Below are 72,089 nucleotides of genomic sequence, written 5' to 3' on the forward strand. Positions count from 1 at the left end.
GGATCCACTGAGCTATCCCCTCATAGATCCACAGCTACTTGGACAATGTTATGATGAAATTCATGATCAATAACAGGACAGATGCATGAAAAACTGGACATGTAGTAAAATACAGCTGACATGTCTGTTCTATCATTGTATCTGTCAGTGACTACACCTACTGCCATTGGTCAATATAGCAGGTGTATTCTACTGTATGGCCCGCTAACATTTAAAGCCCCTTGTTGCCAAAACATCATGCAATAATATTTATTACCTTTCTTAACATTCATACATGTAGCATGTGTGTAAAACTACAAGTTAACTTTAAAAGATTTTGACAAAAGGGTATTTAAACCCTGGGATTTAAATGTGCTAATGGCTTAGTAGTAACTTCGAATTGAATCATTTTGATTTTGATATTCAGTGGTTTGAAGCCACTCTCCATGACTCAAACTGTTTGACCCACAGTAGAGATATTAATCATAAATATCTTACAAACCTCGTCTTTTCAGTCCTACTGTAAGTTCCAGATCCTTGTTTTTATTTCCTTTGATTCATGGCCCACACATTGTGCTTCGGTCATAAATCAAAGGGGAAAGAACTTGGTCTGTAACTTACAGTACAGACCTCAAACTCAGTCAGACAGAGGCATTTTGTTGTCTTTTTAAGCATGTTTAGTACATGACATACACACTACAGTAACTTCACTAAACTGATATTGAATGTCACCCTCAACAGTGATTGTAAACTCCCTTGTTGAGGAGCTGAATCAATGATTTATTATAATTTGTAATTCATTTCCTACGAAGTCTGTAAGATAAAGTAATTGCTTACTTTTCAGTCCCTTTAACTGAAGAGTGATTCTGTACCTCAGCAAGTGAAGTATCTGGTTGTGATTTTACTTTTTCCATCAAACCCTGAACACAAAAAAATCATGTATTAGAAAGAGTATAATTATTCAAATAAAGTTAGAAACAATACACATAAGTTCATGCAAGAAGGTATAATGTATAAGGACAGTGTATCAATCATGAATAGCACCAGACCAATATCTGCCATTAGACTTCTAAACTATGACGAACATTTTTTTTTTTCATGTCTGACGCCAGTAGTATTAAAACCAGCATTAAGGTGATAAAGAATTAGTACAGTTTAGGCTGCTGCAATTCACAAAGAGAATAGTATATTATCAAAGTACTCTAAACTCTATGCTTAGGGGAAAACTACATGTATGAACTATGAAAGGAATTACATGTATACATTGGCATGATACAGACTATCAATAATTTAGCCAAGCCTTATATTCTGGAGACCAAGATCTTCATATTAGTGTCTTAGCACAGTGGGGGGTGGGGGAGGTTTAGTATCACTTACCTTGTTTGGTCCAATACACGCAAATTTTCCATTGTCCAAGTTGACATCACTGATCGTGGTAACCGTGACAACATGCTCAGGATGATCATATGTTGCATCAACTGATGATGGTACTTCTTGCTCACCTTTTTCGTCATCAGATTCAAGAGCCTCTAAAATTTGAAACAAACACTAAATTGGTTCTTAGCCCAGTGAAATGCATGCATGTAAATGGACAGTTAAGATTATTAACCAGATGTGTGACGATGAGTTTTGCCCCCAAAAAACTAATACTGAAAAATGTGAATTCAAATAAAAACATGAAAAACCTCTACTATAATTCCTAATCTAACATTCTTACCTAATTCTTTCCTGTGTTTCTCCATTTGTTCCACCATACTTCTCTTTTTCTATCAGGACGAAAATAAAACATTCAAAATGTGCCTGCCTCACAAAGAAAAACACTACTCTCACCTTCTCACAACACCTTGCATTGAGGAGTGTTACAGAACTTGAAGAGTTCAAGACCATGCAGGCATTCACACAGACAACCAGGCAGGTACAATCTCGGTCAGATCAACGCGGATCACAAAAAAATAGAGATAGAGGAAATTGAAACTTTTATCCATATGAAGGTTAAAATTCCTCTAAAATATTTGACCAAATCAAGAAAAACATTTCTGTGTTGCCATGCTGCTATTTTGTATTTTTAGAGCCTTTTATGATTTGAGTTGATCCAAGTCGATTCAAGTTTATACGAGTTGATCCCACCCGGACTGGTAGTCCAAGTTGATCTAGTGTGACTTGTACCTGCCTCAGACAATCAACCTGCTGGCTGACCCTAGAGAAGCTACACATGTACCTCATGGTGGTACAGTAAAATACTGTTTCCTTGAGATCCTTGCATGCATGCAAAAAGTTTTCAAACAAAACCTAATGCACGTACCTAACATGCTTTACAGACTGGCTTGGAGGTTTCTTATATTAAGTGACACTGCATGTACCATGTGTAACCAAAGCCAGTACTGAGACAAACCTCTTGTTTGAGTTCCTTTCTCCTTTCCTTTTCCTTCTTTGTTAAATCTTCTTTTGCCTTTTTTCTCCGTTCATTTCTTCTCTTTCGAAAGCCAAGAAGATACTCCCTTAAAAATAAGCACACAATTGTCAATGTATGAGTCTTGAAATATAAGCTTAAGCAAAGTTAAAGCTCTCTACGTGTTTGACCTATATATAGTTTGGCCCTGCGGCTATATACAGAAGTAAAATCAATAAGGTTATGCTATAATATATAATAAGGTTATGATATAATTCATACAATTAAGGATTGCTATCGTTATAAGTTTATAAAGCACAATCTTATGATGTATCTGCCGCAAATAAGGAGACTATTCCAATGAAACAGTACATGAAATGTGCGCTCAAGTGCACATTTTAAAAAGTCCTTTGTTGCTTGAATGTTTGCCAAAGCACAAGGGTTTTCTTGAAAACCTACGTGGAGAAAGGAGGAAAAGTTGATCTTCGAGAAGCAATAAAAGGGAAACTAAATACCTGCGTGAATTTTCATCAAACACAAGGACCCTCTTTTCTTTCTTTAGCTTCTTCTTGGCCGCCATCTTGAAAAACACCCACTGAAAAGTTTATTTGAGTATCGCAGGCGCATATACATGAAGTGAGTTGTTCCCAAATCTTTCAGTGGACTTTTCAGGGTTGTTCCCAGTCTCTCAAAACAAGAAGAGCGCGAAACCCAAATAAAAATGGCGGAAATTCCTGATAAAAACGTAAACATACTTTCCCGGTTCACAAAGCTTCCGGACAAAAACCAGGCAACTGTTTTGGTAAGTTTGGAAATCATTCTTTCTTAAGGTGTATCTTGTTTTTTTCCTTTCGTTTTTTTACTAAAGTAAATTTATCTTGTTCCCTTCTCCTTCGACACAGTTTGTTGGTGTGAAGGGAATTGGAAAGCACAGGATTGCAAGATCTATGCTTGGTATTCACACCGATTTCTCGCTACAAATGTAGGTCTCATATGTTAATCTTTTTTAAACTTGTTAAGGTGCGTGTTTTTGAATTTATTCACGTATGTATATTAACAGTTGCTTGTCAACAACTCAACTACAGCCGTGTTGCTACAAGTCTGCCATTACCAGAGGACACTGAAAACACAAGACCCAGAATCGATTTTATTGTCCTGTTTATCGACTTAACCAATAATTTGAGGTAATCCAACAAAATGAAATCTTTAATTACAGTTCTTGTATCAACTTTGACATTCAGTTTGCTTCTAAATTTCATTACTGTTTCTTCTAATTAAGGTCATTCCACTGAAATAGAACCTCCACTGAGATTTTTGTTAAACTTTGCCTATTGATTGTTTATATTATAGGAAATTAAATTCTGAAATAAAAATGAGGGGTCCCCATGTTCGTTTATGAGCAACAGCACCTTGTTTATACCCGTATAAATCCTTGTAATAGCACCATGATTGTAGTCACGATTGCTTGCTAAATTCACGTTTCTGACGATTGCTTTTTGTTCTACACTGAGAATTGGTCCATATTTATTCTACACAGAGAAATTTATTACTCAGTTCAAAACAACAGAAAAAAAATGATAGGTCACCATACTCGTTTGCAAGAAAATGATGGTTTACCTCTATGGCGAGGTCCAGCTGTAAGCAAAAAGCCACCATTTTTTAATGGGCGTGCGCTAATCACGCGTGAAATTATGCGCAGTAAGGATGCGCAATGCAATACTGGGGAAAGACCTTAAAGTAATGGTCCGCGTAAGAGTGATAGGGTTTCACAGCAACGCATGAGCAGTAGAGCTTAGAATTAATTGAATTATTTAACTATTTCTGAGCTTTCTCATTGGATGAAATCATATTTTTCCGATGTCCGAACGGAAAAAAGTTGTTTTCATTGTATTTTTTCCAAGTATGACATTATTTAAATGTACAGGTCAAGCTACTGTTCAACTGTAGCTATAGCAATATTTTCCAGAAATAGCAGAGCAACTTAAATCCTGCAGCCATGAAATCCTCTATGTTCTTTGTCTTTTTTTAATTTTGTATGTTGTGGACTACATTGCTAGGATCAGTTTCCTCTTTCAACCAAACACTTGACCAGGTATCACCAGTGGGTTAATCATTAACAGCAGATTAGCATGGTTTAGACATATGGTGTAAAAGTCTGCATTCAAGCTAAGTGGCCCATCGGGCTGGCACTTATCTCAGGTTTCAGTAACATGAAACGACTAGGAGTATTTCTGCTCTCCCTAGATGAGATGCTAGTCCACTGCACTGTTATATACGTATCTTTTTTCTTTGTTTTATGCTCATATTGTAATTTTATAATGTAAGTGCAAAATAAAGTGAAGTTGCAGGGTTACCCCCAGCATTAAATTTGCCGGTACCCATTTATGCACCTGGGTGGAAAGAGGCACCGTAAAAGTGTTTTTCGCAAGAACACAACATAATGTCCTCGGCCAGGACTGGAATCAGGACTGCTCAATCTGGAGACAAGGGCACTAACCATGAGGCCACCGTGCCTCTACTGGACATAATCATTGTGTTGTAGCCTGTAACCACAGACAGATTTTCAGCTCTTGTTTCATGCTAATGACATGAACCAAAAGCTGGAAATCCATCTGTATTCGCAGGCTAAGTGTGTACAATCTTACTGATAACTGATTTCTTTACACTCAAAAGCTTGGAAACAATCAGGTCTTCAGTAAAACATATTGACATTGACTACTTCCTGGGTCACTGCTGCTTTGTAGTTACACAAGGTATGTAATGTTTGTTTTACACAGAAATGATATATGATGTGATATCATTTTTATTTTCACTGGCAAGGAAGTTGGATGCAGCTCTACCCTAATAGCATTTAACACTTAATGACTGGTCCCAAGGGGAACACTGAATTTTGTTTCCGGAGAATCTCAATGTTTCCCGAGACGAAGCCAAGGGAAACAGTGAGATTCAAGAGGAAAAGATTCACTGTTCCCTGGGGGACCAGTCATTAAGTGATTTGCTATATAGCAAAAAAAAAAAAAAAAAAAAATACAGTAAATCCTCAAATTAGCACCCCCCCCCCCCTTGAATAAGTGCTTCCTTTGAATAAACGCCCCTTCTATTGGCCAAAAATTTAACATTAGGGCTGCCCCTTGAATAAGCACCCCCTCCCCCTCCCCTATTTTGTAGACGAGTAATGAGGCAGCAAGGGATGTATAGTTTTCGTTGTGTAGTATTAGATTTGTACATTGTTTCAGTTTGTGACCGCATGAAGTTCTGATGATGCTGCGATTTAAACTTTAGGATCAGCTTTTTATGTCGATAAACAGCTTATGTTGTTGTTTATGTCCACCTGATGTATTAAAAAAGTGATCATGTATTTTCAAGATTTGGGAAAAATTAAATAAGCGATCCCCTCAAATAAGCGCCCCCCGTCTTCTCCTAAATTTGAAATAAGCGCCCTGGGCGCTAATTCAAGGGTCTATGGTAATCACTTTATTGACAAATGACGTGCAACAGCGGTCGACATTTGGCGGGTAACAATGAACTGTTTCCTGTTTGACGTCATAGTTTTTGCAATGTTGCCCACTTATGGCATTTGGTGGGAAACAGTTTCATTGTTAGATGTCATGTGATCATGAACTAGCTGATGAATCAGCACGCTGTAGCAGGAAAAAGGCCAGTTATATAACAATATTAAAAAGTCAGCCAGTCTTGACATTTTGGTGATACAATAGAAATATTGGTTCACTCCCCCTTCCCTTAACTTATCAGGTGTCTTACACCACTTTCCAGAAGTAATACTTTGATGGATTGATATGCTACTATTTATCAAGTGATGTTAGAGTACTGATATCACAAAAATGCTCAGTCATTGGTGAACAAGTTGTGGTTATCTTCGTGGCATAATATAAGTTCTCCTTCCATGGAGGTTCAGAGCACAACCCCCTAAAATAGATATTTTTTAACTTTGCAAAAAGTTGTATCTTAAAATTTTTATCACAATTCAATTATAAGAAATGAAGGGCATTTGTGTAAATTATACCTATAATCTGACATCACTTGATAATGAGTGGTAATATCAACCCGTCAAAGTGTAATGGGTCATGTGCGATATATCAACATTGTAACAAGGTGCTGAGGCTTTCAGGAACAACTTCTATATTTGCTGTTGTTTTCTTTGTATCCAAGTCTCTTTGGGGAATTGAGAAACAAAAGAAACTTCACAAACTTGCAATTTTGTGCTGAAAACCTTAGAGCCATGTTGCTGGTAAGTGCTGGAAACTGTTGTCAGCCACCTCAATAGAAGGCTTCAATAACCCAGCATGATTTATATAATCGGTTTTCAGCTAAGAATGAAGCTATGCATGCTGTTAGCATCCAGGAGGTTACAAGTCTTGCAGACAGTTATGACTTGCCCCTAATTTGTGCAGACTTGCAGGTGAGCATTAAGCAGTGAAAGGGATATGTTGAAAATGTTGCAACTCTCTACAGCAGCCACCTTGGGGACAGAGGAAATTGGCCATTGTAGATAGGTGGCTGTTGTTGGGAGGTAAGGGGTGTAAATATATGACACCTATTCTTTTCAGGGTTGCAACATTTACATTTTTGAAAAATGCTTATTTTAGCCTGTTAGCAGTAACACAATCCAAACAGAACACAAACAGAGACAATAATGCATGGCACATATCAAGTTTGGTGACCTTTTCCAATGAACATGGGGTTTTGTATACACCGTTCATCAGTTGTTTTGGCAGCTGGGATGCATTTTAGTGGTGGTTACTGTTGTGGAGGCCAGGAGGGGTGGCCATTGTCGTCGGCAGCTGTTCGTCTCGGGAGACGATGTTGTAGCGCTATGTTGATGCGGAGCATCGTCTCGAGTGGCTATAGAGTCCCACTCTGGAGTGGCAGTCTCTGTTGCAAATAACGCAGACGAAGGAGTATGGTGCTGCAATTGAGGCTGCCCTGGTCCATTGTAGACAGGTTAAAACAAGAGTGAATGTATGGACTGTCCGCCAGGACCAAAAAGAACAATCAAGGCTGTGGTCTAAGAAAAATTAAGGAGTTCAAAGGATCCTGGTCACCCAGTACTTAAGCTTATATGGAAAGAGTAAGTTTTTTGAGCTGCAAGCCAAAAATTAGTCACCTGTGGCACCCCGGCATTTCTAGAGCACAGCCCTGACAATAGTTGATTATTTAAGTTGAGTATTTTTTACTGAAATAATATCAGTTACAATGTATCGCTTTTATATTGTTTCAAACTATAGAAAGAGGAAGACAGAAAATTTTTGTCAAGAAAACTTGTTCACCTTCTTCAAGTATCATGTGGATTCTGTGCAGACGTCACAACACTATTACTGGACACAACTAGAAAATCATTTGTGTTTGAGGATGAGCTCAATGGGACAATGGAGTAAGCTGAATGAGAATTTCTACAGTTGTGGAGAATCAAAACAAGACCATGAGATATCTATTGGCATTCCAGTGACCTGGGTATTATCAACTACTACTGAGTATTATCAACTACAATAGTCATTTTAAACTAAATGGCACTATGTGCCATGAGAACATTTAATGGACATCAAACCTGCAATGATTGATTATCAAACTTTCATAGTTTTATTTATTTATTGACAAAATTAAGGGAAGACAGGGCAGGAAAAAAGTTTGAAATCTACTTGCCCAGTTGGATTTTAGATTAATCCATGCTTCAACTTAATGGTTAACTAATCTTGCAGTCAGAAGTTTTGATATAGTTTCTGCATGGAAATTATCATTTATCAAGCAGAAAATTTCACTTAGACTCCCAAGACTTTAGGTACATTTACACGATATCCATTTTGGGTACGGCACTCCTAAAGTTTGGCAAGCAGGCCAATTATATAGGGCGTGGCCCGCTTGATTTTTGCAGTGTAAAAACAATTGTTTTGGCCCGCTTGCTGAAAAGTTAGGCGGGCCGAGACCACCTCAGAAAGTAGCCTAACTTTTTGGTGTAACAGCTTTCGCATTGGAGTGTCTTGTTGAGATATCTCATCACAGTCTCGTGGAGAATGTATATAAATGTTCCATGAGCTACTCTAAAGTTGGAATACCACAACTCAACAGGAAAAGATGCTTCGACCATGTCAAACCACACAAAAGAATGAGGATGCATCCATATCTCTCTTAAAGTGGTACTATGATCAAATTTTTACCCCTTGATTTTTTAGGTGTATCACATAGAATTCCATGAAAGAATGAAAATGCTGTTTCACCGTTTGCAAATATCTGAATTAGTTCTGGAGATATTTAAGTGAAAAATGCGTAAAATATGCGAATGAGATGACTGATGACGTCATACACTCAACCCAATATTATATCAAGTATATAAATAGAGCTATTTTGGCTAATTTGCAGCATAGACCATTGAAACTTAGCAGGCTAATAGTTCTACAGGAAACACACCTACAGCTATGAAAAATTATGTTCCCATGGCAACTCACTCTTTTCCAGTCCACACCCACTTGATTTCAATATGTTAGTAATCTAATACAAATTATCTGAGACATCTTTCTTCATATTTGATCAAAATTTGGATGAGTGTATGACGTCATCACTTAGCTAATTTGCATATTTTAAAAACTTGAATGTCGCTAGAACGACAAGAGATATTTGAAAGTAGTTAACAGCATTTTTCTTCTCTTACAGACTACTTCATTATGTTTTAAAATGGCTTAGATAGGAAAAATGCGATTTTCGTCATAGTACCACTTTAAGCGTGGAGGATTTAGACAGCTCATGATCAAAATAACTTGCAGCAGGCTGTATTGTCGCCGCTTTAATGCATGTAAGAGTGGTGTAAGGAACGACCTTGTTTCGTCCCTCATTTACGACAGGCGTTTTCGCTTTCTCAAAACAATAAGCCATACAATTGCTTTCTGTACTCGAGAATCTGCCATTTTTTTCGTTCGAACGGTCCGCGAAACCGCACCTGAAATCATATGTGAACCGTTGTCATGTAAGTGCAGGGACTCACGAATTTAAGAGTGCCGTTCTTGTTTCAGAGGTGCTGTTCAGAGATCAACATTGAAAAAACTTGAACATGTTTCGCCCTGTAAATTAAGCAGGCCGTGCCCAAAACTATCGATAACTATCGGCCCGCGTGTCTAAATTTTGGAGTGCCGTGCCCAAAATGAATGTCGTGTAAATGCGCCTTTTGTAGGCTAATTTCACTTGCCCACTGAGCCACCCAAATGCCTGTTTTCACTTACCCCCCGGAGAGGTAGTCCCTTATATGAGCTATAAAGGTATGTGCGGCCTTAAAGGGTATGGTTTTTACCAATTCAAAATGTCAGGCAATATCATTTCCATGATGTGGCAAAGTATGAAAAAATTTCATCGAAGGAAAGCATAAAAATTAAGGAGTTTAGGCCAAAATGAGGAATATATGTGCCTGTCATTAGATGAGATGTTGCCACGGTAACGGCCTTAATCCAAAAATTGACAACCAAAAAATGAGCCTTATTTTAATAGTGCCCATACTGGTAAATCTCTACAGGGAAAACTTAAAGAGAAATGAACTAAGTTTCCTCTTCTAACTCGCGCTCTATAGGGAGTGTGTTCGTAAATACTCCAGAGAGCCACCCACGGTCGAAAAATCGATTTTGCTCATACATTGTCAGTTTGAAGGCCTGGGTAAGTAACGGAAGGAAAACAAGTTACTTTTTTGAAATATCATATAACGGTAGAAATTTAAAAACTCAAATGTCGTTTAAACTCTCCAAGATGAGAAAAAATGACACCATTGAATGTTCAAGAGTCTTTATTCGGTAAGTTACCCATACATTGAATGAATTTAATGTCAACTCCTGATCTCCATACAAACTCTTATATTTTAGCCACAGTTCTCCATACAAACTCTTATATTACGCTTGTGTGACCTGTGGTCACAGTTGGAAAATTCTGCTTTCATTTTAGTCGTGTACTTAGTAACGTAGTTGATTACGTCAATGGCAGCCCAGCGCGCGCGTGGCGCTTAAACCATGCCTTGCGTGATGCGCAGAACGTGTGCGCACTAAAAGTACGCACCGTCCTTAAACGTTTGAAACGCTTTAAAAGCAGTATTTAACTTAATAGCCGACAAGAGTTAAAAAAAAAAGAGAAAAAGAAACACTAAACTAAATGAGTCAAATTTTAATAAGAAGATCTTGGTTGTTGATGCGCAAAACCTTGCATTAATAATAATAATAATAAACGTTTATTAATAAGAGAGGAACGAAATATAAATGGCCCCAATGGTATATACATATTGGAACGATGTTAGAGATTAGAAGCTTTATGCCATCGTCAGCCAATGGGAGGCTATCTCTTCCCACGAAAAGTTAATGTTGTATCGATAACCAATTCTATCACAATTGCTGCTAATCTCGCAATCTGATTGGCTAATTTGCCGTTGTCGATAAGAGTCCAGACCACGCTGCTCGCGTCAATGTGTGGACTCACTCCGTTGCGCCTCGCGAGTCCACAACAATTTGAGCACTGTGATGACGCATATCGTTGTTGATAAGAGTACAGACCACGCTAAACCACATTCGATTTGTTTTTTACCACTATATCAATGTCAAAGAAAATGTTTTTTTTTCAGAGCACGTACTGAAAAAGGCCTACCACTTCATATTCCCGATGCATTCTTTTATCTCTTTCCTTACATACAGTGAAAAACACACCGCTAAGTAAGGATTTTTATGCCTTCGAAAAGATAACGAATATGATAGAATAAAAGAATGGAAAAGAGGGTTTCTTGACGAAGTTCTGTTAGTGAAAACATTTTTCAAGTGTGACCCATTTTTCCAGGTTACACTTTCTTTTCCAAATGTAACCTTTTTGAGTTATTTTTTCGTAAAAAAAAATACCTCTTCGTCGGCGCGTCGGGTATGTTATGGACGGGTCAATGGATGAGTGAGTGAGAGATGTATGTATGTCACACCAATCAGATTGGATCTACTATAAACAGCCAATCAAATTTATTGTTGTAAAAGTAAATGGTGTGTGAGAAGATTTGATCCCGATACAGTTCAGAACGGCCATATTTATTCTTCTATGAAAGAGGAGGAAGTATTCATATATTGGGCTTACTCCGACATTTTCTGTGGGTTAGGCTGAGGATTTTGTGGGCGGGCCTGATAATCATTTGGAACTGGATAATCAGTCAAAGAAACACAGTGTTTGGCATATAACTACGACCATTTGATGAAGGGTGAGCTTTTCCCATTAGATAAGTTTCTGAATTGAGTCTTAGCCGCTCTACCACTAGGTTTAAGAGGTGAATGAAAAACAAGTTGATGTGGTTTCTATGATAGGATCAATTGTATTTTAGGGGGGCGGAATGCACTACTGGGAATGTGAAGAGGTTGTGACCAGGTTCAAATCGTTTGCGTGTTGTATTGAAACCTAAATATTGCTGCAGAGTTCGTAATGAGTGTTCCGGGCGTGTCGTTAATTTCAGCATCCGTTGATAAGTTTCAATGTGAAAAGCGAAGAGACTACGATTAATTTGGTCAACAGAACAAAAAGATATCCTGTGACGATTTTACAAGTATAATGGTTCTTGCTTACTCTGGAATGAGAAGATACGTTTTAATGAAACTAAATCTTTTCCCTTCAATGTTATCGGGGTTTCGCTTATTCACATTAATAACTAACACGAATAGTAGTTGAAGAAAAAGGAAATTATTTTTGTTCAAGATAACTTAAGTGAGGTATATGAAGTCTTGAGCGTTTTATTGTATCAAACATAAGGACTTTGGTAATTGAAAAATAAAGACTGACGTGTATGTTGCCAGTTTGTGATTTTTAGTCCGGGTTTGGAGTGGAGTGTGACAGTTACATACATCGGCCGGGGTTGTTTTAGAGTGCATGATGTTCAGTCTAATGGTGGCTAGTTACGAACGAGATGAGCCTTGAGTTTTGAAACAGTTCGTGAGTTAGTAGTATGCAAATGAAACGAGATATTTTTATTTTTAGCTACAAAGGTAACTTGATACTTTTGTTTTCACAAGGAGTAAATTCAATTAGAGGTCAAGAATCGTCGCTTCTAGTTCTTAGGACATGTTTTAGAGGAGATGAGACTATTTAGATTTGAAACAGTTCTAATGTTTACAATAGTAAGTGCAGGTAACGATTGTTTTGTTCTTGGTGCATGCAAAGATAACGAGATATTTTTATTTTTTACTAACAAAGGGTAATTTGACACTCTTGTTTTTCACAAGGGAGTAAATTCAATTAGAGCTGACGAATCGTCACCACTTGTTCCCACGAAGATGTTTGCTCTCTTTAGTTACAAATAATAACTTAATACTTTTGTTTTTTATATGGGAGTAAATTCAGTTAGAGCTGACAAGTTATCGGCTATTGTTCCCAGGATATTAAACGAAAAAGAAGCTTTCATTTTGGACGGTTTTTACGTTTCTGCAGTGGCAGTTTAATATTTTTATTTGATGGGCATTTTATGACATTCTTTTAACGGTAGAATTATGAAAACTGTTCAAATGTTCTTTGAAGACTGCGTGGCACCAAGTTAAAAGTGCAATTTAATTAAATCTGACTTTCAACGTGTCAGAGAGATTTTTTTCTCTCTAGATCTCTCTTACAATTTTCGGTGAAGTAGTGTTGTGTTGTGTAAAAAGGGTAAACTTACGACTTGTATAAAATGCGAAAAGTTCTCTTAACTTGAGTATTTTTGAGCAAAAATTACTCTTGGGGGTTGGAAGGGCTATGTGATCGGTGAGTGAGTTATGCATGTGCGCGTGTCACTCAAATCACAGTGTGGGTTGTATCAAAGAACGAATCAAATTGCCTGTTAGATCATAAGATGTTATCTATATTAATCTAAAGACTTGTCAGATTGCTGTAGTTTGTTCAATCAAACACTTTTTGGCTTACTATTTAGTTACCTTACCATTACCGATGTAACATCGTATGTACAGCATAAATTCCCAGTTTCTTTCTTGTTGTACATCCCAACCGAAAAAACTTGTCAAATGAACCAAATCATTACTGTAAACAGTTCCATGAATGCTCCTATCTCCGAGACTTTTAGTTCACACAAAAAAATAACTCTTGCACGCCTTGCGTGCCTATGTTAACCTGTGTCTTCTCTCTGATATATGCGCGCAACAATATTTACGGTGTCTACAATGTCCGATATCGCGCTCAGCAATTTCAACTTGTGTCTACTATCCAAAACATTTCGCTCAATAATTTCTAAAACTTTGCGCCAGACAATGTCAAAGTGCGTCCACTCTAAAATATGCGCGCAACAATTTTTATTTTTTCCATCATGTAAAACGTGCTCAACAATTTTTGCGTCTTCTGTCCAAAAAATTGCGCGCAAATATATCTCTGAAACATTGCGCCAAACAATGTCAAAGTGCGTCTACTCTTTGAAATATTGCGCGCAAAAATTTCAAGGCATGGTCAGTGACCGTAGCATCGTGGATATATAAAGCTTCCAAATTCTTCCAGTCATTTTGATTTCACAGTTAAACAGTCACAACGCAGTCAATAGGGCATTTCCGAATTACCTTTAGCCTCTTCCCCAAAGTGAGTCTTGGTGCCCATCCTTTCATATGAAAATGACTTCATTCTCGTGCAAGTCAAACTCATTTTCATTTGAATGGTTGAGCACCAGGCCTCGCTTTGATAGAAAGGACTAAGGCAACTCAGAAATGGGCTCAGTATTACTCTAATTTTTTTTTTTCGCTGTAGGAACTGGCTATACATGTATTTTCCTTACACCCTAAAAGAAACTGCAAGGACTTTAATTGACAACATGCTGGGCAAAGAACACCCTTAGTGCTGTCAACCGTTAGCTTTCAAATGTTAGCCCCGGAATTCAAGTAAGATAAGCATTTCTAGCAGTCTCGAGTTAGGCCCCGTCCACACTAGGCGAGAGGACTTTATTTCTACGGTTAGGCCTTCCGTCTACACTAATCCGTCACGAAAACGGAGCTTTTCGAAAACGCTTTTCAAACCGGAGGAATTTGAAAACGCCAGCTTTTCGTTTTCGTGTGAACGGAGAACATTTTGAAAACGAAGCGTTTCGAAAACGATGACATCGCGGTTATCATGTGATTTCTTTGACCGAGTTTTCCTCAAACACAAATCCAAAATGACCGGTGATTGTTGCGTTTAAAAATTTCTCCAGCGTAATGTGGACGGAAAACATTTGATGCGTTTTCAGAGTGAAACTTCGGATTTCAAATTCCTGATTAAGGCCTTAGGTGTCTTGACTTTATTTAATGAAATTGGAAAACCTTAATACCCGCCGTGGAAATGCAATGAAAACATTTGCGCCATCGAGAAAATTCTTAAATAGCCATTTAAGTTCTCACTATATTCAGTAAATGATTCTACTAAAAGCCAAAATGGTCAATTTTCTGGTTTCGAAAATCCATTTTCCTTTCCTAGCTCGAATGACGCTAGAAAGGACATTTTCGATATTTTAAATAACCCGCCCGTAATTACAATGAGAATTCTAGCCAATCAAATGGTGACAAAAATTATTCAGTGCTTGGTCGCAAACTCTTGGAAATCTAAATTGCAAATTATTCAAATTTGTCGATTTACATTCATCGTGTCGAACTTTAAGCGGCCATGTTTAAAATTTAAACCCATACAGCTTCAACTTTGGCTTCGTCTGTTACTGCGAAAAATGTATCACACTTCAGTTCGGGATTGTCTTTGAGTGTTCAGAGCTGTTGTGAGAGATAAATACCTGCAACAAGAACTGTACTTCAAGCAAACTTGGAAAGCTCGTGCTACAACCAAAATGGATGACAACTTTCTTCGCTAAGTCGTCCTCAAGGTATGAAGTGTCCACGAAAGTAATACTGTATTTTGTAGAGGTAACGTAGCTCACTTACTACGAAAACTTTGCACAAAATGCTTTAGAAAATAGTCAAGTGACAATTGTTTGCAGATAAATTTGTGGGTTACAATAATAACTTTAAGCGTTCCACTAGGCACTAGAGATGCTCCAAAGAATATATTATATGGGTCTAATTTTCTGCCACTTGGTATGAATTTAAAACTGTTTCAATCAATTGTAGAATTAAAATCACAAAATGGTATCAGGAGTTAACCATGAAAACTTTGAAACTTTAGTGCTTGATGAATCGGCAATCAAATTGTAAAGCGAACCAGCTTGTTGACAACTACAGAACTTGTTTACTAAATCGATTTCATTTTTTTTTTTTGTGCAGGATTTCTCAAGTGAATACACTTTGTGGAAGCAATGCATTGAAGAAAAGGGACGAATGCCCAGGCATTGGAGGCAAGATATGGGAGGAAGGAATAAAGAAGGCAAAACTTTGGATGCAATATATTAGAGCAAGGAATAATACACAAGGGAGCGAAGTAAGACAGACTATAAGATTAAATTCGAACGGCAGAATTATGGAATTCGAAAGACAAGATTCAAAAGACATGATTCAATTTATTAGGTGCTATCTACAAGGCCAAAGTTGCTCGCTTGTTTAAATGCAATACTGTTCTCTAATTCTAATTGTTTTGTTTACAAAATTATCAAGCCCTGATTTGACTTGGAAAAATCATTTTTGGAGCGATTCTTCGCGTTTATCTCTCGGTAAACAGAGTCTGTGAGCTCGCGTTTTCGAAAGCAATTTTTTTTTATTTTGCTAGTATAATTAATTAAGCGGATTGATTCTCTGTTTGCCAAAACGTCGCAACCAGAAACTATTTCTATAGGCCAATAACAAATGTACGTGTGTGTTTTGTACTGGGTTGTTCACTAATTCTAATTGTCTTGTTTACAAAATGAAAATTCACGTCCAAATTCGACGAGCCTCAGTGCTTATTCACCAAAAGCTGATTTTTCTCGACAAAGATAACTCGAGGACGTATATATTTTCCACGTTGTTCTCTTTATTCTGCCACATAATTTTACAGGAATGAATTGTATTTGTCAAAATATTGCAACCAAAAATGATTTTTAGAGAATTTTTTTAATAGAATGCGTACAATTTTCGAGCTCACAGAGTCATTTACGAGGGAGGTAAGCTTTACATTTTTCCAAAATGTTATTTTTTGAAGTCACAATTTATTCAAGTATTGCTTCAAAGTTTTTTGCAGTTAACATACACTCTCGTCTCGCGTTGTTTTCGAAAGTTTTGTTAAGAAGAGTAAACATTGTCTTGAAGCTCAAATTTACGTTCGTGATTGCTTTTCAAAGAAATAATTCCGGGAAACTTTTCTGTAGTATAGCATCAACGTTTTTCCGTAATCTCGTTCGTTTTTAATTCTTCATGTTTCTAGAACGTTTTTAAAACTAACATGATCAAAAATTGTCTTGAAATGCTCAAATTTGTGTGAGAAGCCCATGATTACTCTTCTAGAAAACATTTTTATTAAGCTGTATGCAAGATTAAAATTGTTTTTGCAAAATTGTGTTGAGATTTGCTTTCGTGGTAACCCTTGTCAAAATTTAATTTTCTCGCCAAAAAACTTAGAAAAAATACGGGCGCTTATAATACGCATGCGCCAATTTTTTTTTTTTAAAAAAATTTCTACTTGTTAACATCTGTATAAATTTTTTAAATTTTCCCGCCAAAAGACTTAGAAAAAATACGGCGCCTAAAATACGCATGCGCCAATGTTTTTTTTGAAAAATGTAATTAAACTCTAAATTTAGACTTATTTGATAGTAAGTAAATGTAATCTTTTATTCCAATGTGTATTTCTTTTGTAATCTTTATTAAGTAAATAAAATATTTCAAACATTAAAGTACTCACAACAAGTGTTTCATTTCAATCGTTTTATTCATCTTTAATTTTCTACTTACAAAAACTAATTAGTTAAGTGAACTTCAATTAAATTAATTACAAAGGTGTCATCAAAAAATTTGCCCTATATATACTAAGACTTTTGGCGGGAAAATTGTAAAAAATTTCCACAGCGTTTCCCCTGACAACGTTTTTTTTCAAAAATTTTAAGGGGTACCCCCTTGAATTTTTCCCGCCAAAAAATTTAACATATACCATCTTGAATACAAACTAACGGAAAATTTTTGATTCTAATCATTCGAGTTTTTCCAAAAAAGAAGATTTTGAATCCAGTGAACATTTGTTTGAATTCAAGATGGTATATTCCATGATGACATCTTGTTAAATAGTCAGCCGTAAGACAACGAGCAGCTAGAAAACTTATTTACAGAAATGAGAAGAACAAGTTAAAATTTGTACGACAGCAAAGTTTTCACACAACATCGAGAGGGTAAAAACATTTCTAAATCGAAATAATTAAGAAAACTTATATAGCCAGGTAAATTGAGCCCCAACTATATAAACTTTCTAAACTATAGCGATTCCGAAATGTCGCCACCTTCTCAATGTTGTGTAGAAACGTTGCAGTTGTACAAATTTTAACTTGCTCTTCCCGTTTCTGTAAATAGATTTCCAGCTGCCCGTCATCCACAGCGTAACTATTTAACGTTATATCATCATGTAATATATTTCAAGAAGATAGCAAAGGCAAGCCATGTATCCGATTACTCCAACGAAATTACAAAAAAACACTTTAATCCGGTCCTAGTATTTGAAAATTTTTAGAACTTCCGTAACTTTTAGCCGAGATGAAAACCCAATACCCGACAAATTATAGGCCAATTTAAGATAAACTGTTCATGGCTTGCTTCGTTATCTTCTAGAAATTACTTCCAGCGAGGTGTTAAAGCTTAATGTCTGGTTATCAAGCTTTAAAATGTATCTCTACATATCCTATGGCTTCTGTTGTAAAACTTTGTCATTTGCGAACGAAAGCAATAACATTTTAGGTGAATCAGAAAATTAAACTACAGCTTTGAAAAGCAATAGAGCTAATAGCAAGTGTTTGGAAAACGTTTGTCCGTAGCAAACGATAGAAGTAAAATTTTAGAGGAATAAGACAATTGGAACCAAGTTTAGAAAATCAAAGATGAAATTGTGAATATTTTTAGTAACAATGTCAGTCAGTTGCGGACGAAAGCAATAACATTTTAGAACAATCAAACAATTAAAGCCAGTGTTGAGAATCAATTGAGCTAATAGCAAGTGTTTGGAAACATTTTGTCCGTAGCAAACGATAAAATTTTAGAAGCATCAGATAATTGGAGCCACGTTCGTGATAATTAATGTAATAGCGATAAATTTTTTAAAGAATCAAACAACTGGGACCAAGTTTAGAAAATTAAAGATGAAATAGCGAATACTTTTGGTAAAAATGTCTGCCAGTTGCGAACGAAAGCAATAATATTTTAGAACAATCAGACAATTGGAGCTGCAGTTTTGAAAAGTAGCAGATCAAATCGTGAAAATTTTCAGTAAAAATGTTTGGCAGTCCAAATGATAGCTTTAAAATATTCCAGCAATTAAAGCTACATTTCAAAAATGTAATAGATCTGATAGTAATAAAAGCAAAACATTTGGAAAATCAGACAATTAGACCTACATTTTTCGGAAAAGTGCTAATGGGAAGAGTTGCTCGATACCAGACATAATTCATTACAGCCTCGCTGGAAGTTAAACAAGAGGATATATTTGGTTTCTGTTTGATTTTTATACGTTTAGTTCCCTTCCGAAGGAATAATTTAAGCCGACCGTTTTTCGTACGGAAATGTATACAACAATATTTGCCGATAAATCACGTACTTTCTTGATACGAAGATCAATGCAGAAACCAAATATCCTCTACTAAAATTATTTATTCAAGGTGGCTCTGCATGTCAATACACAACAAACGTCAAAAGAGATGTTCACGCATTTTACTGCAAGTGCATAATAAACCGAAAAACTAACAAAAAAGTCGAGTGAAATAAGGAGAAAAGTCTTCAATAATTTGTGATCATGTCAACAAATTTTGCAAAAATTCAGAAAAATCAAATTTACTAACGAATAGTCAACTATTCCTTGATTAAGCTGGTGTTTCAAAATTACAAATGAAACAATAGAAATTGTTTGATATTTGTACTGAACACTTTTAATGAGCTACAAGTTGCAGTATTTTCAGAGGAATTGGTTGATTAATAAATTTTGAGCAAGGAAGCTGCTCTTTCAACATTTACAATTTACATCATAAATTAATAGTAGTGTGTTTGTTTCTTTTTTAGAAGCTCGTTGACCCTTTTGGGAGAAAAAGGAAAATCTAAATATTAAAAATTCGTCTGCAAAGAGAAGAATATTTAAACAGACTTGTTAATTTGGTGTGAAAATACCAAGATTTGAGAAGTAGAAATAATTCTTCGATTACTTAAAGCGTCTGATAGCTAAACAGAGTAAGATAAGCTTCCAAAATGAAACAACTCTTATTGAACAGTCACGTGATATTGTTTTTGAGCGAGGGCAGTGCCCTCCAACAGACAATTCGCATTCTAAATTGAAACTAGGCCTTCGTAAAACTTTAGTGCTTTATGCGATTTTGGAGAACAAGAAAATTTAAAATTCAACGTTGAATTGTTTGTCCAATTTATATCACAACAGAATTTGTTATGATTGACATGATCACGTAACTAATAGTTACAAAAAGTTCAATAGCTATCTCGGTTTGATTTTAACATGCAGTGCCACCTTAAAATATTTAACAAACGTTATCTCGAAGTAACGTGTTTTCAAACTTAGGAGAATTGAGTGATTGTAAAACAATTTGCAATATTTAAAGGAAAAAAAAAAGAAAAAATGCTCGAATCTCAGAAGATAAATAAAGTAAGCATGCAAATACCGACCGATAAAATTTACTTCAATCAAACTGATGATCGCTCGATCCAAGAAATAAAACTCCCCACAATTTGAAAACATGTACTAAATGATAACTCGAAAGCGGTTGAAACCTTTCCGGCAAAAATGGCAGAAGAAATTAACAATCACTACCAAACTGAAAGATTTTCCGCGCCCGAATGTCACTCGAATGAAAACATTTCAGCCGAGAAAAAAGAGAAACATTTAACAATGAAAACAATTTAGACTACGGAGTTTTGAACTCAAATATAACTTTTCTAGTTACAAGACTGCCATTTCTTATCGGAAAGATTTCAATTGAACCAAATTCTAAAGTGATATTCTCAACCTCGTCTTCATCCTCCCTGCTTAAATCCTTTTGATCTACTCCTGTCTTGCTGACAATCCCTGAAAATAGAAGAGATGAAAACTGGGTAAGGAACAAACGTGAAAGTAGAAACTGAAAAGAATAAACGAGGAATAAAAGAATTCACAGTAAATTGTTAAACACGAGTGCGCGTTGACAAGTACAAGGCAAAGTTTGACAAAGAAACGCCAATTTCGTGAAGAATGCCAAACTCTCGTAAAAATAACAGCTATAGACTTTAGCGTCTGGTATGGTTCCTGAACTAACTTCTAACGTACGTTTTACTCCGTTACTAAAGCCATGAGGTTGTTTTAACGTTCGACACGAAACGTAAACCGAGTCCGGCAAGCACACGTGATAGGACTTGGAGCCGGTATTTTTGGTTGAAATATTATTTCTTACGAAAGGTAGACTCGGAAAATTGATACTAACCATTGACAGAAATGGGTATCAATCGACTATCCTTCCCCAAATGTGGGCGCCATTTCTTCTTTAAAGAAAAATTTGCCTCTCGTGTAGAACGGAGCAGTTCACCTCTTACTCCGACGGCAAACATCTTAAAATGACAAACAAGCACCTCAGATCAGCGGTAGTCATCATGAATATGGAAAATAAAATTAGACCAATCAGCTAACAGAAACCTCACAAGTTTTAATGACAAACACCCTTTGCACGCTTTACTCTGAGAAAGTTTGGCATTTTCTTTGTTCACAGGGAGCTCACGTGAACCTGTATGAGCTAGCTAAACACAATACGTAATTTTTCAAAAATTATTCACATTTTTACAGTTCTTGATCAATGTTGAAGCCTTTCCTTTGTTTTAAAATGAATTCTGAAGCGTTCATTTAAACATTCAAACATACATTAACTTACGGTTACATTTTTTTATTACTCGATTCTCTCATCCTTGTACCACACTAAACGCTACGACGAAAAATTTTGGGCCAAATTAAATTTTTTTTACTAGTTTTGTATCTTAAATAAAGTTTTTTATTAACTCCATTGTTAACTCGATCTTCGCGAAGATTCGTGCTCAATTTTCTCCTGTGTGTAAAAAGTCATCTACGCTTGCTTAACATATTGGTTACTGGCTTAAATAAATTAAGGGGGCTTAAGAAGACAAAAGGGATGGCGTTTCTGCTTAACTGTCAGAGAAACTAACAAGCTAACACATCAGGGCACTTACCTGACGAATTATGAAATTTAGAATGCTGGAATGAACTTAGTTGGGAACCCACCAGGAGCTCGCTGGGAACGCAGGGTGGGGGAAGGACACGCCCGGAAGGAACTCGGGGTAAAAAGAAGGGAACGCGCAGCGAACGTAGAGTGTGGTAGAAGAGCTCAGGGATAGCAGAAACTACAGCGATTGTACGGAGGAGGAAGCAGTCAGCCCAGGAGGTACCCACGATGAAACACACGATGCGGACTTACGCGATTACGGCATACCCGCGGTAAAACGCACCGCAAACACAATAAAACGCACGGGTAAAACGATTGACGGCAAACGTATGGGAACTCACAACGGTTACAGGCGAAAGATATGAGAGAAATTACCTTACCCGTGCATTTGCTGTGGTCTTCCCGATGCCTGAAATCGAGGTTGCATTTCCTAGTGCGTTCCCCGCGTGTATCCCTCGCGCGTTCCTTGTTCCCGAAAATGAGAAATAAAACATTCATATTACAGCGATGTCACAAATGAAGGGATACCTGGTCACAATACTTCCTATGGTGAAAAATACCAAAAAACTTCATGATAAATCTAATACGGATTACGAACAAAAAACTAAAAAAGGACTCCACCCCCGTTATTTTTACGCCCTGGTTCAGCCTCTCGTAATCATGTTTTCAGGAGTCGCTCGACTCACTCAGCCTCGCTCCTGTCGCCCTGTTTTTGAGTTATTTTCTTGTAAAAAAAATACTCTTAGTCGGCGCGTCGGGGTATGTTAGGGACGGGTCAACGGATGAGTGAGTGAGTGAGTGAGTGAATGATTGAGTGAGTGAGTGAGTGAGCGATGTATGTATGCCACACCAATCAGATTGGATCTAGTTCTACTATAAACGGCCAATCAAATTTCTTGTTGTAAAGGTAAATGGTATGTGAGAAGATTTGATCCCAATACAGTTTAGAACGGCCATATTTATTCTTCTATAAAAGACGAGGAAGTATTCATATATTGGGCTTACTTCGACATATTCTGTGGGTTAGGCTGGGAGTTAAGTTATGAACGAGATCAGCCTTGAGTTTTGAAACAGTTCATGAGCTAGTAGTATGCAAATGAAACGAGATATTTTTATTTTTAGTTACCAAGGTAACTTGATACTTTTGTTTTTCACGAGGAGTAAATTCAATTGGAGATCACGAATCGTCGCTTCTAGTTCTTAGCACATGTTTTAGAGGAGACGAGACTATTTAGATTTGAAGCAGTTCTAACGTTTACAATAGTAAGTGCAGGTAACGATTGTTTTATTCTTGTTGCATGCAAATATAACGGGGTATTTTTATGTTTTAGTAACAATGGGTAATTTGACACTCTTGTTTTTCACAAAGGAGTAAATTCAATTAGAGCTGACGAATCGTCACCACTTGTTCCCACGAAGATGTTTGCTATCTTTAGTTACAAACGGTAACTTAACACTTTTGTTTTTTATATGGGAGTAAATTCAATTAGAGCTGACAAGTTATCGGCTTTTGTCCCCAGGAAATTAAACGAAAAAGAAGCTTTCATTTCTGGACGGTTTTTACGTCTCTGCAGTAGCAGTTTAATATTTTTATTTGATGGGCATTTTATGACATTCTTTTAAAGGTAGAATTACGAAAACTGTTCAAATGTTCTTTGAAGACTACGTGGCACCAAGTTAAAGTGCAATTTAATTAAATCAGACTTTCAACGTGATAGAGAGATTTTTTTTCTCTTTCTTTCAATTTTTGGTGGAGTAGTGTTGTTGTGTTGTGTTGTGTAAAAATGGTAAACTTACGACTTGTATAAAATGCGAAAAGTTCTCTTAACTTGAGTATTTTGAGCAAAAATTACTCTTGGGGGTTGGAAGGGCTACGTGATCGGTGACTGAGTTATGCATGTGCGCGTGTCACTCAAATCACAGTGTGGGTTGTATCAAAGAAAGAATCAAATTGCCTGTTAGAAAATAAGATGGTATCTATATTAATTTAAAGACTTGTTAGATTGCTGTAGTTTGTTCAGTCAAACATTTTATGGCTTACAATTTAGTTGTCTTACCATTACCGATGTAACTTCGTATGCACAGCATAAATTCCCAGTTTCTTTCTTGCTGTACATCGCAACCGAAAAAACTTGTCAAATTAACCTAATCATTACTGTAAACAGTTCCATGAATGCTCCTATCCCCGAGACTTCACAAAAAAAATAAATCTTGCACGCCTTGCGTGCCTATGGTTTACTGAGTGTGACCCATTTTAACGAACGTGACCCCTTTTTCCACGTTTGACCCATTTTTCCAAGTGTGGTCCGTGTTTACAATTATGACCCATTTTTTTCAAATGTGACCCTTTTTGCTAAGTGTGACCCATTTTTTGAAGTCTCTCAGTTTTTTCCAAGTGTGAAAAAAGTTGTTAGTGTGTCATTTTTTCCAAATGTGACCTTTTTTCTAAATGTGACCCATTTTTTCAAGTATGACCCCTTTTTCAAAGTGTGACCCATTTCTCCAAGTGTGACCCATTTTAACAAGTTTGACCCATTTTTCAAGGTGTGATCCATTTTTCCAAGTGTGACCCATTTTTCAAAGTGTGACACATTTTTCCAGGTGTGACTGTTTTCCAAGTGTGACCAGTTTTTCCAAGCATGACCCTCTTTTCTAAGTGTGACCCATTTTTTTAAGTGTGACCCTTTTTTCTAAGTGTGACCTATTTTTCCAAATATGATTCATTTTTCCAAGTTGACCCATTTTTTCTGTTTGGCAATTTTGCTTAAGCCTGTCTCACAAAAGTTGCGTATCACTTAGCCTGCGAACGCAGACGTATTTGCGGCTGTCGCCTATCTCCGCCGAGCTTTGATCGCTTGAAATTCTGTATTTCATCGGCACCCAGGATCTTTCTTTGTAACACTCTTCAAACTACTCCGAACAGAGTAACAACAATAACTGTCTTTTTCTCTCGAAGATTGGAACCATGATGATCACGATGGATCCACGAACCCGCCATTTGTACCAGACAGTTAAAAAATAGAAACTTCTGCGATGTCAGCTTTGAAAAACGGAAAGGAATCCCTTTTGATGGACTCTCGTGGTTTATGAAACCATTTGCACGACACGGCGAATCAAATTTGGCTGGGAATGAGCGATGGTCCGCGAATTTGATCGATAGAGGCGAACAGAACATGGATTTGCCGCCATGCTCTAGTTCGCGCCACCCATTCTTTAATCGAATTTCGTGCGATGCATATACAGCGAAGCCTCTGGTTGTAAGATTACCTATTTTAACTTTTTTAACTAGGCTATATATGGGGTTGTGATCTGGTTTACCGCATTAAATTATTCTGTCGTGCTAATCGGCTCATACACCACAAACACCCACAAACTGTGCAGTAATGACAGATTTATAATCTAATTAGCACAAGCACCATGACGTCACCGGAAATTAGAACCCATGTCCTACTGCGTATTTCAGAGTCTCATGAATCTCGTCATGTAAACCACATTGGAGGTTAAAGATATACCAACATGTCATTGGCTACAAAAAGAAATATCCATCATGCTTCAGTGATAAATAGCAATGAAAACCAATCGTTGCGTCACAAATTTGGTTTGCAAAAAGATAATTTATATCAGGAGTTTTCTCTTACCCCGCCCCAGCGTTATCAATGCAATTCAACTCTTTTCTATTCCTTTCTCTCCCTGTAAGTCGATCATGAAACTGATACTGACGTCTCTTTTAATTCCCACCCCGATCAATGATGCTGAATGCAAAGCTAGGTTTTTATGTACCGGAAGAAGCTTCAAAGGAAAGGAAATCGATAGCTGAATATCACATAATTTTAAAACCGACGGAAGATTGAGTTCTGGAGAAAGCTCCATCATCCTCTACTTATTTGACGCATCTGCCCAGTCCGTCACAAACTCACTGCTTACCAGCACCGTGGAATGCACCGTTAAGCCCTTGTAAGATTTGTTATTTGAGAAAAACGGAAGAGTGCGTTTTAGCCGTCCCGAACATCCTTGCTCTTCCCTGCCTCTTCCAGGTTATTGGTAGCGCAAGTGCAAGGCCTTTATTAAATCCATAATAAAATAAATTTTTATCGTTCCGATTTGTATGATTAATGCCGCCTTTTTAATTTACTTATTATTATTTTTTAGCGGGTTAACTAGTCAATCCTCTATAAGTAAAACAAAATCTCCTACATCATAAGAGATTTTTCTAGATAGGAATCAGTTGAGATTACTAGAGCCAACGGATTTACACGTGTTTGGTTTGTAGCATCGGCCAAGAATATCATGCGTGACACAAAGCAGGGAGAGTTAGGGTGTGATTAAGTTTGGTTCTACTTATGTCTTTTCGCTATTACAGGCAATTTCTAAGTTAAATACTATTTCTAAAGCGTTTCAAACGTTAAAGACATTAATATGCTTTGATTGTGTAGTCTTAAGCGAACCAAAGATATTTACCTATTTTGGCGTGTTGCGTTACATTGCAAATTTCAAAGGGGATGAATTGCAATTTTCTTGAATTTTGTTTAATCGGCGTTCATGCAAAATTGCTACTAGATTTCCAAACATGAAACTGTATACCTAAAATTCATTGACTGAGCTGTCTTTTGCTAAAATATCAGACGATTTGAAGCACTACCGGTCAGCTTTCTTCCTCACTGAATTTGCATAACTTTTGAGTTTTGTTTCAATTAGAAAAGTATATCTACTTAATTGGAGCTCGGTTCGCTCAGAAAACACAAGAAATGAAAATAATCACTCTATCTTGATTAAAGAAGAATCAATGTATACATTTAAAGTTGAGAACGTTTCACAGCGATGTAAACGTCTGTACAGCAAGAAGCTGAAAAGTGTAAAATTTCGGATTATCTCGAAGTGAAATCTGAGCTTTCGGTACGATGAGCGTTTTTCGTGAATTTCTGCCGTTATATTGGATATTTCAAAAAAAACTAAATTGATTTCCTCCAGTTACTTACCTAGGCCTTCAAACTGTCAAAGTATGAGCAAAATCGATTTTTCCACCGTGGCCACGATTTCTTTGACTTTTAGTGGCAATTACTCTTAAAGTGCCCCTATGATGAAATTCTCGATATCCATTTTTTTTTAACATTTTCGTACACAATAGGTCTTTCCTAGACATGTTGCCAAATTTCAATCTATTACGGACATTAGAACTCACGCTTTTTGGACCTTTATCTCCTTTATTTATTTGTTATACTGCACTAAAAACTAATAGGGTTAAACAACTGCCATTGCAATTCTTTAATTTCAGTCTGAAAGGTTGTTTGGTTCTTGTTGGGAAGGTGGCCTTGGTTAGCTGCACTGTAGGATCTTCTGAGGGAAATACAAGCCAGTACCTGTGCCAGGGCTGTCATTAAGTTTCGAGTCGCCTGTACGCCTCCACGCCCGTAGCAAACTTGTTTCTTTGGGGTGAATCCTTTCAACAGCAGGCAATTTCACCCGTAGCATCAAGGGCAAATCAAGCATACTCAGCCGTAACAGGTGTTACGGGTTATGGCCCTTAATGACAGCAATACCTGTATGACCCATTGCAGTTTGGTGGGCAGAAGTATTCAGTCAAACATTAAAACTTAATTATATTGAAAACATCATTGAAAGGTTTATTTTTTTTACATTTTGAACAATAGAGAAAGAATTAGCTAACAGGAATAAACAGCAGTACTGTAAAAAAATATTCCACTAAAACCGTCCAGGGAATAATTATTTATTTCTTACTAAAACCTTTTTGGGGAACTGGATTTAATTCAAATCATAAATAAGCAACACAAAGCAAAAAAACTAGATATTGTCTTGGCTTGCCACCTTGAAAAGGAAAGGCTTATTGCCTCCAGCAATAGGGATAACAATAAAAAAATATTGTTATGAAGAGTGAAAATTTGTGTCAATTTGTGATCTGAACATGGATTAGAGTATTTAAGGAAGTCCACATTCACTGCTTTTACCATTCTCTAATACTGTTGTCATTTCTTTTGAATTTCTAAAAGACCTATAGATGCACTTTCTATTTACATGTAATTATCATTGCTTTGCTAAACAGAAAATTAAATCTACTGGTTTTATGGAAAGTGGACAAAACATTAAAAAAAGAAGTTTTTCAGAATGGAGAATTCATGCCTAATTTGGTTCCAAACTTAAGCTTGGTTCTCCTTTGAAATCTGATTCTTTCCCTGCAAACATAAAACAAGCAAATTACAGAAAGGTACATTTTGACATATTTTCCTAGTTCAACACAAATAAGCAAACTGTCTGTTTGACTAACACATTCATAGTAGTACATGTAGTCTTCCTAGTAAACTATAGCTCCTAAGATATTTATAGTCATTGATCATTTTCTATGACTGGAATTACAAGTCCGTTATTTTGACAATGACGCGACTGCATCACACGATAAACATTTCTGTGGCATGAATTTGAAACTTGAATGCGCGATACAGATTGATGTATCTTGTAAACTCAAGAGTGATCTTAAGTTGTGCATAAGCTCCCATTTCCATTGTTTTCTTAAGCTACGTGATCAAAAGGGACATACATTGAAAACCCAGTTTCTCAAACCTCCCCCCCAAAAAATTAGTTTCAGAAACTGAGAATTTGAGATATTGATATTATAATGATACAAATTTACTGGTTTGAGTAATTGTGGGTGTAAGATATCAAGAGTTCACGAAATCAGAGTTGATAATATTAAATGCTGCCGAATTCATTTCACTCTTAGATGTTAACCTTTTATTTGCAATGTATCACCCAAAACACATAGCATTATGAGTTGGGGAAAATACGAAATAGAGTTAGAGAATTCAAAGCAAAACAGATCTTACTTGATGTATCGTCTTTTAAACAACTCACAAATTGCAAGAGCAACAATGGGCCATAGAACGAGAATGACTGCAGAAGGCACCGGTACATCACTGAGGTGGTACACTAGAGAGGCATGTTGACTCCACCCAACTTGAGACAGTGCAAAGTAGACTATCTGGAGTAATAAACTACAGGATCCAAAAATAAGTTAGAGTGATATAAGTAAAAGAAAGTCATACAGGTAATTTAGACGTCTCTAAAAATGTAAGAATTTTTCAAGTAGTAGAAGTTTAAAAACGAAATTTGAACTAGATCATTCACTGGGCACATACATAACAATTACTGAAATGATCCAGGACTTGTTCGCAAATGGTGATTTTCGCCACAACAAATGTAGACGATGCACATAACTTGAAGACATAAATACTGCAAGACAAACATAAAAGGCATCTCTTAGTGCAGTGATGGATAAAGTGCACATATACAAAAATAAAAGGTGGATTCTAAGGTGCTAAAAACAGAGGAAAGTTGTTGAACGGTTGACGTGAGGATTGCCTCTTTCTTACTCAAACATAGAGGAAATGGCATGGCTGTACACCTAGTCATATGTGCATGTAACAACGCTATTGAAGGCTTAATCATATAATTATGTATGCAAGCATGTAATATAATGTATGGATATAGCATAGAGTCAGCCAGAGTTTGTAACATTCTCGAAATGTTTTAACATTAAAAACGCTTGACAAAGAAATAGAGGAGCAGGGGGCAGAGTAAAGGTGTGTCTTTTCTTGAGTTGCTGCAATAAAGAGTCGACCCCAGAATCTCTCCCTAGATCTTGTCACTCAAAAAGTTGTACATTCACAAAAATTAAAAAAAAAAAAAAAAGAAAACACCAGTTACTGTATGGAGGGCAGTTTAACCCAGGCTGCTGTGATACCAGGGAGTCTAAACTTGTTGATACCTCTGCACTGTGCATCAATTTTCTAATCACTGGTATGATATATCAAAGAGATAAATAAAAGAGCTGGAACAGAAAGTGACCAGTGCGCTTATCTCACAAAGACAATCTTTGACATGCCCAAATTCAGAGAAATGTTAAAACCCAGGGAAATGACATATTCAAAGCAAGCAAATGATAGATAAAAAACGTTAAAACTATCTACCTCAAATTAAAGCTCTTACAGTAAGTTCTTATTACGCTAAGGCTTCCAATAGCTCTCTTAAACTACAAACATACCAAAAAGAAGAACGAGAAAAAATACATTGATATCTTGAGCCAAGGCTAAGGCTTGAATGTGGCTCTGTCCCAAACCATTCCAGAGTTCAGTGCTGTTCCTAAAGTTGACGTACAAAATTTAAACAAAATGTTTTGTGATGTAATTTCCAATGCTATACAGTACTTGTTCCAATAATGCTGATAATCTGTAACGCCTTTGATAGGTTATTGTATTAGAGAGCATGTCTGGCAAGTGGAACTCTTGGTAACAGAACAATGTTGGCCAACTCAAAGAACTTTGAAGTAAGAAACAATATTAAACAGCACCACTATCTGTTAATGTTTTTATATGTTGGGTTAAGCCCCGGCCAAACGATTTCAACATTTCAGTGTAACACATCGCCACATTGTTGGGCACAACATGTTGCGCGCGTTTGGCCACCCTGTTGCGTTGTGTTAGGAGTTGTTGGCTCAAATTTGACCGTTTTAAAACCGGAGCCAACAACACGCCACATGTTGCAGCACGTCGCAACAGAGTCACCAAACGTGTGCAACATGTTGTGCCCAACAATGTTGCGATACGTTGCATTGAAATGTTGCGATCCTTTAGCCACGGGTTTAAAAGGAATGCAGGGTCTTCCAAAAATGTAGCACTGTAAATTATGCAGTAACAAATATATTTTCAACACGCTGAAGAGCCAGAATTTACAGATATGTGCAAATGTTTTGCAAATTGCATGACAAACAAAACTAGCACGAACTACCAAAACTGCTTACTAAAGTTACTCTATAATTTCATTGTTACCTGAATCCAAAGAGGAAGTGACAGCTGGTAGATTTCTGGTTCCGAGACAAGCAAATTCCATGAAGATTTAAAGGGAAAAGAACAAAACAGCAGATACAAATGGAGGGAACAAAACACACACTGAAGAAGAAGCAAACTGTATGTGTGATATCCTAAAAAGGAAAAACAGCAATGAATGAGTGAGGAGAACTTCTTACTAAAATAACATTTGAAAATAGTGTCGATGGTAAATAAACGTATTGATAAACTGCTTTTTGGGTTATTTTTCACTGGCAATACACCTATCAATAAATAAATACTGTTAGTAATACAGTTGTACCCTGCTATTTCGAACTTCCTGGGGAAATGAAAAATAGTTCAACATAACAGGAGTTCGAAATAGCCAGTAGTAAATGACTGAAGGGCAAATATAAGGGAAATGGTTTTTAGTTTGAAATCACCAGGTATGAATTAGCGGGGTCCTATTGTGTATAAATTGTGTACACATGTACATGTATAAGCAAGTGCAACAACTGGCCAGTCATGACAGAAAGAGGGTCAACAGAGCTGAGCTGTACATGTATTTGTGAGAATACAATTAATAGTTTCATTGATTTGATTTCTTTCCGGGGTTGGTGGTTGTAGATCTTGTTACAGTTAAATTTACAAACTTGGGTTACTTACTTTGAAGTTTCTGTCATTTTTGCCTGTTATCATTGTCATGAGACCTTGATCAGCTGGTGAACCAATCAAAGACAGACTCAACAGGGGGACTATAAGGCAAGACAACCACAGCAGATGAAGGCCTGTGAAGGGTGGTGGAAGGAGAAAACATGATGATAGGAACATCACGGCAGATAGTACTAACTGACAGGAAAGCATAAAGGAAAAGCAGTTTCTGAGTCCAAAGCACAGTCGGCGTGCCTGCAAAGTAAAAAGGCATTTTTTTGTTGAAAGTGGTCGCTTTTACTATCCATGAAACAAGTACGGTACCGTGTTTCATGTGATCGTTTAAAATAGTACTTAATTCTCACACAGTCAGACAGACACTGATTTAAACCTATGAGTCAACTTGATTCCTAGAGTATGCTTAGATATTTTATTGCACGTAAATAACTGAGTTTTATCAAAGAGTATTGAGGCCCTTTCCACACTATGCCGAAGGAATTTGAAAACGGATCTTTCACTATGAAAATATATATTAAATGTTTTCTGCCCACGCTACACCGAAGGAATTTAAAAATGCAACAATCACTGGTTATTTTAGATTGATGCTGGACGAAAATTCAGTCAGGGAAATCACATAATTATAGTGAGCACTTCATTTCCAACAACACCCAACACGTTGCAGCACGTCACAACAGGGTGGCCAAACGTGTGCAACACGTTGTGCCCAACAAGAGCCGGCATTTTCAAATACCTCTGGTTTGAAGATCATTTTCAAAAAGCCCCATTTTTGTGATGCATTAGTGTGTGAACAGTAGGCCTAACCATAGAAATGAGAAATGAACCTCCATCTTTAAATTCCTCTGGCATAGTGTGGACAGTGCCAAACTTTCAGCAACAGTAATGTACTAATCAGCAGCTTATTTTTCTGAATTTTACTTCTGCTGTCATTAGTATTTATTATTGCCAATTTCTAAACAGTTGTTTGAAGAAAGGTTTGTTGCTACTTTTTAGCACCTCTTTTATTAGATCCTTAAATCCAAAACTTGCATCTCTGTGGAATGCCAGTGAACATGGCAGGGCATTAAGAAATGCACTCAGCTCAAGTGGAGAAAGCTCTGCAGGAAATACAATGAGGTAAATACTGGTTAGTACTTGGGCAGAGAATAAAAAAGTGTACACTTGAGGTAAAGACAAAGATCATTAACAGAAACGGTAACAGTAATGGTAACGGTAACAGTAACAGTAACAGCAACCATTTTCATGTGAAAGGATGGGCGCCAAGATTCGCTTTGAGAAAGAGGCTTAACTTAAGGTAATTCGGAGAGGCTAAAGGTAATTCGGAAATTGCCTATTGACTTTAACTGGACCCACAGTTTATGTAAGAGATGATTCTGGTTAAATTTAAGTCTGAAACTATTCTATTTTATGTCCCTCCCCCAGTTACATCCATTATCATAAGCTTACTTACCACTTTCTTCCTCAGTGGACTGTTCATCACTGAACCTTCTATGGAGTTTTTCTCTAGTATTTTCATGTCCAAGTTTCGGAGTTCCTGATCGGAAATCTTTTGGTAGGCCTTTTAAGCATAGCTGAGGGAAGAGCGGTTCCACTGCAATACTAAACAATTTAAGATAACAATATCAGCACAGCTCACATATTAGTTAATCTTAACATTTTCTCATGAGAAATCTTAGCTTTTCTTTCAACGACATCGCCGCACAAAAAAAACACGTCTGGAATTTAGTTGTTTGAAATGATACAGTAAAAAGCCGTGTTTAAGAACCTAGTGGTTTAAGAACCTGCTGGCAGAAATTTGCCATTTCAATACGCAAAAACATAAGAACCTGCTTAGCCAAGCAAGACCAGGCAGGTTAACATTGTGAACAAATACACTGTATGTTCAAGGACCAAACCCAAGTTTATTTATTTTTCTGGTGATGAACAACTATATCTCCTTCAATAAAGAACCTAACTACCCCAAAATAAAAGAACCTATTTTTGCCAGACTTCAAAAATGTAGTTTCGTAAATGTGGGTTTCAGTTTACTGTATACCATGCCCAGAATGGGAACCTGTATTTTTTCCTTCACTTCCCCAGAATAGTTTCTAAGTATTTGTAAAAGCTGTATTAATAAATGTTACAATGTGAGAAGCAATCACTTGACTGTTTAAAAAAGTGAGAAGTCAGATGAAAAGTTTAGGAACAAACCTTTTGTAACGGAAAACAGACTGAAGAAATCTGACTCATCCATTAAAGGAAGTGAGAAGCATTCGTTTGAAGTTTTTCTGAACATATCTGTTATAACTTAATAAGGTTACAAGCTCCAAATTGACCATTAGAGGATAGAGGAAGAAGTTGTTTGAAATATTTGGAAGTACAGCCATAACAAGGCCCTAATAAAGTAACGAGCATGTGAACTGGTTTTACAACACTTGCACTCACCTTATGTCTGCTTGGATAAATATAGCAGGGTTGGCAGAATTAAACGAACTCCCCACACAACAAACAACTTCTCCATAGTCTTGCATGATAGAAATCATCTCCTGAACAGCTGCCAAAACAAAGAGGGCAATACAGTTAAACCAAATGGAGCACAGATCAAGTTCAGCAATGTTGATAAAAAAAATGACACGGGAATGATATTGTTTTCCACGTATAACCCCAAGCAAGCTTAGTCAAATGAAATTTGTTTCACAAGATGAATTGTTGATTTTAGCTTAACCTCATCCAATACTTCGAAAACATTTGACAGGCAAGACAGGCTAATGTTAGTTAACAGCCCTCTCATCTCATGCGTAAAAACAATTTTATCTTAGCTGAAGTCTGACTGTGGAAGCGTGATGGCCTAACGGCACATGGTCAAGCAGTCCAATTTTGAGCCCTCTAGTCACTGTATTTTGTTCTCGGGTAAGGCCCTTTATAATCACTGTGCCTCACTCCAATCAGGTGTATCTACATACATACATATAAATATGAGTAGCCACAAATTTAATGCTAGGGGTTACAGGTAACCCTGTGATGGATTAGCATCCCATCCAGGGGGGAGTTGAAATACTCCTAGTTGTTCAGTGCCACAGAAACCGGGATAAGCTCCAGCTATATGTGCCACCAGCCTAACACAGACTTTTTTAATGTCTAATTGCTTTGTATATATTGACATACCACATTGGCACAGAACACTGGCAAGTGTGAATTGATTATTATTCACTATCTGTTCTAGATATTTTTACCTGATGGATTGCAATCAGTGAATAGTGGAACGAGAAGAGGAACATTATCAACACTCTCCAAGTGAGGCCTGATGTTTTGGATCCCTCTAGGTAGTTTGGCCTAATTTCAAAAATAGAAACAATGAAAAACATTTAAGGATAAAAATTAGCAAGAAAAGTTTAAGACAACATTTCAATGTCGTCATGACAGAATTTTCAAGTGACAAAACATAAAATTCAAACTGTCTTAATGTTTGCAGTAGTAGTGTGAGGAGATGAAACATAACAATAAGTAATGTACTCAGCATTATAAATACTGTATGCCAAAACAAATAGTTTTGCATGGATGGAGTCTGATTGCGTGTTAAGGCTAGGTTTCTCTTCTCTATGAAGGAGCTGGGCTTTATAAATTAAGCAGTCTAGTTTTCCATTGCATTTCTTGAGGACAACAATGAACAATAATGATTAGACCAAGTGAGGGTCATTTATTAAAACAAACTGCTATCAGGGGCTAGTTGTTCAAAGGTTAGGTAGCCCTATCCGTTAGATAAATCACTCTCCAGTGGATAAGTTTGGTAAGATGTTTAGTAAAATGTGTTAACCACTAGAGAGTGATTTCTTTTGTGGGTAGCTTTATCCATCCTTTGAACAACTGGGCCCAGGTTTAAACAGCATAGAAAATTCCCTTTTGTGATATTAGTGGAGTTCAGTGCAGACTACAAACTTGCAGACAAGCTGACCTACTACTTGCAGATGTTCTAGATGTGTAACTTTCCAAACCAACACACTGTAAACCAAACTATGCAGGTCTGCCAGGCCACAAGTCTGTTGTCTTTACTTATCCCACACCACACTATTACCCTGTTTGCAAAGAACCAATAATCCTCAGGTGCTGATATCTGACTGCTACCCATCAGAGTGCCGCCATCACTTTGACTTTCTAGTAAGGGATCCACTTCAGCTGCTTCAGCTTTATTAGAAACTGGAAACAAGCATGAAAGGATAATAAACATGCAGTTGAAAAAATCAGCTCATTAAATGATAGACAATACACCTAACCTAAACCCTTCTTAGTTCTTCTTTATCTTCTCCAACATGGGATATCCATACTTGTGTCCATTGACCAAGCACTATAACAAGATGGAACTCCCAAATCAGCCAATGAAAGTTGAAAAATGAAGGTTCAAAGACTAAGACCCTTTCGTTGTGAATTATCTTTTCATGACAACTGGGAAACCTTCATTCTTTGCATGGAGCACAAGTGAAAATTAGAGGCTCTGGAAGAATTTAAGGCTACAATTGAGGATAAGGTTAATCCTTACTGTTCAGATTTCTACCAAATTTAATTAATGCAATTTAACAATTTTCTTCCATTGTCGTGGACTTGCGGTCCAAATACATTGCATATTTTGTTATTCTAATCAACAATGATTTAGATAAACATATACAGGCAAAAACTAACGATAGATAAATCCGACGTTTCGGCGACATCTTGGCGCCATTGTCAAGGGAAACTAATTAAATATGCGATTTCAAGAGTAACTAAGAGTTCAGAGTTTCTAATTTGCATAAGTTAGACAAAGACTTTAGCGCGAACTGAGTCTGATTGTACATTTAAACACGGTCGTAATTGTTTAATGAGTAACATCTCATTAATGAGACAATCAAACTTGTTGTGGCATTTTTTCAACACGCTAAAACAATTGCGAAGGTCATCCGGAATCCTGCCTGCGTGTCTATTATCATAGTGATTGCGTACTGACGAGGTCTTGCTTCTATGTCCATCAACGCGTACGAACAGATGGCCACGGGTGTAACCGACATAACCAGCATCGCACTGGTCACACTTGAAGTTATACACAACGCATTGTTGATCAATGAGCTGAGGCTTAGGTTCGCTTGTCGGGAACTCCTGGGCAATCTTGCGGCTCGTAGAAAAGATTTGCCCAGGAGTTCCCGACAAGCGAACCTAAGCCTCAGCTCATTGATCAACAATGCGTTGTGTATAACTTCAAGTGTGACCAGTGCGATGCTGGTTATGTCGGTTACACCCGTGGCCATCTGTTCGTACGCGTTGATGGACATAGAAGCAAGACCTCGTCAGTACGCAATCACTATGATAATAGACACGCAGGCAGGATTCCGGATGACCTTCGCAATTGTTTTAGCGTGTTGAAAAAATGCCACAACAAGTTTGATTGTCTCATTAATGAGATGTTACTCATTAAACAATTACGACCGTGTTTAAATGTACAATCAGACTCAGTTCGCGCTAAAGTCTTTGTCTAACTTATGCAAATTAGAAACTCTGAACTCTTAGTTACTCTTGAAATCGCATATTTAATTAGTTTCCCTTGACAATGGCGCCAAGATGTCGCCGAAACGTCGGATTTATCTATCGTTAGTTTTTGCCTGTATATATTTTGTTATGCATGACAAATAGTTCCTAGTGTCTTGTGGATATGTTTGGGTTATTTTTCTTGGTTTGGAAAGATCAAGATAGGAAATTATGAACATACAAAGGAAAAACATTGGCAGAGCAGATTATGGCCTTTCAACACAGAAAGTGCAAAATACAAAGAACTGTACGTAACAATAGTGTCCATCTATTAACCCACTCCAGCCCAAAAGTGTTTGCACAGTTAGCAAATTTCTTCTTTTCTTTCCCTTTCCTCATCCTAAAGTTGAGCCGTCAAATGTTTCACAAACATCTTCACAGATAAGGGTCCAACATTAAAATAGGGGACAGCACCTAATAAGACATTTGTATACAACATTGACCAAGCTTTGTGTTAGGTTTCTGCTTCTGTTTTGTTGGCTTTAGCATGGATTTTAACTCCTTTGCCTATGGTTGTGAGTAAGCCACTTGCAAGTTTTTAGATCATGATACCCCCTTCACTCCCAGAGCAAAGCCCTTTGTTGATTAATGGGTTAATTTACTTACTTCGCAGTTTTCATGCTTAGAACCAAAATATACAAGGAGCAATTCAGTTTCCAACTTCAATCATGTCTTTAATCCATCATTAGAAACAAAGCAACCCTTTAACTATAACCCCTCACCCAAACAAGCTTACATTACCTTTTTCAACTGAATCACCCTGAACTCCCCACCAGCTCACATGTTTTTCATCTCCATCCTGTCCAGTGACGTTTACATCATCCTGAATGTCATAAAGACTCTCTGTATTTCTCTCTGATACTGTTGCACTACTGCCACGATCCTCTAATAGATGACTGCCCTCTCTTAGAGAGATGTGACAGTTCCACCCTGTCTCGAGCCCCATTCTTTCAGCAAATACCTAATGGAACCAAACATTCCATTAGATTTATATTTTATCCTCCTATATTTTGAGTATATAAAAACCAACACATGCAGTTTGAGCATTAATGGGCTGCTGTTCTTGTTATCAGTTTGAATCCAAATATTTTTATAATAGTGACAAAAAAATGCCGATGTTACTCTACTGTAAAATTCTGATAAAAAGCCCTGGACTTATTTTCATCCAAAAGGCTTGCGCAAGGGGTTTATTTTCAAGAAGTGGAGGAAGAGGTACTATTGGAATTTTAAGATGTTTGCTTCTTTCTCCTTCATTTACTGGTGAAATGAACAAGAACCGAGCCAATTAGGGTCACAATGTGGTGAACACAATCTAGGATCAGTGAGCAATTTAACAAATTGACGTCAGTTTTTTTATGCATCTGTCCTCTTATTGATGATAAATTGTATCATAACATTGTCAAAGTGGCTGTTGAACCATGAGCTGCAGGCGAGTGGTTCCGCAGTAAACTTTGACAATGTTATGACAAAATTTATCATCAATTATTCAATATGAGGACAGTCGTATAAAAAACTGACGTCAATTTGTTTTTTATAATAACAAGACCCCAAAATGGTCAAATGCCAGGAATAAATGAGGGGAAAAGACGCCGTAAACTTGCTGTAAACAAAGATAAATGAATTTTATTCAAAATTACGCGAACATTGTCAATAGCTTTTCACGCTTTTTGATTGGCTACTTAAAAAAGTGCGTAAAATCTCATTGGTTAAAAAGTTGACAGTTCGAGAGTTGAAAGTTGAACTTGAAAGCTTGCATAAATTAAAATATTATTCGTCTGTACTCTTATTGATGATAAAAATGAGCCAATCAGCACGCAAGAAATTAGACAGTTATTGTAAAGAATATCATTGAGGGACTTTGGTCTACTAGAGTAAAGGAGACAGAGAGTTGTACATGACACCTCTTCAATGCTCTTGTTGTTTTTTGATAATTTTCTTCTCATAACCCAGATCTGTTGGCTGTAACAAGCAACAATGGATATATCTCTAACAATTTTACCAGTTGTCAAAACTCAATATTTAGTCACATAAAATTAAACGTTTGATCCCTATAAAAGTACCATGCTTTTCCCAGAGTCTCAATTTTGCATTTTGGTGACAACAGGGCTTCCACACAGACATTACAATTTAATTGAACAAGTTCAACAAGTGATGAAAAACGTCTCACCCTACTTCTCACTTCATTTTCAGCTGAGAAATACACAAACCGGATCCCAGCATTGTTTAGGTCTTCAATGAGAGGAAGTATATCCTGAAACAATTAAAATGTTCCAAAAATGGATCAAACCACTTTTAAAGTAACAGTAACAGCACAAACAGTAACAGCAAGGGGCACACAGGGATTTTATGCATATAGGAACATCAACTTTGGAGGAAACTCTACAAATGCCATGTAGGAAGTCAAGCAGCATTAAAATCTGCAGTTGAGCCAAAATAGCAAACAAAAAAATCAGATCATAAAGTTTGAAGCAACTACAGTGGAACCTCATTAATCCAGTTACCGATGGGCCACAAAAGTCTGGCCATGTTAATGAGGTGGCTGTATTTAAGGGGTTCTTTAAAAGAGAAAATGACTGACTGACTGACTGACTGACTGACTGACTGACTGACTGACTAACTGACCATTACCCCCCTCACTAACTCACGTCACCAATAAAAACTTTACTTCCATTGGCTATTGGCTTGAATTTCATGATCAATGACTTTCACTGAAAATAGTTGCTAAACCGTTCACTTGAGTTACTAAGTAAACTTAAAATTCTACACCATATAGAGCAGCACTGACTCATTCAGTCTATTATCAATGTACCATAGGAAAAGTATCAGCATTTGTTCTTAATAAACTGATATCACACTGGGAGTGAAATTATGTACTAATCATTGCAAATAACAGAGCCTGGAGAACTACAAAAATTAGAAATTTATGGCCTTTTAGAATGAAATAATCTCTTGTTAACAAACCTTCTTAGCCTGAAACTGTAATGTCACTGCTCCAATGAAAATTTGTCCCCCAAGTATTCTGTTTAGAAAAATCAAAACCTTTCATTGAGTTAAATAAACAGGAACAACTTATCAGTCAATAAACACACAAAACAATGAAATCAAATCTAAAATATTAAGAGGAAGACTGAGGCTAAAATAACACGACAATACAAGTGAAGTTTCAGCTTCATATGGAATCGACTGCAGAGGCCAGCTAGCAGGGGACAGAGCAAGGTGAGGCAAAGGGGCTACTACTGTGCAGTTTCCATGCATAAATTGGCACACAGATTTCAAGGGGAAAGAAGAAATTATGAATGTGAAAAGATATTTATAAGAGGAAGCCAAGGAAAAATGGTACAGGAGAATGGAACCTGGCATGAATAGTGTAAGATTCATACAGCTGCATAATGAGTTGTATGGATCTGCCTGCATCTACTCCAGGGTCAAAAATAATATTATTAAGAAAGCTCAAGAGGACTTTTTCAAGACCCTGAAGCTAGAAACTAAGTTAACCACTGTTTACAGTTTGAGCTGCTGTAGTTACAAACTATGAAAGCAAACTTTGATACTAAAAGTACCTTTGATAGCCGTCTACATTTTCAGCTATGTTCACTTTGTCTAATAGTGATGCTGCATCCACATCTGTATGAAGAGGCTCATCGGTGACGTTCTATAGTTAAAACAACATATCAAACATGTCTAGTAGCACTATATACTGGTCAGAATATTAAATGGCTCAGATACACCTTAAAATATATTTTACCTTACTATATTAACTTTCTTGAAACAAAATGTCAGTGTCAACACAGTGCCTGTACAACGTGAACAACTTATAAATTAAATATGCATTCATACTGTCCATCTACATATATGTGTAAAAAGATCTCATCATCATTTGGCTTCAACACAGATGACTGCAACCCTCCTCTAAAGCTTCCTATTGCTAGCAAGATGAGCAATATGACTTACTGACAGACACCTTCACTGCTGTCCAGCAGCTGAAATACAAGCCTGTGATAGGGACCATTCAGTAGAGCTTCTAGATTTAATGGGCCTTATAAAGTTATTATTATTATTATTATTATTATTATTATTATTATTATTATTATTATTAGTGTTAGTGTCAGTGTTAGTGATAGTACAAGTATAAGTATTATTAGCACCCAACTAGTGGACTAATACAAATCCTGCATTTCGATTGGCCACGCTACTAGAGGACTATTAGTAATAGCCCTTGAGTGGCGAAATTGGCGCAATCGAGCGTGATGCTTTCTTTCGTCTCATTCCCAAATAAATATTTCTTCAACTTGCATTTGCTAACTTTATTATTGCCTTTTCTGTCCAACTAGTTGGGTGATATTAAAACAATTACACCCTTCGCCCTCAAGGGCCACAGGTCTATAGCCCATTCAGCTTCGCCTCATGGGCTATTGACCCATAGCCCTTGCTGGCTATTGACCCGTAGTCCTTGCTGACTATGGGTCTAATTGTTAAGTATTAGTATTAGTATTAGTATTAGTATTAGCATTAGCATTAGTATTATTAATATTATTATTATTTTGCAACATATGGGTATATTTAACAATCATTCCAAAAGGGTGCATTGGATATGAGATGCTGGATAGCCTATAATGATCTCATATCCAACAAGCACAAGTGGTATAATTGTTTTATTTAAAACGCCCCCAAAATAAAGAAAACTAAAACAAAATAAATACTATAATGCCCAAAAAAGTCATGCATACGCTTACCATATTTGTGAAGCATGGTATAACGGCTCATAACCCATGATGGCTATGCCAATGAAAACTCTCAAATTGCATTATCTAATGATTCAGTTTTAAATAAGATAAAATATCTTCCATGCTTGGATGCCATACTTTGTACTGAGATATCCAAAACAAGGAAAGTCTATAAGCTGACGCTGGTCAACAGACTGGTAACAAAAAACAGAAGGCATGTTACTTACAAAAGCATCATCCCTGCCTAGGTTGTCTGTTTCTTCTTCTGAAATTTCAGAGACACTGCAATGAAAAGAGGCATATTGTTTGAAAACATGTAAGTGTGGTGCTCATTTGGTAAAAGCAAACTCTGTTCAAAGCCATGTGGCATCATCCATAGTATTAGTGGCAGCTAGCAGCATTTCCAATACTTCTTAGTTGATAGCTAGTAACTCCTAGCAGTTGGTCAACTTTTTTATTAATTCTTATAAAGTTTGAGTTTGCTGTGGTGGAGCATCAGTGATGGAGCATCTGATTAGTGTGAAGAAGGTCATAGGCTTGACTTCTGTCAGGAGAATTCAGGAATCTTTCTTTGCAAGTATCTTGTGAAACTGACTGATAAATATCCTTTTCAAGTTCAACATAGTGAAAGGGAATCTTGGCTAAAGTTTTGTTTCATCAAATCACAAGTTGTTGTTTGGGTTAATGGTTTAAGTAAATTGAAGTCGATAATCCTTTTTTGATTACTGGGTGCAAAACTTGTGTTATTAAGAATTTAAATGTCTCTTGGACCATCATTCCCATGCTTAATTTTGCAAAGATGGATGGGAAATTATGATATCATTGTGGGGTTGGACTTTTTAAAATAAAGCATTGTGTTAGTTTAGAAATATAACTTGCTTGAAGTTATCATTCTTCATTGATAATTCATATTCCAGATGAACATGTAAAGAAATCTTCTTCTGTAGACTCTATATTGAGCTCTCTCTCCATCCACTTACAAAGAAATCAACTTAAATCTCCAGGATCAGTTAGATAACCATGAAGTATACTTTGGAACTTAAACTGCTTTTCAGTTGAGATTCACAAAAATGTTCATAAACCTTTCTACTTCATCACTCTCACTACCAATCCACTGAGATGAAGAGGGTAACTCTAAATACACATCTTCACTATTTTCTTCTGGTATCTGCTAAAACAAGGACAATTAAGGTAACTCTTTTCAATAGTTGAATAAGACATTTTTACTTTATACAGTTGTGTCAATGACCATTTACAAAGTAAATTTACATCAGGCACAGGTTGCAGCTAGTTAAATTTTTTTGCATTAGTTGTAAGGGGTCATAGCAGGATACAAAAAATACAAAAAGCTAAAATTTCACCCCACTCTACATAGCTGCACTAATTCATTTGCAATCACATCACTACAACACCATTACATTTCAGCCCATCAAACTCCATGTGCTGTAATGTATGCCAAGTCTGTGGAAGCTTATTAAATCCCACAAATCCCAACATTCAGGTTCCACTCTTATTAATAAATTCAACCAATAATCAACCAAGATCAATAAACCACAAAATGATTAATGATTTAAAATGACTATGACTATGCTTGTCCACACAACAGATGTAAATGTTTATTTTCCCCCAGGAAGCATGTAAACAGATCATGATAATGACAGTCAGTCACATTTGAGGCCAAGTTAGTGTTGTGCTAATTAAATATTCCACTGCTGGGATGTTAGCAAATAATGATACTGTCCAGATCCATTCAACCATTTCATCCACATGAATTTTGTCCAGCAGAAAGGTAGCAAAGATAATAAAGCAAAAATTTCATTACCTTAATGTACTGTGAGAGCTTAACATTAAATAAAATGTCCAAGGAGGTAACTACACCCTATCACCTAGAGTAGATGTACCAACCACTATACTATATGTCAGCCACTTATTTAAGTTCGCATACAATAGACCTATTTCAATATATTAAGACGGATTCTGCTCAAAGTTCGAGCAATAAGTGCAAAAAATATTTACTAAAAATCTACTCATAGCACGGTAACTTTTGGAATACTACTTGAAACAACTCACTTTAGTTCATTTATTTAAGTGACCCCGCGATTAAATTCTCAAGCATTCTCGAGAAGGTTAATGTCAGACCTCGTAAGAATGCTTAGAGCGTGTGTTACAGTATTGTGTTTTTAACCAACATGAAATGTCTGTTTTAATTGAAATATGGATAACTTCAAGTTCAATTTTCTCTCACGGGATCACCTTGAGAGCTAAAGTCTTGATAAGTTCTTCTTAACTGTATTCAAAATATTACCATGCCATTAGGTTTTTTTGGTAACTTAATTTTTGCCATTATTGCTCGAATGCTCTGCTGAAATCATTTTAAAATTCAGCTTAAAACAACAGATCCCAGTACGAGGCTCTGGGGAATAACTACAGAGTTTGTGGGGTTTATTCCCCAAAGCCTTGTGCTGAGGTCTGTTGTGTTAGGCTGAATTTTAATACACTAAAATTGGTCTATTTACAATATCTTGTGCGCTAAGACCTTTTATACAATGTTCAAGCATATCAATGACAGGGAAGAGCTTATCATCAGTGATAAAATACTAATCCCTGCATGAGGTGATTGAACATGGTTTCAAACTTTAATGTTTTAAGTTTCTCTGTATTAACACCATAATTACTTGACGATCATAAACAGTATTCAGCAATCTTAAGTCCATAAGCATTTTCAAGTTTATACAGATGTCATTTGCCTACCTCACTGACTGGACGATAAGCAAAAGCAACACAATGTGCTGACATACTGTTTCTCTGATAGAAGTCAAGGACTTTCTTCCTGAAATCAAGGACAAACCAAACAATATCATAATGAATACTTATACACATAAGAGAATTGACAGGTCATCTTACACTATTGTTTACTTTCTAAATATGTTGTACACTAGGTTCCGTGTTTTACTGTGGATGGTATACAAGAGTTGTAACTTAGTGCCTCTCTGGGGGTAAGGAGGATGAGTGAGCAAGAGAGATTTTAACCCAGAAAAGGTACTTTGTTGAACTTTTATAGTTAAGGTGAGGATAGTCCTGAGAATGAATGTTATTGGTAACTGAGATATAAACAGCCTTGGCAGTAGTCAAAGTTATAGAGAAGAATGTCTTGATAATGCTGATAGTAACAGAAATTTCAGCAGGCCAACTGGTAATTACTTTCAGATTCAGTGAAAACCTGCTTTCCTTATGACCACCCTATTAACACAATTAGATGTTTATATTGCCTATTGGGTTCCTCCGAGCTAGCAATAACTTACAGATCTGTCAAGTTATAAAGCGCATTCACCTCTCAAATGCAGTCACAGGGCAGAGACTGGATCCATCCCAGAAATCACTACAGGCATCAAGAACGATATCTGCTGATCCCTGGGTAAGGAGTTGAAAAGAACCTACAGGAAATAGAAAAATCATCATGCCAATATTGTATGTTTAAAGGATAACTTTAGCTCGTCTTGTGTGATTTTTTGATTAAGACATCTCGTAAGTAGAGGGTCCAACATAGGTTTGGTGGGATGTGGGATAAGCCGAAAAGGGAGGCGGAATGCGGGATGAAAATGCTTCTATGGGAGCAGGATTTGCTCATTTTGGCAGGCAGGGTGTGGAACAGTTTTAAAATTGATGGCGAGATGCAGGAAAACAGAAAGCCACACATTACAGACGTCACATGGACAACTGCAAACTCTAACAAGGTAAGATTGCGATAAACATTCAGACTGGAGTGCAATGGCATGATTGAGGCAAAAATAGTGGTGGGATGCAGGAGATGAAAAAGCCTATGTTAGACCCTCTAAGTAATGTTTGCATACAAAAGGCTACAGTTAAGATACAATGCTTAGGGGAGCATCGTTCATCTGGCCCCAGATTCTTGTTAATCATAGTCTCTGTACTTGAAATTAAAAGACAAAGTTTATGATAAGTTATATATTTATCCATTCATTACTACAGCAACCTACCAGAGTGCTCCTCCTTGGTAATAAGGCAGATCATGTTTGGTATTGGCTTTTCTTTTGAAATGGATAAGAATGAGTGAGAGTGAATGGGAACTCTGAAAGTGGAGTTCTGTAAGAGAAAAATAGAAAGCAATAATTCTTACAAAGTTATAGGAAATTTCCAGCAGACTATAACTATTCCTACATCATTGACAAAAACAACTCTCGAAAACATTAGTTGAAGGCAACTAAGCACAACTAAGCACAATTATGCACAACTAAGAACAAATAAGCACAACAAAACACAACTAACCACAACTCAACAACCCATTTCAAAGATCATAGCATATTTGCTTTTTCAAAAACAATAAAACATTATTTACTGTCAGAGCAATACGCGTTGAAATTAGTCAATCAAATGTGAACTGTAAATTCATTCTTTGTCCCTCCTGTCCTACAAAAAGACATAAGTGGGCTGGAGGCTAATTCAAAAACCTAACGTTTGTTATTGTATTGAGAAAAAAAAGATGTTGTTGTTGTTGCTGTTGTTGAATCATTTTTTGGTATAATTATGAGAGATGCAGTGGCCTATTGTTTGGCACTTGCACTTTGAATCAAGTCAGTCATATTTACATGTTGGACAGGGTCAATGTGTTGCATTTTTGGACTTGACACTTTCCTCTTATCGTCATGAGGGCACCTCCCCACCCAGAAATGTAATTGGGTACGGTACTGGCAAACTGTTTGGTGACCTAACAAAACATTAGGGAAAGGGGATATCTGCAATAAATTAGCATCCTGTCCAATACTGCTAGTCACTGAGTGTTGAGGAAACTGAGACAAGCTCTGGCTGTGTGGGTCACTTTGGCAGGACAGCAAATGTTTCCTTTACCTCCTAACATTTCTGCTATACAACAAGCTACAAGACTCTACTTACAATAGGTGACTGCACAGCAAAGATGTACTTTTGTTTGTTGAAGAGCTGTAGTGCACGTTCCATGAACCCTATTTCTTTGCCAAGAAGGCAAAGGCATCTAGAAAGTCACAAGGTAACAAAACCAAAAGAAAACACCTGTTTTATGCATTATACATGTAAAGAAACAAAGAAAATGAATGTAGGACATTGCACTAGAAATCTGGAGGCCCCTAGATGAAATTCTCTGTCCTTGTTTAACTAGATTTGATCTTGGATAACCACAATTCAACTTCTTAGCCAAGTTTTGTAAAAAAGCCAACTGGTAAGCCTTCCAACAGTTAGGAGTTGTAATTGCATTATTTTGTTTAGTGATTTACACTTTCCCCAGTTAGCACAATTTAAGAACTAAATATATACCCCAACAATAAATATACCCCACATTTGAACAAAAGATATATAATCATTATTATTTTAACAAAAGAATACCTTCTGTAAGAAGGCAAAGGAACTGAATTGTATGAAAGGGACAGAAGACCAGTGTGGTCAGCAAACCGTAGACATCTCACAGGAGATTTGCAACATGAATTAAGTAGGATATTTAGGCCCTGGAAGAAAGAAAAAAGGTCATAATCATTATCAATGTTTCTCCTTGATATTTGCTCAGGATAAATATTTCTTTAACCAAAAACAGTACACTGGCAAATGATACCATGTATTACTATATCTTCCAGGCAGTATGTGTGCTGTGATTGGTTAATTTCATGTGCAATGTTCTATATTACACCAAGCCACTTCCTGTGCACTTGCTGTTTTCGTCTTTCAAGGCTGAGAGATATGATAAACATCTTAAATCCATACTGTAAGATATCTGGGGTAGATACCAGATCTTATAGAAGGGGGTTTGAGATATAATTATGGGCCGCCAAAGGTGGTTTTTTCTGGAGGCATCTTTCCCTGGCAAATTTGTAAAATTGAGGTTCATGGAAATGGGATTTCAGTAAGCCGGCATATTGTAATGTCTCACTTTTTTTAATTTAGGGGTTCAACCCAACCCCCAAACCACCCTTAGATCCACCCCAGGACATGGATTTTGTTTTTTCCTATCAGTTTATTGATAGGGAAAATAGCTTGGTGTACTGGTCAACTTATGACCAATACACCAAGCCACCTCCTGTGCACTTGATGTTTTCCTCTTTCCAGGGTGAGAGATATGATAAACATCTTGTATCCATAATGAGAGATATGGATCATCATTTTTTCCTATCAATAATATTTACGACCAGTAAGCTAACTTCATGCTTGGACCATAAATCAATAAAAAATTAAACATAGTTGATATGTATCTACAGTATGTGGTAATGATAATATTAAATGTAATATTACATCTGGTGTTATCATTACTACATAGAGTACTATAGATACATATAAACTATGTTTAATTTTTTATTGATTTATGGTCCAAGCATGAAGCTTGCTGGCCATAAATATTATGTTTTGTGAGCAACACTTCCACATAATGCAAGGGACTTACCAGGGGTTTGAGTGAGTTGATATGACTCTGCCATCTCACATCATCAAATCTCAGCCCAAACTGACTCTACAATTCAAAAGAAGTTGCAGAAGCTATAATTTAAACCAGATTTTGATTTGAAGTGTTTAATTTTTATTCTCCTTTGTTTGAAACTTAAGTTGTTATGGCAATGAATATGACAAAAGCAATCAGAAAATATAAATAAAAAACCATTTAAAAAATATATATATTCCAACACTTCAAAACTAAGTAAACCACTTCATATAACTACAGCTATATCTCAAACAACAGAAATGAATGTATGAGTGGCTATGCTTAACTCCTTTCACTTTTACTTAACAAAAATTCTTTCAGGAAAACTTCAGTTATCCTCTCTGTTTGATTATCCATGTGATTTTTCACATGAATATCAACAATTTATCCAGTCTTCCCAAAACACTGTCACCCCCTCACAGGTATTTGTAGCAGGTCCTAGACAGGTGTATAGATTAGTTATGGCCATGTGTAAGGTCAAGATAACTGGGTGATGGACCAAGACATAGTTTAAGTCCATTAACACGCTAGAAAAGAACAAGGCCAGTGTCCAGCCACCAAATAAGCCTGGTCGATAAAGGATGTATTACACGGCATAACCCTAACCCTAACCCTAAGCCCTTATTTCCCCACTAAGGTAGCTAGTCACAGTGCAGGATTCGGTTCGGAGAGCTAGCCATATCATAAACCTGCTTATCTTTTGGCTGGATGCAGCATATCAACTAGGGAAACATTCAGATCGTCAGCATCAATTTTTTGGGGTTGAACCTCTCCCAGGCAGGGAAACTATATTTATTTAAAGATACTGATTATCAAGAGATGCCCATTTACTTAGCCTACTTTAAACACACCTCAGGATCAGAGGACAAATTTAACACTTCTCTGTGACCTTTAAAACAGTTATTCCAATTGTCTTCTAAAATCCAGGAGAGAAAAGGGAAAAATGAAAAAAATTAAACACAATTCATTTTTACATCCAGTATGCAAATAGGACCTGAACTGAATATTTCTTGTCTGTAGTCTCTAAAGGCAGGGCTGTTCTCTAGGGACACCTGGCCGCCACAGGTGACTAACTTTTGCCTTTGGACAACTGGAAAACTTAGAATACTTTTTTCATATAAGCTTAAGTGCTGGGCAACCAGGATTTCAGGAACCTTTGGGCTCCTCATAATTTTAGACCACAGCCTTGCTATAGGCTTCTTTTTAGGCACTACTTGGTCTTTGGCAACGATGCTTCCAGCAGGTGAATAATAAATCTTACCAACAGATTCTGAGTCATCAACAGATGCAGAAATATCATCATCATCATCATCCTCATCATCAGATATCGATTCTTGGCCATCCTGACTTGACGACACTCTGCTTGTTTCACTTGTCCAAGTGCAGACACTCTCTTTTCTCTCCTTCACCTGACCAGCTAACTCTTCCTTTAATCTTTGCTTTCGACTCTTTAGGAAGAACACCTTCTCTGCACAGGGATTGGGTAGTGAGAGTATCCCTTCTTTGTCCACACAACACCACACCTTAAGTTAAAAAGAACTATTTCAATGAAATCTCTCTCCAATGGAATTTAAATCATTGAAGCATCCAATAGGCAGTGGGGCTGAATACAAGGGACACTCATGACTACCAAGTTTTTCTAGTCTGTGGTAACTGGTCTGTGCAAGAGAAAATTTGACCTCTAAAAGCTTCATGCATGGTCATTTCATTAAGGTGGTGGCCACTCAAGGAAGGTTCTGCAGAGGCCAAATGTAATTAATAGATTACATAAGTCAGGAAATATAAGGTAGAACAAGATTGGCCACTTTGAGTTTACAACAGTTCAAATCATGTTTGACCACATTTCCAAACAGTGACCGAGAAGAGAGTTGAAAATAGAACATGCAGGGAAGTATCTTTGACAAACCGCCTGGCCCCAGTTGTTAGAAGGCTGGATAACGTTATCCATCAGATAAATTGCTATCCATTGGGTAAATGTTAGCAAAACAGACCACGTTATCCACTGGATAATGATTTATCTGGTGGATATTGTTATCCGCCTTTCGGACATCCCGGACCAGGTGTTTGGAAAAGTGGTCAAAATCAGTCACCTTTCCAAGTCTTTCTTTTATAGTTTAATATAAACCTTGTTATTATTACTTATTTAAACTTGATGAACTATTTTTATGAGTTTGAGAAGAGAACTTGCAAACTTTCAACAACACTCCGAAAGTAAAGTACATAAAGTTGCAATGTTGACTTAAAAAGGTCTGACTATATTATAGTAGTAGTCTGACTATATTACAGTTGTAGTATTTATAGTTAGAGAAAAAACAATGGAAACACTCACGGTAACACTTCCAAGGATTTCTAAAAGGTTAGCTGTTCTTGGTAAACTTGATGGATCTCCCAGTAAATTTTTCCAAAAGCAATGGAACACTTCTTGCAGAGATATCTCATTTGTTGGCTAACATTAGAAAAAAAAAACAGTTAAATATTTTACTAGCATTTGCCATTTTTGCTTGTAAGGCTTTACCCATTGAGTGGATGACATGCTACCTTCATCAGAGTATTTGCCTGTCAAGTTTACTTCTTATTTTAAGCAATTGAGAAACATTACTATATTTAAAAGTTTTTTCATTTGAAGAAAATCCAATCCAGCAGAACTTTAAATGTCAGTTCTGAGAGTACCAGTACATGCTTATGACATCATGCTTTATATTGTAAGCTAAAAATGACAAAAAGTCTAATAAGCCATTCTATATAATAATAAAAAAGAAAATTACACAGTAGCTTGAAGATATGGATTTGATTCTATTGTGTAAAAAACAATATTTTACTCACTTGCTCTGCTCATTCATAAAATAGTGTTTCTACATCTCAAAAACACCGGTAAAATCCATATTTTTGTGCCCTTGTGTAATTCCTCTATAATTACATGTATATCAAGCTGATCAATGACTAATCAATAAATTCTTGGAAGCCAAGCAATTTTTATTTCTTCAAGCACTCAGTCTTCTAAAATTTTACAGCAATGTATCATCAAGAATTTTGGTGCCAAAATCTCCAGAAAGCTGCCCTTACCTTTTCTTTTTCTTTTAAAAAAGTGAATAAGACTTTGATTCTTGCTGTTCCATAAAGATTTAAACAAATCCAGACAATTGGAAAAGAAATTGGAAGGAGTGGCAACACGGCATATCCCTGTAAAGGAATGTGAACCAAGAAGTAATAAAGGTATTCACCATATTAAATGCAGACTATCCAAGTGATACAATGATGTCACACTTTTCCGATTATTTTCATTCAGACAAAAAAATAGCCTCACCATTTGATTTATATCATGCTGACAGGAACAAAATAATGCACTGTTCGTCATCTGGATCATTTGAACATGTGATAAAATCTTGCATTATCTTCACACAAGACCCACAACCCACAACCATGACCCACCCACCCACCCACCCATGCTGATGAGACAATCTCTCGATTTCACTTGCTAAGACTCACCTGCAGTAAAAGAATCATTTCACTCCAATGGCCAGAGTCATTTTTAAGGAAAATTGTTCTCAGAATATTAACTGTAAAAGAAGACACCTTAAAAAAGACATACAATTAAACAATGTTAGTATAAAACAGAATAGTAAGGATGTATGAGGTAGACCAACTATCAAATTTATCAAATATATGTATGGATTTATGAAAACTGTGTTAAAGAACGTTTTGGTGTAAGCATTTTTTACTCCAAGATACTTAAGTCAAGGACATAAAAATTCAAAGGAATGTCAGTACTTTGTTTTCTTTCTACTCTTCTATCTTCCTTAGCACTCTTTTCTGTTTTGGGTGGTTCATTTGGTGTGATTTTTGGGCCTTTAGGAGTTGTGCAATCCAAGTGAATATAAATCAAAGCAAGTACCTCACTTCTAAAGTGTGAAAGAACATTTTCATACATACAGTCCTTATTATTAATAATAGTAATTAATATTTTACCAGTACCTAACATGTTCATGTAATGGTTACATGAAAAAGCAACAAAAATTACTATTTAATAAAATAAAAATTATTAACATGTCGTTAACTCAAAAAAATTTACAGCTTGATTCTAAGACGTTTTTGTTATTATTTTAATACAGGAGCAGGATCTGAGCATTCAACAAGATGTCTGTCTACTTTGCCGCATTATCGTATAACAAAAACTAAACAAACATACAAGGAAACTTACCAAAATTACAAAGAGTAGTTTCTTGTCTATAATAGTGCTAGTAATGTAATGCATTTCATTTCCAACAATGCTTATTGGCCTCTTCAAAGAGTTTTCCAAAATTTTTCTGTCAAAAGATTAAAGAAATCAACTCTGACTACATCTACTGCAATATACCTGTGCTACACATTAAAAGTGTGCCCACACACCCTCTATGTTGTCTTGTCTTGAGTTCATCTAGATTGCAGGCACAATTTTTACCTTGGGGGATAAGGACAAGCCAAAATACTGGAGGGTGGGGGCATGGGAAAGACAAGAAAGAGGGTGTGTAGACTTCTTTTTAGAGACTGAATTTCAACTGTGTTGAAAATTTCTGCATTATTTCATCACTAAAAGATGATGAGATTGGTGTTGTTTTGGTCTGAAAACCAATACATAATGCATACAATTCTTGTGTTACCCAAAACAACATTACAAAAGGAGAGAGGGAATACCATCATTCATTTAGCAACAATTTGGATTTTAGCTAATATAACAGGAAAATATATACATAAGGTATTTTTCAATTGTTTATCTACTTACTCTGCCCAGGCTTGTAGCTGGTATTTTATAAGGTTGATGGAAGGACTGACAGAAATCAGGTGTGGTTAGTGAGTGCCAATTGGATGTTTCTCCTGCCTTCAACTCAGAACTAATAAATTTATTAACAATACATACATATAGATTAAATTGAAGGGGTTGTGATAAACCCAGACATTACCGAAATCCCTGTAAGTTCTTTTCTTTGCAGCCATTACAAATCTGTAATTCTGATAATTCAGAGTTCTTCTAGTTCATCCAGTAGTGTAAAACTCATTTATCATACATTAGTACATTAAATGTTGTCACATGTTACTGGTTTGTTACTAATTGTACCTTAGACTTAGTTTAAAAGGTGTTTCTGTAACAAGGAACTTCTCTCGTGGGTGAGGCTGGGATGATTGTATGCCAGTTCCTTTGCTACTCTCAGCTGGGAAGTAACATAAAAACATGAACGATTATTTCATAAGGTTGTGTTTTACTTTGCAGACACATTATTTTGCAAAGGTAGCCTTGACAATTTTGACACTTCAACAGTTACATGCAGTTCAATGATAAAGCTATTGTATAGTTAAAAACCTTTTTATATCTATATATTTTTTTAAAAAAAGGCCCATACAGCTTAAATTCAGTTGCACAACAGCAGCTTGAGCCCTTGACTAACATGTCAGCAGGTCATGCATCTTGACCTCAGCAAATTTCCGAGCATGTTTCATTGACCAGACAGATGGCAGGGCAGGAAAAAGACCAGGTCTGATTGCCCGGGGCAAGTAAATTTTGCTCTTGGGCAAGTGACAGTGGAAGTTTGGTTGTCCAGTGGGCAAGTGAAATTAGCCTCAGTAGTCTTGTTAGTGATAATTTCCAATAAAATCAAAAGCAATTACCAAGTAAATGATGTAATTGATGAGGCATGAACATTGTGCACCTATTGGCCAAGTAACATTTTAGTGGGAGCAACTGAAAACCGAAATGTACTGGCTCACTGGACCAGTGGATTTCAATTTTTTTTCCTGCCCTGGATGGTGATTGAACTTTGCATTAACAAGAATATTTTATATCAGTTTAGAGGTATAACGAGGTGACAGACCCTGAGGAGATATTGAGTTTTGCTTCCCTTCACACTTCTTGAGAAACATCAACACTTACTGCTTTCCTGTAAGGCAGCCGTCGAGTACTTATCATCAAAGATACTGAGCTTCCATAGCTGAATCATTAAACTTACCAGATGTAGTTTGTGTTATGGGATGAAAAACCTGACCCTCTTCAAGAACATGTAAAGATCCTTTGCTTGGTAATTCTGAGGAAAGCTTGTTATAATTATGAAAGGAAACTTATTGAGTTACGAGTATATAACAAAGAAATTTAATATTAGTACATACAAGCTTAACAAGAAACAAATTACTATGAAAAAGAATTTAAAGAAATTTATCATATTTAATTATTAACAGCTGGTAACACTTAATTACTATACATGAATGTCGTGGTTCAATTTACATGTAGATTAGAAACATGGAAATGAAATAAAGGAATATAAAGGTCACACCAGTTGGTTTTAAAAGTTTTAACCCGAGCCAAATTTAAATCACAATGCAAGCATATACAGTAACTAATCCAAGCCAAATCTGGTTTGTGTTGTCTAGCCAAAACCTAAAGGGGAATAGCAACAATTCTAGCTATTCACTAAATGTTCTATTGGAGTGTTCTATGCTAACTGGAGTGTTGCAATATTACAATCCTTCATACACTTGTCTTAGATAACACACCGTGTTATAGGCAAAATCATCACATTACACAGCATGACTTGAAGCAATAATATTGCCCTTGGCACAGCTACAATGTACCATTAGCACATTTACACAGTGTACAATGTTCTAGTATACAACTTTATGTACTTTGTAGTCCTCTTGTAAAACAAGTTGTACAAACCTAGCAATGTGCACTGCAGTACAGGCTTTCTGAACCTTGCACAGGAATTCAAGTTTTCCTATTACAGACAAAGCTAGAAAGGTCAGTGTTTACCTGTTGCACTTGTGCAGGTGCCTGATGACCTGGTCCTAGTATCACAACATCACCCTGAACAAGAAGATTGCATGGAACACTGACCAGTTCACTATCTCTGTAGGCGTGCACCAGCGAGATGGACGGTGAGGGAGGGGTGCAGGGATCGACGTAATCTGATGGCATCCAGCTGCAACAAGCTACAGATAAGGAAGTCAACAATCATCTGTAGATCAAGGACCTAAAACTGCTTTTATGAACTGTACAAACAATCAATAAAGTTAATGAGATGCAATTATTGGACAATGTATTTGTATGAACCAGAAGCAGTCTAACAGTCTGTAAACTGCATGGATCATAAAGCAGCTTTAATTACAAAATGTGTCAGCTTGTCTGCATTTTTACACATATTTTGCATCATTTGCATTAAAGTTAAGGTAAGACCTTTGGGAATTGGTACATGATCTTGAGTGCTCACCAAGCAATAACATGAACCCTCCTATCTATACAACAGACCTTCTTGGACGAGTTGTTCAAAGCCCAATTAAGCTAACCCAGGTTAGCAAGAATTTTGATTTCAGTTTTGTAACTTTTCCATGAGGTTTTCTGTTTAAATTGTTTGTCCTTCAGTTTTGAGTTTGGATAATCTCAATACACAGGACACAAGCAGTAAAAGAACATTTTTAGACAGGAAAAATTAACACTATGGTTAACTTTTAATCCTGGGTTGGCATAAGCCAGCTTTCAAATAACCTGGCCCTGGGCTACAGTTGCAGGCTAGTTTTAGTAATACGCATAATCCTCACCAAAATCCTTAGTACATTACAACACTCAGTGCAGAAGGTTAAGTGTTTAACTCCTGTTGGGACTCAGTCAACTATTGAACAAAATTTAGAACATTTACCATCTTTGTATCATTAAAGAGCAATTGAGAAGAAGATTTTTCTGTCAGTGACACAGGCATCCTCGGAGAAAGAATTCTGTATTCTTCATTTAGGAGTCGAAACTAAAACCTTTTGGATACTAGTCCAGATGCTCCACCACAGAGCAACCAGCTAGGAGACTTGTGGGAGTGAAGGCTATTAAACTAAGTTCAGGTTATTGGAAAACAGCATCAAGTACATGTACAGTACTGTTTGATTATGATTGCAGTGGGTGAGCTGTTCAGTGTTAAAATAAAATTTTCAAAGTTCTTGAAGGACAACAGATAAATGTTAATTAAAGTTCCTCGCATGCATTTGAAAATTGAACCTGTTGAGGTACCTGCAAGGAATAATAATAATATTGAAGTCTTCAACAAGAGAGATTTTTGCTCACCATCACAGTTGCTCAACAGATCCTGGGCACTTCTGACCATCTCTGTTCTTCTCAGTCTCTCCTCTCGAGCACACAAGGTAAGATTGACAACTGTCAACAGTAACACAATGATCCCTTCAATCAGTGGCAGACTGGAGCTGGAGACAAAATGCACCCATTAGTTAACAGCCACCCATGGAAATTATTGTCTCAGCTAAAGTGACATAAGATGATAATAATAATAATAATAATAATAATAATAATAATAATAATAAAAAATAAATAAATATTTATATAGCGCTTATCCATGCCTGCTCTAGGTGCTGTACAATTCGCCAAAATGAGCTGTACTAATCTTAATAATTAAAAATGTGCAATTAAAAAGTAAAAAAAGATGAGTTTTGAGTTTAGATGACTTCAAGATTAGAACTGAAGTAATATTGGGGCTGAGTAGATTTTGAACTGAGATGTAAATGGACTAGAAATCAGTTTGACTTGATTTGCAATTCTTGGTTTTCCTGATTTTTTTTTCAACAAGTTGCAAGGAAATGTTTCCCATTTAGCTTCACCTTAGAGATAACCAACCGTCCAAATGCATACCCCTTAATAATATCCTATTTTGCCAATCTCCCTACAATATGTCACTTTAAAGTAAATTGGACATAAACATATTTGTGTGTGTCACATGAGCAATGTGATACTGGGGGATTGCAAAAAGACTTGACTGTTGATCAAATTAAAGATATTACTGAACAAACACCAGTATCAGAAGTATATAACCCAGGATTATACCCTTCTGCCAGTACTGTATATTATAATAATATTGACCTTGAGGTTTTCATGGGTGAGGGAAGTTATCAAAGTCATAAGAAACCAAGGGAATAACACAGGGCTGAGATAATTTACATTACATGTATAATAACAATAAAAACTAACAATTTATGATTTCATTTAATAACAATGTTGTCATCAATAATGAAGGAAAAGAGGAATTACAGGGTCTCTTAACTGCCAGTTGCAGAAGGCTCCTGTAACACCAATTGTAACAACAATTGCAAGTTGCAAAAGTTAGTCACCAAACTTATAATCGTATTAAATTCTGGTAAAGTCTGGACCTTAGGGTGTAGAGACTTACTTCCTTGTTGTACCAGCCAAGGCATATGACAAAATCATCACCAAGAACTCAAAAATTAGAAATGCAAGACTGATGAAGCTAATCGGCAAGTAATGATTAACACTCAGCGCACTCCACAGATCCTTTCTCCAGGTGACACTATTAGCTGCTGTGAAAGCTGTTAACTCCTCACGGATGGCATCAAAAAGTCTTTTAAATGCCTCCTGGGAACTGAGCCCAAGTGATCCACCATCTGATCTCTTGAAAACAACAATATTATGTTTGTCAACAATGTATTGTAACTATTTTGTATCAATGCTTATATGCCACTATTCCCAACACCCACTCCAAGCAATTTAGGATGACACTGCTTAAAAATTATTTTGTCAGTGATTATTGAAATCTCGAACTAACAATTTTTTCTTTTCTCTTGAGAGTTCAAAATAGTCGGCTTCTCTGTACATTTTTTGTTTCTTCTCCCTCTCCCTAAACAATGTTGAATGACTGAACTAAAACTAATGGTATGTAGAGAGCACAGTATGGGGTGATTCAAAGTTCGCACTCTCTGAGGGATAACATCTCACTGGTTCTTAACCCATTGACTCCCGTACCGCCCATAACTGGCCATGAAGAGCGTCGGCCCTTGTTCTACTTCTGACATCATCACCTTTGACCAAAATTGGCATCACCTGTACTGAAGTTCTGTAGGAGGAAAAGATCTTTCCAATTATACCCAGATCAGAGTGATCGGCTCAATGGAGCGTGAAATAATTATATGTACAAAAATGCTCAGAAATTTGAGTGAAAAACTCTCAGCAGAATTTCCTGCAACTACACTTAGCTATTGCATGGCAAAAATTGCCCATCTTGATTATACTTTCTCAGAAGTTATTGAACTGGAAGCAAGCCCAGTAGAAGGTCAATCACTGCAACATAAAGATAAGAAAAGGAGAAAAAGGAAAGGCGAAAAAAAAATAATTTAAAAAACCGAAAAGGCTAGATGTAGGTCACTTTCTCATCCAAGCATTCATATCCATGACATTTTTTATTCACACTCTCAATGATACTATGTTATTAAATTCTGGACTATTATTGTTTTTGTTTGGCAGAGGCTGACTAGGGTACTTCAAGAGGAATGAATTCTGCAACCTATATGAACTGGTAAATGAAATCACACACATATGTAGTGTAATTTAACCAGTTTTCAAGCATTCATGTCCATAACATTTTGTATTCAGACTCTCAATAATACTATGTAATTTTCTGGACTATTATTGTTTTTATTCTTGTATGCCAGTAAGTCCAGATCTTATTTTGTGATTTGACTGTTCTTTCAAGAGAACTAAGGGTTATATTGTAGTTTAAATTAAAGTTTTGGCCTTGTAAAAAAACAGTTTGATTTTTATTTTCTTTTATTTTATGATCATGGTTAAATCATGCCTAATGAGTCTGAGACAATGACCAATAGAAATTTAAACCAGATCTGATATGTATATAAAATAAAATGACAGCACTTACTTCCTGAACTTGACAAAGAACCTCCAGTGTGTCCATGTCAATTTCACCTTCACTCTCACCCTACACATGTTAATTAAAAATTAAAATCAAAATCAAATAACGACATCAAGAGATTCACTTCAAATTAAGCTTGACTGGGAAATAAATGCTCAGTTTCTCTTAAACGAGCATGGTGACAGTTTTATTCTTAAATGTCACGTGACCTCAAAGTAGCCAATTAGGACATGCACTATTGGGTACAAAATTCCAGCTATAAAACAATAACTGTTACTGCAATTCTCAGCAGCTTGACATACAACAAGGCAACAGGCCGGGGTAATTGTAGTTATTGTGTGTTAAGTGTTATTGCAGGCTCAACTGAAATAAAAGCTAAATTTGTATCTAAAACCACAACAATATTAAAGTTGTTTTTCCTTTTAAGGTCATTCCCCAGTATTGCATCGCACATCCCTACTGCACATTATTTCACGTATGATTAGCGCGTGTGCATTAAAAATTGATGGCTTTTTCTTTGTGGCTGGACCTCACAATAGAGGTAAATCGTCATCTTCTCGAAAACGAGTACGGTGACCTATCATTTTTTTCTGTTGTGTTGAATTGAGTAATAAATTTCTCTATGTAAAATAACTATGGGCCCATTCCCAGTGTTGAGCAAGAAACAATCGTCTGAAACGTGAATTTAGCAAGCAATTAAGACTATAATCATGGTGCTATTGTAAGGATTTATATGGTATAAACAAGGTGCTGTTGCTCCTAAACAAACATGGAGACCCCTCAATTTTATTTCCAAATTTAAGTTCCTATAATATAAACAGTCAATAGGCAAAGTTTGACAAAAATCTCAGTGCAGGTTCTATTTCTGAGGAACGACCTTAAGTAGCTGCATGACATTAAGAAGTGAAACAAGCTTAATGCACAAGCAAGCTCTAGTTTTCATGTGGGCAACATAAAATGTAAACTGCAGACCAGTGTCCGCAGTTCTCCAATACTTCATTTTGTAAGATACACTTAAGGGGAAAACAATAGTCCGCATATACTTTACGCTGAACGATTTTCATTGTCTATTTCTCCTTCACACTGCAAAAAGTTTTGCATAGACCGACTTGACCGTGTTATTGCGTTTCTCAGAAAGTATAACTACAATTTTGAAGTGCTGAAGAACGTTTGACACTGAAAATCTCTTAGGCCTGAGCTTTTATGTTTCTTGGAAGGCAGGGGGCCAGCGATTAGATAAGACAGTTTTCAAATATCAACTGCACTTTAGAAATGCATATTCAACTTACCAGCCCTTCTCTTCTTCGCCAACTCCATGATCTTCGTATTTCTGAAGCAACAGCCGAACCTCTGGGGTAACTAATTTTTCTTCTACCATCTGACATTATGCACGAGTTGTCTGTCAGACGACCACAACTACCCAAGATGTCACAAGTATTCTTCTTTGAAAATGTTGGTGTCTAGTCCAGACAAAAGGCGGAAAATTTTCACCATAGTTAGAACAAGAATATCGAAGCTGCCTACATCAGTGGAGGTGAATTTTCCGAGACTAGTTCTTTTTTTTCTCTGCGGATAAACATTTCACTTCCTACATCTGACTGGTAGACGCCATGATTGAAGTCCCCGCCAAACAAACTCGGTCCAGATTCCCTCATACTATTCTTGTCGTTTGGTCCCAGGCCCCGAGAAAAAAGGTTACCGTGATAACTGAGAGATGGGCTGAGCTGTTCATTGATAGCTGAGAAATCGCCGAAAATTTAACTGATAACTGACATTCCAACACTCCATCTAGACAGAAAACATTGTGAGGCTCTGGAAACAGTAACTTGTGGAGAAATCCAAAACAGTTTTATGCGACGCTACGCGTTAAAAAAAACCATATTACCCCTTGATGTTGCTGTGCTAAACCAAAATGGCCGGTGTCACAGTGATTTGGGTATCCCCGCGTTTTGGGTACCCCCGTACCCAAATCCCTAGTGTTTTGGGTATCCCCAGTATGGGATACCCAAATACGCTTCCTCCTTCCCTTCGGAGCCTAAGTTAATGCCATCTTGGGATGTTGGCTGGCATTCGCTCTGAGGGTGTCGCCAATATGAACCTCCAGTGCTAATTTACTTTTGTTAGTTCAAGGGAAGGCGCTTATTCAAGAGTTAGGAGCTTATTAGGGACGGAACGCCTATTTTTTAACATATACGTCTGAATGTGGTCAGTATTAGCTTTAATAAAAAAAAACAAACAATAGATCAGTTAACAAAAGAGTTTGCGAAAGTCCTTATGTTTAGTATAATAGTACTGTCACGAGAGGAAAAGGCTCCAAAAACTGTTATTCAATAAATGATAATACAAACTTTGTAAATGATACCCTATTTGATTGTTAAATTATCTTGAAATTAGTTTTATATCGTGATATCAATTTTTTTTTATTATCAGCCTTAGAATTACCGACACGATGACCAAGAGCTAGATGAAAACGATCTTTCTTTCCGAAACCTTGAACTTTCTTCCAAATATGGTTATCGATGTAATTCAATCTAATTTTTTTACAATAACTGTCTTATTTCTCGCGCGCTGATTGGCTCATTTGTATCATCAATAAGAGTACAGACGGATTTAAATTTTAATTTATACAAGCTTTCAAGTTCAACTTTCTGCTGTCAAACTGTCAACTTCTTAACCAATGAGATTTCATGGACTTTTTTAAGTAGCCAATCAAAAAGCGAGAAACGCTATTGACAATGTTCGCGTCATTTGAATAAAATTCACTTATCTTTGTTTACGGCAAGTTTACGGCGTCTTTTCCCGCGTCTTACGTAAGCTGCAAACAAGCCGCGATACCATTTATACGAGTGGTTTCGCGTCTTATATAAGCCGCGGCTTATTTAGGCCTAGCTCAAAAACGTCGTCTTACACAAGCCGCGGCCTATGTTATGCACGGCTTGTGTAAGACGTGAACTGGTTAAAATGGAACATTTATACGGTAAAAGTTCGCGTCTTATTTAAGCCGCGGCTTGTGTAATCCGCGGCTTATTTTCCTCGTATAAATGGCCCTATTATCCCATATCATAGGTGCGCGCGGATCCCAAGACTTACGGTCTCCGTCGATCCCCGAGTATGGCTCCTGGTTTGGACAATAGCAACAGCAACAACAACAAAACTTAATTAAGTATTTTAATACAAGCACAGCTTTATTACGGTCCGTTGGGTTCTTCTATACGGTATCCAGAAGAAAATGTGTGGGGAAGGGGACGATTGAAACAGATCTCAACTCAGATTTAAGTTTACTTGGAAAGTTTTACAATTCAGGGTCAATTCAAACAACGAAATTACAGTCTGTCAGTTCAAACAACGAGGTCTTGATTTGCGTCAGTGAATAATTATTTTAATAATTGCTTAAAAGCAATCTCCTAAAGTTTAAAACAAAAGATTTCCGTGATCAGCCTTCCACTGATGTAAAAACATCACGGATACTAAACTTGCCTGGTTATTGTCCTGTCTTAAACTGATGGCGAAGCAATTTTTGCATTCTAGATAAATTTGAAAATTACAACTGCACTGACAAATATAATGATCCATCTCTACTCTGTTACCCCTGGGATGTATTCAAATTCGCTCATGTCACACATGAACGAACTTTAAATGCACATATCACTAGGTATGGCAACGCGTAGCACCACAATAAGAAAGCATTCTTCAATGCATTTTTATGAAACACAAATCTGCGTGTTTCTGTTTTTTCTTTCGTGTTTCAGCCATTCTTATTTTAAAAGCGTATGCATTAAGAGGAGTTTTTAGCATCATGAAAAGGCCTGAGCAATGGGGAAGCCAGGATTTTCTCAGTTTTAGAGAAGCTTGGAGAACTCAAGGTAACCGATAAAATCTGGGTAGTGCCGTCTGCGGCAAGATATCATTTAGTAAGACTGCTGTGGCCAGTTTGTTTTCTCATTGTTTCATTCAGTGAAACAGTGGGGAAAAAAACCGGCCACGTAAAGAAACTAATAACTTGAAGTTTCTTTACTTGGCGAAGTGTGAAGATCTCAGTCTCTCAGTTTCTTTAGTTGATTTAAACCATGCATGCAATGTCATAGAACGTAAACAGTTTTCTCATAAGGTGTGAAGAACGTTCATGGTTAGAAATGTACTTTGCACGGCGTAATGCGACGTAGCGTAATGTTGAATTGTTCAGTTTTCGGATATTTTACCTTTTAACTTGCGAGCGATCCCAGGGCGGAATTCTCGACAAACGGTGTAAGTGTCTGGCATTTTTACTTTTTCTTTCCTATAGCCCTGGGACCCAACTATTGTAATATTTTCGATCATTCCTGTTAACCTTGAGACTGGGTAGGGAATTGGCAAGTTCTTCTCGCATTGGATTATCAGTTCATTTCTAGTTCGTTCAGTTGCAGCACGAGTAAATTTGAATATACCCCTGGCGTAACCAAGTTATAGATGGATCATTTCTAGCAATACAGACCTGAAAATTCATCCGCGTCCTTTAACTTTTTAAGTTATGTAGAATGCAAAACTTTTAAGACAGGGCAATAACCAGACAAGGTAAGTATCCGTGATGTTTTAATATTATGGAAGGCTAATCATAGGATAGGAATCTTTTTGTTTCAAACTTTCAGAGATTTCTTAATTCTCTATTTTCCAATTGTCCATAATTCACTCTGTCTGCCCCCCAACTTTTGCATAAACTGTTGTTGTGAAATGCTCTTGGGAATATGCAGACCTCCCAAGAGCATTTCACAACAATAGTTTATGCAAAATTTGGGAGGCAAACAGAGTGAATTATGGGCAATTGGAAAATAGAGAATGATACAATGGCCCACGGCCAAATCAAGACTTTTTGAATTGAAAGTGTATATTTCCTTTCGTGCCCTTTGTTAAAACTTTCTTAGTCATGGATTCCATACAGAAGAACCCAACGGACCGTACCAAAGGTGTGCATATATCTAAGGAACACTAGCTCCAAAAGTCAAACCCAAAAGATATTTGAGAAGACATTTGAGGAGTCCGGTACACGCCTGGTTTTCAAATTTCAACTACGCGTCCTGGGAAAAATCGCTTAATCGCTCAATTGGCTTAATATTTTTACCGCGGTGTTATGAGGATGAAGTATGAGGCAAAAAAGAGTCAGCGAGCGAAACGAAGTGAACGCGGATCAGTGCGGGCTGGGGGAAAGAAGAGAGATCTTGCAAGATCGGCCCTCGGCTCCGCTACCATCACCAGTCCCCGGGGGGCACTCCCAGAAACGTTGGGTGAGGGTGTGCGGCCCACTTCCCAAAACGCTATTTATGACCAAAATCTGCAATTTTTGCTACCCTATTTATGACCTGGCCAAAAATTCAATACCCTATTTACGACCGTTGCGGCTGGCACAGTTACCCTAAACGTAAGTTATGAAGGGCTTTTGTTGACGTTCTTATTGATAATGATGAAAAAGTAGCGTCTTCCAAGAAACATACCCAATCAGGAGCCATTATCGGGGACGGAGACCGCAAGCGCGCGCTATTTCTAGTATTGGGACTGTCCCTATGATATGGGACAATTAATTATTTTTCTATTTTTCGGAACAAATTGTGCCATCGCGTGCGGTACACGCGCGTACACGCTGCAAGGATTTTTGCGGATGTAGCGCGGGGAAATGCTTGATGCTTTTGGCCCACAACATCCACGCGAGAACCCCCGACATGTGCGTGGATCCGCGCGGATATATGTCGTCATGGTGGCGCAATTTGTTCTAAAAATTGTCCCATATCATAGGTTGTGCGCGGATCCCAAGACTTACGGTCTCCGTCCCCGATTATGGCTCCTGACCCAATTCAAAACTAGAGTGTAAATCGTGTTGGAGCACCACCAGACACCACATAAGCTCGTCATTTAAACGATTTTTCTAAGATTTTCTAATGTGAAATGTAGCGAACAAACTTTATTTCCTGTGGCGATCATGAACTCCTTTCCTTTGTCTCAACGAATTGCATAATTTTGATCCACTGTTTTCCCTGAGCTTAAGAGGCGAACGGTGGAAAATTTATATCCCTTCTCGTGCCGTTCTGAAACACAGCAGCTCGTAGCCACGGCTGAATAAAACAGACTAGATCAACGATGAAGCAAGACTTTTGTGGGGAGGATTGTCAAAACAAAACATCAAAGCCTGACTAGCCTCGCTCTCATGCGACTCGTCCCGGGCGCCGACCGAGTAGTCCGTCATATTTGCATTCGGTGTATTTAAGGTGGCCGAACACAGTTTTCGCGCGCGCTTTTCCTGATGCAATTCAGCGCGCGCACAAGGATTGCAAAAACAAACATGCCGTCAACAGAGCGATCATTTTATTTACTCAACACCCGCACTATCTGCGCTATTTTTCTCTATTATTGAACGCAGTATATTGATGGCTTTAGCCTTTTATTACAAAGATATGTTAGAAAAGGTAGCGACGCAAAGAACCCAGCAATTCTCAGCTTTTTCTTTGTTACCGAAAGAACCCAGTTAAATGCAGCACATGCGCAGTTGCTCGAAAAATTGAGACCGATTGTTTTTGCAGAAACATGCCGATTTCTAACGATCCAGTCGTTAGAATTTCAAGAAATTTGGCAAAAAAATAGTTCAGAAATCACGTGAATGATTTATCGCAAAAAATTTGAAATTTGACATAGGGAATTTTTAATAATACAGAACATGCAGTGAAAACGGTTAACGGCGAATTACGAAAATCGCCTATGTCAAAATGTTATTAGAACAGTGTTGACAGAAGGGATTTAATGTCAATTCGTAGTGGGCAAATGATGAAAAAAATCTAACGACTGGATTTTTTTTAAATAAACAAAAACCATTTTTTAAGCCTTGTTTTTAACCAGCCCCGTTGCCATGGCAACAGCACACACCTTAGCCAAAATGCGATAATAAACCCTTCTGTGGTTAACCTTGACGCTTGCAAAAAACGGGCGCCAAAGCATAAATAGCTTAAAAGTAGTGGTGAATTAGGCATAGGCTCTTGAAAACTGTGTTCGGCCACCTTAAGACCAAAATGGCCAAAATCGACCTCGTTCCCAGGGTCTTTTCCCTCCCGCCCCACCCTTAAGCCAGGGAAAAAGACCCTGGGAACGAGGTTGCAAAACGGCGGAAAAACCCTACCCTTTGGGGCCGCGCATACCTATACAGCTTATATAAAGGTGTACCCCCCCCCCCAGGCACCAGTCCACCTTCACCCCACTAGGGAACATGTTAACCCGTTTCCAGACTAGTCGCACAAGACAGCAGACGCATAATTTGTCTGGACTGATTATGCTTTTCTGGCACATGTCCGTGATGTGCATTATCATAGAACATAAACTATTGTTTCGTTTCCCGCATAAGATTATGCCAATCCGCGGAGTACTGAAATGTTTCAAAAATACGGAATTGGAATATTTGTGAGAGGAGATGTATTTTATGGGATGAAAACACGAAGGAGCCGACATACATACATATATACACTTTATTTCAACTCGAATTATCAGAGTAGCTCTATTGAGCTAATACCTTCGAGAAAGAAGCCGACAGAGTGTAGTTCGTGAGAGTCAACTGACTGTGGTAACTACCCATCTAGTTGTAATATTATGGTGTTAAACCTTACTATGTTCTTTTTAGTATAAGTCTACTAGTTCTATCAGAAATCTACCAGCTAGATATTTTATTATAGACATGTGTAGCCTAGCACTGTGCGGTTGTTAATAAAATGGCAGCACCTTCTTTGCATTTTCGAAATGTCTGTAAAGAGGATTTTGGTAAAGTATTGATTATTTGCTTTCGATTTCTATGCGTGATAGTTGACTCGGGCTGCATCCTCGTTAATTATCACGCGATAGAAATCTCGAGCTTATAATCTAATTGTTCAATAGAATTTGGGTTAAAGAAGAAATTACGACAAGGCGAACCAAAATAATAGGTTTTCTAAAGTTATACGAAGAAACTGTAAGATTCTCTTCGCGCGAAAATAACTATCTGCATAAATATTACGGCAGTTGGGTATAATAGAGAAATTAACATAATATAGGTATAATTTTTATAATTATTATAGATTGAACTGACTATCTCTTTTCTGATTGGTCGAAAGCGCCTGTGACGTCATCTCTGCAGATTATACAATAATCATGTCAAGGACGCTCAAGGTCACGGGTAATCATGTCAAGTTCGCGCGCTTTGTGTTGCTTGCCGTCAGTGAAGAAGCAAAAACACGACTTCCATTTTTTTCTTTCAATTATTGGATGAGGTGTTTGTGATATCCAGAATAATCAAGGTCTCGGTAAGCCGAAGTCGAAGGCTGAGGCTGATAACCCTTACCTCGACCTTGATTATTCTGGATATCACAAAAACCTCATCCAATAATTGTTTATGAAATGATTATTATCATCAAACAGTGCATGAAGCTGGAGGCGCGCTCGAAACATGCTAAATAGCATCAGTACTGAAAAGATTGTTGACCGTTGACTGACCAAGCAATGTTAGGGTTTGTGTGAAAACGATAAGCCAAGACAAAGTTTACCATAGATCTTTGTGTCCTATGGTTTTGGTTTGGAAATAACCTAAACAGCATGAATACTAAACCACAAAGGTTAAAGTAATAATATTTCAACCGAAAAAGTTATTTTCCATAAATTTCAAACGAATAACAATGGCTAAAGCCTTTTGTCAGTAAACCGATCTGACAACAAATGTCAGTTGTCAGTTAAATTTTCGAGTATTTGTCAGCCGGTCAGTTATTTTTTACCATTTGTCAGTTGTCAGTGAAGCCGTCCAACCATTGATGTTGAAAGCTTTCCAAGGCAAAATACAAAAAAATACACCGATCCACCCCTGAGCTACTGAAATGTTTCAGAAATGCGGGTCGGAATGTTTGTTAGAAGAGATGTATTTTATTGGATGAAAACACGAAGAAGCCGACCGAGTGTAGTTCGTGAGAGTCAACTAACTGTGATAACTACCTATCTAAATATATTATTATGGTGATGATTTCAGTTAAGCCGCACAAATGCTTTTTTGGTATAAATCTACTTGCGTTCTATCACGTACCTTTCTTTGAGTCTATGAAGTGTCTGTAAAGAGATTTAGATAAAGTTTTGAAGGTCTAGTAGATTTATACTAAAACAATTAGATCATTCGCTCTCGATTTCTATGCGTTATGGTTAACTACCCGGCTGAGCCCTCGTCAACTGTCAAAATCTAATAATGAAGATATTTGTCTACAAACATTGAACGTTAAACAAAAGAATTCTTTGTTTCACAAACCAATAATTCTGTGGTTGGCATATTAACAACAATAGGTGACTTCACTGACATCTTTGTTATTTGTGCACAATAAAAAATTACGGCAAGGCGAAGTAAACTGTTAGGTTTATAAAGTTGTGCGACGAATCTGTAAGATTCTCTTTCGCGCCAAAATAACTATCGGCATTAACATTACCCAGTTGTAAGGGAGAAATTTACATAATGTAGGTACAGTGAAACAGTAGAACAGTCAACAATCCGTTATGTAAAAGCGCGCCTTCAACTTTATAGACTCTTTGCATAAATGGCGCCTAAATTAGAATAACAATACTTTGTGCCTCCTTAGCCTCGTACTCAGGTTTCCAGACAAAGGATTTTTCACACGAATGTGAGGCTTAGGATGTATGAGAATTGTTGTTCAAATTTAAGAGCCATTTAATGTTCTGTCACTAAGCTAAATAAATGTGACATCTTCTTTGTTTACTCTGTCGGCCTTACTATCAAGCTGAATTTTAATACAGAGTATATCGAAATTGGTCTGTTGCAGTTGAACTGGCGAGGACACAAATGATAAACTCAAAAGCTACCCAAAAAATGTCTTAGTTTTCTGGAAACAGGTGGCTATTATAAAACTATACCAAAAGAAACATCATTCCGTCCTAACTAAATCGAGCTTCAAGATTAAGAGACAACTCATGAGTTAATGGCCGTTTTCACACTAGAGACGGATAATCTGTCCAGCACGGATAATCCGTCTTAGTGTGAAAACGGAACGGTGTTCATTTTAGACGGATAATCGGACGGATAAGAATGGACGGATTATCCGTCTAAAATGAACACCGTTCCGTTTTCACACTAAGACGGATTATCCGTGCTGGACGGATAACCCGTCTTAGACGAATTATCCGTCTCTAGTGTGAAAACGACCCATACCAAGACGGAAAATGTAGCAGACTGATAATCCGTCTGTAGTGTGAAAATGGCCAATCGCTCTTTTTTTGTTTTGTTTTTTTCATCATCCCAATCTTTGATTTGCAGCAGCGAGTTGTTACTTCGTTAGTCATTTCATTGTTTAGCGATAACAGTGAAGTAAGTGGGAGCCAAAAACATTTGGCTCCCATTTGCTTTTTTTCATTACGTAGTCTGTCATTGTGATTTTCATTTTTTTCGCAGGACGGGTATTTTCATGGTGTAAAATCTGTGTGTGAATATTTTTATTAGGTTGTTGATCTAGAGTCATGGCAACTAATGGTTACAAGAAAATCCCCAACGATGACGATGTAGAAAAAGTCAGCTTTGTGTCTCTTCTTCTCTTTCAATGGATGAACAGTGTCTTCAAGACAGGCAGTGAACGAGCTTTGGGTGCAAATGACTTTTTACCTCTTTCAAACGAGAACACTACCTCTTCAGTAACAGAACGTCTCCAAACAAAATGGAACGACGAGATAACAAATTCCAAAGGAAAAGAGAAAAAGCCGAAACTCTGGAAAAGTATTCTTATGATGCTCTCTGTTAAAGAAATACTCTTTGTGGTTTTCATTGGTGTTTTGTACGCAATCTACTGCCTTCTTTCGCCATTGTTTCTCGGATATCTCATCAACATACTAATTTCAGGCGAACAACAAGAAAATAATCTTCTCTACGGTTGCGCATTAGCAGTGGCTATGGGTATTAATGCTTTGGTTGGTTGCTTCGCTATGCATCATTTTTCCTTCCAATGTGAACTACAGGGTATTAGAATCAGTAGCGCCATAAAAGGTCTAGTTTACCGAAAGGTGAGCCCAATAAGAGACTGAAGAGAAACGGTTGTATGTGTTAATTAAAGTATTAATTCCTTTGTACTTTAAAGGAGCTACGTCACGGTTTGCGCATCTGAAAAGTTTAGCTTAAATTTTTCAATTGCAAGTTCTTCGTTTTCAATCCGTTTTGACCTTCTCCATCCTTAACCATCCTTGTTCCTTCATGGTTTATTATTATCTCTTGGTGTTTTTCTATCTTTGTAAAGTTTTAAGGTTTTCTTCAATTTAAAGGTAATTTTGCACGTGTGCAAAATAACTCAAGATATCGTGACTGACTGCTCTTTTAATGTGACTTTTAGGCAGTCAGATCCACCTAACCAACCGACTGACTGACTGACTGAAAGACTGATTGACTGAATGACTGAATGACTGAATGACTGACTGAATGACTGACTGTCTGACTGAATGACTGACTGACTGACTGACTGAATGACTGACTGTCTGACTGTCTGACTGAATGATTGACTGAATGACTGACTAAATGACTGAATGACTGACTGACTGACTGACTGAATGACTGAATGGCTGACTGAATGACTGACTGACTGACTGACTGAATCAATGACTTAATGACTGACTGACTGAATGAATGACTGAATGACTGACTGACTGACTGAATGAATGAATGAATGAATGAATGAATGAATGAATGAATGAATGAATGAATGAATTGCCGATGAATTATGTTGAAAATGAAAGTGGACGTTAGTTACTTAGATTTTCTTCTAGCAAAAGTAAATCAATTTAACTTAGCTTTTCTTGTTTTTCAGACGCTTATTCTCGGCAAGCGTGCATTGTCCAGATTTTCAACAGGCGGCGTGATTGACCTTGTATCAAATGATGTACAGCGAATGGAGGAGGCAGCCCTTTGGTTTGGCCCAATAATCCCATCCTTGCTTATAATCGTGGTGGCAACGTTTCTGCTCTTTTATTTGATTGGCTGGCAAGCCCTTATGGGAGTAATCTTTTTGTGTTTTCTTCTACCATATTATGCTGAGACGTCTTCCGCTAGTGCTGCACTACGCCTGCGCACAGCAGCGGAATCTGACCAGCGAATTTCCTTGATGACAGAGGTAGTTTCTGGAATCCGCGCTATTAAGACGCATGGCTGGGAGGATGAATACCGAAAGAAGATAAAAAATACACGAAGGTAGGAAGACAAACATTGATCCTGCTGTTAGATACCGGTGGGACCACGATACAGTGATTGTAGGTGACCAAACGCTGTCGTCGACCTGTAAACGGTCATTATTTAACAGTTCCATGGAATGTTGTTTCTAATGTTGCACCATTCAGTCAGGGCATTAATCGCTCCGGTATGAAATGTTCATATAAAAGCACTTTACAATTGAGTGTCGTAAGTAATCACACTGGCCAATCACAAATGACACAGACAGTCCATTACATCAGTCGAAACTAAAAGTAATTTACATGTAGCTGACGCGAAGCGCTGTACAACGCGTGCAAGTGAGTCAAGATTCGTTTTGGTTTTTTTTCTTATTGGATGCAAAATGGTCACTAATGTAATATGGCGCAATTTTTTTTTAATCAATAGTGTAGCGTAATAACTCAAAACTAATTATTTTCAACACTCGTAAATGTTTTTCTCGTTTTTATCAATATTTTCTAGCAACTTAGTTTCTAACTTAGTCTCCGTTTTTGCTTTAATTTAGACGCGAGATAAACACCATCCGTAAGAAGAGTGCCATTCTAGCAAGTCTTGCTGCCTTGGAGTACACTTCAGTACCAGTGGCCACCTTGGTGTCAATCATTACTCTTGTGCTATCTGGTCAACCCCTCACACCAGTTAATGCTTTTATGCTCCTTGCTTTTCTGAATATGCTAAGATTAGCCGTTTGTTTTTACTTAGCCTACGGTTTCTTGGAGATACACGACGCATATGTTTCGCTGCGTAGAATTCAAGACTTTCTTTTGTCAGAAAATCTACTTTCGATTGATCAGCCTTCGATTTCTAAAGAACAGTGTACGCAAGACACAAATAAAACTCCGTTGAAGGATCCTGACACACGAACAGCTTTATGTGTATCGCATTTGACGTACAAAGAATTCAAGAGAAAAGATGAATTTATCCTACAAGATATCGAATTAACTACAACTTCAGGAAGTTTGACGGTAGTGACTGGACCAGTTGGCAGTGGAAAATCTACTCTTCTCTCAGCAATCGCTGGTGAGATCTCTGACACAAGCGGAATAATAACCTGCCCAGAGACTTTTGTCTATGTGCCACAAGTAGCTTGGGTCTTCTCTGGAACTCTAAGAGAAAACATTTTGTTTGGTCAGCCATACGATGAACACAGGTATAGCAGAATAATCAAAGCATGCGCCCTCATGGAAGATATCCAGCAGTTTCCCAATGGCGACCAAACCGCTGTTGGCGAACGCGGTGTCGTTCTGAGTGGAGGCCAGCGGGCAAGAGTAAGCTTAGCACGTGCAGTGTACGTCGATGTAGATCTCTATTTGTTGGACGATCCTCTGAGTGCGGTAGATGTTAAAGTTGG

At 37.1% G+C, this 72,089-nt stretch overlaps 4 protein-coding genes and 1 long non-coding RNA gene across 7 annotated transcripts in view; 3 read left to right on the plus strand and 2 right to left on the minus strand.

Annotated features, from left to right (window-relative positions):
- LOC110065248 (nucleolar protein 12-like) overlaps positions 1-3,018 on the minus strand; it is a 5,011-nt gene extending 1,993 nt beyond the window's left edge. For both annotated transcript variants that reach the window (XM_089288959.1, XM_089288958.1), the window contains exons 1-5: positions 2,884-3,018; positions 2,372-2,477; positions 1,697-1,745; positions 1,357-1,508; positions 817-899 (exon numbers count right to left, since the gene is read on the minus strand). In XM_089288959.1, the coding sequence (XP_089145085.1) occupies positions 817-899; positions 1,357-1,508; positions 1,697-1,745; positions 2,372-2,477; positions 2,884-2,948 (455 nt within the window). In that variant the 5' untranslated portion in view covers positions 2,949-3,018. The remainder of the gene's footprint in view (positions 1-816; positions 900-1,356; positions 1,509-1,696; positions 1,746-2,371; positions 2,478-2,883) is intronic.
- Positions 3,019-3,033: 15 nt separating this feature from the next.
- Positions 3,034-12,163, plus strand: LOC110065116 (centromere protein M-like). Its single transcript, XM_089288960.1, has 6 exons — positions 3,034-3,170; positions 3,271-3,350; positions 3,454-3,552; positions 5,042-5,121; positions 6,697-6,788; positions 7,615-12,163. Exons 1-6 carry the CDS (start codon positions 3,090-3,092, stop codon positions 7,762-7,764), a joined length of 582 nt encoding a protein of 193 aa, XP_089145086.1. The 5' UTR covers positions 3,034-3,089; the 3' UTR covers positions 7,765-12,163.
- Positions 12,164-12,991: 828 nt separating this feature from the next.
- LOC149112542 (uncharacterized) lies at positions 12,992-17,149 on the plus strand. The gene is made up of 2 exons (XR_016207046.1): positions 12,992-15,191; positions 15,589-17,149. It is a non-coding gene; the product is annotated as an uncharacterized LOC149112542 (long non-coding RNA).
- Positions 17,150-26,819: 9,670 nt separating this feature from the next.
- LOC110065205 (transmembrane protein 94-like) lies at positions 26,820-60,187 on the minus strand. Of its 2 annotated transcripts, none has more exons than XM_089288935.1 (36): positions 59,814-60,187; positions 58,531-58,590; positions 57,034-57,272; positions 55,920-56,056; positions 54,624-54,802; positions 53,827-53,911; positions 52,941-53,034; positions 52,047-52,152; positions 51,335-51,421; positions 50,912-51,028; positions 50,178-50,294; positions 49,110-49,371; positions 48,700-48,764; positions 47,816-47,881; positions 46,771-46,889; positions 46,306-46,402; positions 45,393-45,498; positions 44,726-44,828; positions 44,146-44,224; positions 42,477-42,562; positions 41,622-41,676; positions 40,231-40,322; positions 39,632-39,689; positions 38,838-38,921; positions 37,412-37,631; positions 35,193-35,314; positions 34,354-34,453; positions 33,566-33,674; positions 32,592-32,740; positions 32,138-32,238; positions 31,139-31,378; positions 30,476-30,627; positions 29,692-29,789; positions 28,787-28,880; positions 28,475-28,642; positions 26,820-27,826 (listed from the first exon to the last, which is right to left on the minus strand). In XM_089288935.1, the coding sequence occupies exons 1-36, from the start codon at positions 59,907-59,909 to the stop codon at positions 27,754-27,756; spliced, it is 4,215 nt and encodes a 1,404-aa protein (XP_089145061.1). In that variant the 5' UTR covers positions 59,910-60,187; the 3' UTR covers positions 26,820-27,753. The 2 variants fall into 2 exon arrangements, with proteins under 2 accessions (XP_089145061.1, XP_089145060.1); XM_089288934.1 differs by having other exon boundaries at positions 42,477-42,565.
- An 8,583-nt stretch (positions 60,188-68,770) lies between these two features.
- LOC110065171 (ATP-binding cassette sub-family C member 4-like) overlaps positions 68,771-72,089 on the plus strand; it is a 7,673-nt gene continuing 4,354 nt past the window's right edge. Inside the window, exons 1-3 of the mRNA XM_089288963.1 lie at positions 68,771-69,546; positions 70,341-70,720; positions 71,244-72,089. The exon at positions 71,244-72,089 is cut by the window's right edge and continues 422 nt beyond it. Of these exons, the coding sequence (XP_089145089.1) occupies positions 69,010-69,546; positions 70,341-70,720; positions 71,244-72,089 (1,763 nt within the window). The 5' untranslated portion in view covers positions 68,771-69,009. The remainder of the gene's footprint in view (positions 69,547-70,340; positions 70,721-71,243) is intronic.

The sequence above is a fragment of the Orbicella faveolata genome, unplaced genomic scaffold (assembly GCF_042242905.1).
Source record: "Orbicella faveolata isolate gen_17 unplaced genomic scaffold, um_ofav_v1 contig_2, whole genome shotgun sequence".
NCBI lineage: Eukaryota > Metazoa > Cnidaria > Anthozoa > Scleractinia > Merulinidae > Orbicella > Orbicella faveolata.

What these genes read in the sequence shown, in the direction of transcription:
- LOC110065116 (XM_089288960.1), top strand. Translation starts at nt 3,090, where the DNA reads ATGGCGGAAATTCCTGATAAAAACGTAAACATACTTTCCCGGTTCACA. An exon ending in GACTTAACCAATAATTTGAG is followed by an intron (nt 3,553 to 5,041) that starts GTAATCCAACAA and finishes TACACTCAAAAG; the next exon opens with CTTGGAAACAATCAGGTCTT. An exon ending in CTGCTTTGTAGTTACACAAG is followed by an intron (nt 5,122 to 6,696) that starts GTATGTAATGTT and finishes ATCGGTTTTCAG; the next exon opens with CTAAGAATGAAGCTATGCAT.
- LOC110065205 (XM_089288934.1), bottom strand. Translation starts at nt 59,909, where the DNA reads ATGTCAGATGGTAGAAGAAAAATTAGTTACCCCAGAGGTTCGGCTGTT. An exon ending in AAATGATTCTTTTACTGCAG is followed by an intron (nt 51,029 to 51,334) that starts GTGAGTCTTAGC and finishes ATTCCTTTACAG; the next exon opens with GGATATGCCGTGTTGCCACT. An exon ending in CCTGTGACTGCATTTGAGAG is followed by an intron (nt 44,225 to 44,725) that starts GTGAATGCGCTT and finishes CCTTGATTTCAG; the next exon opens with GAAGAAAGTCCTTGACTTCT.